At 34.9% G+C, this 72,089-nt stretch overlaps 3 protein-coding genes across 10 annotated transcripts; 1 reads left to right on the plus strand and 2 right to left on the minus strand.

The window, feature by feature from the left end:
- Positions 1-6,720: 6,720 nt before the first annotated feature.
- On the minus strand, positions 6,721-14,696 carry LSF2 (dual specificity protein phosphatase (DsPTP1) family protein). Of its 2 annotated transcripts, XM_020666810.2 has the most exons (7): positions 14,392-14,696; positions 12,879-13,084; positions 11,856-12,026; positions 11,004-11,276; positions 9,327-9,442; positions 9,140-9,223; positions 6,721-7,172 (listed from the first exon to the last, which is right to left on the minus strand). In XM_020666810.2, the coding sequence occupies exons 1-4, from the start codon at positions 14,654-14,656 to the stop codon at positions 11,073-11,075; spliced, it is 846 nt and encodes a 281-aa protein (XP_020522469.1). In that variant the 5' UTR covers positions 14,657-14,696; the 3' UTR covers positions 6,721-7,172; positions 9,140-9,223; positions 9,327-9,442; positions 11,004-11,072. The 2 variants fall into 2 exon arrangements, with proteins under 2 accessions (XP_020522469.1, XP_088731153.1); XM_088875027.1 differs by lacking the exon at positions 11,856-12,026.
- A 22,356-nt stretch (positions 14,697-37,052) lies between these two features.
- Positions 37,053-60,605, plus strand: LOC18433584 (uncharacterized). Of its 7 annotated transcripts, none has more exons than XM_020666765.2 (8): positions 37,053-37,593; positions 37,856-37,910; positions 44,458-44,508; positions 45,345-45,586; positions 45,665-45,923; positions 59,553-59,732; positions 59,837-59,992; positions 60,162-60,605. In XM_020666765.2, exons 3-8 carry the CDS (start codon positions 44,482-44,484, stop codon positions 60,339-60,341), a joined length of 1,044 nt encoding a protein of 347 aa, XP_020522424.1. In that variant the 5' UTR covers positions 37,053-37,593; positions 37,856-37,910; positions 44,458-44,481; the 3' UTR covers positions 60,342-60,605. The 7 variants fall into 7 exon arrangements, with proteins under 7 accessions (XP_020522424.1, XP_088731157.1, XP_088731159.1 ...); XM_088875031.1 differs by having other exon boundaries at positions 37,054-37,593; positions 44,419-44,508; XM_088875030.1 differs by lacking the exon at positions 37,856-37,910 and having other exon boundaries at positions 37,373-37,593.
- A 6,666-nt stretch (positions 60,606-67,271) lies between these two features.
- Positions 67,272-70,939, minus strand: AZG1 (AZA-guanine resistant1). Its single transcript, XM_088875034.1, has 2 exons — positions 69,561-70,939; positions 67,272-68,743 (listed from the first exon to the last, which is right to left on the minus strand). The coding sequence occupies exons 1-2, from the start codon at positions 70,192-70,194 to the stop codon at positions 67,713-67,715; spliced, it is 1,665 nt and encodes a 554-aa protein (XP_088731160.1). The 5' UTR covers positions 70,195-70,939; the 3' UTR covers positions 67,272-67,712.
- Between the last annotated feature and the right edge of the window lie 1,150 nt (positions 70,940-72,089).

The following is a 72,089-nucleotide window of genomic DNA, read 5'->3' on the forward strand; positions in this document are numbered from 1 at the left end:
AAGTGAAAAACTCATGACACGACTTTAAATATTTTTTGTTATGAGATGTATAACCGCACTAGTGTGAAAAGCCTCATTACAAGGATATACTCATTAAGTAGTATTATATCAATATATCTGACTCTCATGGCCAAGTAGGAGATGTTGGTACGTATGGGTGGCTCTCATACTTACTATTTTTTATCTCTTTCATCTTTATCATAAATATTATGTTTATCACTAAATAAAAGTCCTTCTTAGAGAGAAAAAGTGTCGTTATTTAATGGGCAGAAAATAGTCACCCACATCTTAAGATGACAGAGTCACGTTTTTCAGAGTTTTAAGGAGAAAGCCGAACGTTGGAGAACGGCCTCCTCCATCCTCTATAATTAGGCCTTTCATGGCCATAGAGATGCAACACACAGAGAGTTTTCATTGTGTTGGGAAATCCTTTATTCTACGATCCTCAATCTCACGACGTTGCCAGTAATTCTGAGAGAGGGTTCCATCTCTTCCCTAATAATTCAACACAACCTTTTCCGATAGATTTTTGAGGTGCATGTTTGATTCTACACTTTAAGGTTGCAACCTTATATAAACTTTTTTCTAACCAAAATAATGTGATTACCTTATTTGTCATTATGCTTTCTTGTCATAGATATTACATGAAGGCCAACTACACTTTTTTAGTTTTAACCCGTCCAATGAAGTGTGGGGATCTCCATTCTCTCTCTAGAGTCTCTACTCATGAGAGCGAAGAATTGACCTAAAATAGCGGGGAAAATGTTATGATGATGATGACAATGAAATATTTGAGCTCTAATAGGTGATTTATTATCAGAATCAGGCCCTGACGATTTAAGCTCCGACTTAGTTTTACAAGATTCACGAGTTGGATCATTGGAAGGAATAAAAAACTAAAACAAATTTTAAAAATAGGGAGGATCGGTCTATTAAAGGTTTCCTCAATTCTATTTGTTTTAAAATTTGACAATTTTCAATCATGATCGTGGATTCGAATGGGAATCGGTTCCGGGTTGGTATAGGTCCTAGCCCCGTAATATATATGTATGCTAGCGTAGGCCAGTGGGCCTACATCTGCGTATGATCCCAATGGCCCAGATTCAATGTGGACCGATCTGATGAACACGACCTCATTTCATATTCAAAATTTTAATGTTTTCTCAACAAATCCAAATCACGTGAAATTCTAGGTGTCTAATCTTCTCATCAAGGCGAAAAAATTAAAAAAATAATTTGCAATATGTAAATTAACTAAAATACCCTTGAAAATTGTCAGGGGTATTTTGATTAATTTATTTTGCATGAAATATTTTTTTGATATTTTTATTCGATTCTCTTATTTTTAAAAAGCACACACTCAAAATTTTAAGTGATTTGAATTTATATTAAAAAACTAATATTAAAATATAAAATACAATCTTGATCATTAGATCGGCCCAGACTGCTAGGCTCATATGTAACTGTATGCTCATTTCCTATGCTAGCATTTTCCATATATATATATATATATATATATATATATATATATATATATATATATATATATATATATATATATATATATATATGGAAAACACTACGCAATGCTTATAGGCAAAATGAATAGTGATTTCGCCTACCCCGTCACCGTCCAAAGTTCTTCGCGCGGTCATGATTGTCCGGTAGTGTTTTATTTTTTAATTTTTTTTTTAAAAATCGAAATGACCTGAAATTTAGAGCGTGTATTCATAAAAAACAAGGGAATTTTCAAAAAATATTTTACATGAAAAAATTGACCAAAATACCCCTAAAAATTTTCAAGTATTTTAGTCAATTTGTTTTTGCGGATAATTTGTTTTACATTTTTATTAGATGCGTCTCAGTAAGTTATACATACCCTCCAAATTTCAGGTCATTCCAATTCGTAGAAAAAAAAATAAAAAATAAAATACTACCAAACAATCGTGACCACGCGATGAAATTTGGACGGTGATGAGGGTAGGCGAAATCACTATTTGTTTTCGCTTATAGTCATTGGGAAGGCTTTTCCTATAGATGTATATATATTCTAAGATACCCTCTAAATCCATCTCATAAACCTTTATTTTAATTTTTATTTTATTTTATTTATATTTTAATATTTTTTGGATAACCGATTCCGGTTGGCTTTCAAAGATCCAATGCAGATATGTGGATTGGGCATTCTTGGTATGATCCAACATTTTTTTAATCACTCCTCTAAGCATTTTGAACCACAGAACCACACATTTGATTGGGAGAAATCACCGCCCATCTTTAACATGTCTCATGTTATTTTCTTATAATCACATTGGCCAAAAACTTCTGGGTAGGTATGAATTGGTTAAGTCAGGTCTGATTGTAGAAATATATATAAAAAAAATACCTTATTTTATAATTTTATAATATATATATGGGTTGGGTTATGTGTGGTTGATTTCGACCCAACATGTTGTATCCCTAAAAAGTATAGGATGGACCTAGACCTCAATCAGGTTGGCCCGACCCAAGTGGCACCTGTAATTGTGAAGGAGCATTTCTCCCAAAGAGGATTTATAACATATTCATGGATCAAGAGTTAAACTCCGTCATGGCCGGTCCCAAGCCAGTCTTATCAGTCCCATGCCCAGATAAAGAAAAATGGTTGTGTTACACAAAGCAGCCACCGTAAAAAATTCCAACATCATTTCATAAATCCCGAATATATATGATGATGATGGGTCAAGAAGGTATTATTGTATGAAGCCGCTGTCGACTTTAGTATTCAACTATGTAAAAAGCAACAAAGTGTATCTGTTCCAACAAACAGCAGCCTAATTATGGGTCCCCAAATTTATATTTGGTAGTAAAGTACATATTTTATGGTTTTAGCCTTTTGTTTTCCTTTTTCTTCTTCTTCTCCAAATATGTCCAAAAGTTTATTTGATCCCATCCCATGGCTGAAAGCAGCATAACACCACCTCGGCCCCCAAATTTGTATTTAGTAGTAAAGTACATATTTTAAGTTATTGGCCTTTTGTTTTACGTATTTTTTTCTCCAATTATGTCCAAAAGTTTATTTGATCACATCCAAAGGCTGAAAGCAGCATAACACCGCATTGCATTGAAAATAACCACAAAAGCTGCCTTTTAGAAAGATAAACTCTTTGTATTATATGGTCATGAGGGGGCCTTTTAGCTATGGCGTATACGATGTGCTTCTTTTGACGTTTTTGTCCTTTTTCATATTTTAATTGGACCCCATGTAAACAAGTATGAACACAAAAGTCTATGCAAATTAGAGTGAGTTTGGCATAAGGTGGGAAATTTATCAGTACCTTAAGTTTTAACAATTTAACAATTGAGAAAGTTTTCTATTGGACCCTACCAACATATAAATGTGATCCCACTTCTCAGCCATTCGGTCTGAATGGACGGCTGGGATCGTTCATATCACAATATCATACCAACGTTTGATTTTTACTTTTTTCTATAAAACCTTTTCGAGTGGAGTCGCATATAAAGCTTTCTTTTTGATCATCATTATCATTAACATCAAAGCTTTTTTTTAATTAATTGGGATAAACTATATGAATCTTGATTTGTCATTCTGCTCTATTAAGAGTCATACCTCTCAGTGAGGCCATAAGTCCTCATATCTTTTTTCACTACCTCTATCCATGTCATTTTCGGCCTACACATTGCCTTTATGTAGGCTTCCACTTGAACTAATTCGCACATCCTAACAAGTATTGTACTGGGTCTGTGCCAGACATGGCCAGCCCACCTGTCTATTTTCTATCGTCTTATCACTTGTTGGTGCCACACGTAAATTCTTTCGAATATATTTATATTAAATTGTATTCTTTCTTGTCTTACCACTCATCCAACTCAACATCCCCATCGTAGTTGCACTCATTTTATGGGTACGTTATTTTTTGATCGCTTAATATTCCACCCCATAAAGTAAAGTTGAGCATACATCTTGGGATGGGTTAAGGAAAAGTTCAAGGCCCTTACCGTTCTTAGACCAAAATCTTTCCCCTAATAATTTACCAATTTTCAACTATTCCAACTCTTGGTTGCATGTACTTTGAACGGTATTTTAAAATTAAATAAAAAAATATGAATAAAATGTTAAAGGAGAGTGATCTCTATGTGTATATGAGGTTTGGATAGGGTACCAACTTATACTATCCAAGTAATCGCACTTCTAAATTTTATTAGAAGATGTAGTTCCAATGTCGAAAAATTATGAAATGTTCAACCCTAATTATGAAATTTCAAATTCCCAAAACAGTGCATGTCGAGTAGATCTATAAACACTTGAAAATATTAAAAATAGACGGCCTAAATAACATATTACAAGATACTCTATTTTTATGATTTAAATTTTTTTTTATATCCATGTATCTTGAGGTCGAGATGATCAATGTGAAAGTTTTTTCAACTTCAAAACATTCTTTTCTCTTAGATTTGAAGTGCACCTTACCTCTATAATATAAGTTTGGAAGTTACGACCTTGTATATATATATATATATATATATATATATATATATATATATATATATATATATATATATATATATATATATGAAAAAGGATATGTTGCACAGCCTAGTGTAGATAAGCTAAATGCGCCAACGTCCTAGATCGAATCTGGGCCGATCTGACGATCACAGATGCTCGGTAGTATCTAGTAGTATTTGAATTTTAATTTTTTTTCTATAAATCGAAATGACCTGAAATTTGGAACTTGTATTCATAAAAACTAGGCGAATTTACAAAAAATATTTTACATGAAAAATATTGACCAAAATACCCCCACAAAGTTTCGGGGTATTTTGGTCAATTTGTTTCATGTAAAATATGTTTTTAATATTTATCATAGATTCGACTATTTTTTATGAACATACGCTCCAAATTTTATGTCGTCCCAGATTCAATCTGGGCCATTGACACATTTAGCTTATCTACACTAGGTTGTGCACCATATCTTTTTCCTATATATATATATATATATATATATATATATATATATATATATATATATATATATATATATATATATATATATATATGATCTTATAGGACCCTCTCCCACCCATATATGCAAGACTTCAGAAGATTACTATTAAATTTGGTACGGATTTCTAAAAAAGCCAAGTTCCGCACCCATGTGATAACTTTTTGGGGATCCGTGTCAAATTTAATGGTGGTCCTTTGGAATCCTACACACTTGGGTGAAGGAGGATCCTAGACTTTTAAAATGCTCAACATTTTTTTACATTAAAGTATCCTTAAATTGTAATACAAAATTTTTCAAGTAGGGGCATTTTTTGTCATTAAGAATAGTAGAATAGATATTTTTATAATAAAATAGTGGCATTCTATTAATAGTTAAAAACAATTAATGCATCTTGTGAGTGATGTCACATATCATATTGATGATGTCATTGTCCACTATTGTTAATAAATGATTTTGTTTCTATTAAAAAATTTTAATTTACCCTTGATTAATTACTTAAAATATCCCTAAACAAAAAATTAATTTACTACAAGATAAAGGTATCTAAATGTCTACACCACAAGTAGTGTAACCTACCAAAACCCATATATAGATCCTATATAAATCTCCTATATAATCTCCTCCATAATTACGGGAAGAATAATGATCCCAAGAACGTGGTATGGCAGTTATGGAAACTAATGTTTTTACTCTGTCAAACGTTGTAATATTAAGCAAAAGTTAAAACCCGTTAAAGCAAAGGGAGCCTTACAAACCTATACAAAAGAAAAATGAAGAAAAACACACACCCCCTCATTTTATAGCCACTAAAACATTTACCACAATTGCTTCCACCAAACAATAACACAGGCCTACACCCCACCATCAATGATTGTTCTAGGCTCTGCTCAACTGACTTAACCAAGTCCATATATGAAGCGGCTATACATTTTGAATTTGAAAATGTATGCTCAATCTCCTCTTGCACAGGATCGTGCCCTATGTCTCGTGAGGTCAATGCCCATGGTTCGACCAACCAGTTGACCAAGGTCTCGCGTCAAGGGTCCATACCACTAGCTCGCACCAGTTGACTAAGGCTTCGCATCAAGGGTCCTTACCACCAGCTCACATTTGCATGCTCGTTCATGCACCATGCCATAGCCTTCCCGCCCAAGATCGTTTTAAGGAAGATACTCCTCCATGTAAATTTGCCTATTTAAAGAACTGGTTCGCCTAGAGAGAGACCTAAACCTAGCACAAGTTCGTATAGAACTTATGGGTCATTTGTAAAACGTTCCATAGCTAAACATGTTCAATGCACCTTGTGTAGCCTGACAGGGTTGGAATGATCAACCCCCCGATTTTGAGTCAAATGGGCACAAAATTGGCTGTTTATGATGCTAAAAAAGATATAGAGAGAAAAGATTGAAATTCCAGGGATGAAAACATGCAAGAAAAAAAAAAAGGCTTAAAATCAAAATCGAACCTTAGATTGCATTCCTGAAGCTCTAAATCGAAATTGAATTAGAAAAAAAAAAAAAGTTAGTTACAACCATGCACATTTTTACTTTTTTATTATTTATTTTTAATTTGCTATCACTTCATATATTCAAGATCCGAAGTCAGACCTGATATAACTCATTTCATCTTAGTCTCTATGTCCTTTTTTTTTCTTTCCCCTAAATTTACCATCACTTCCTATCTTTAATGTTGGAACTTGTAAAATAATTAGTCAATTAGAATCTTGAAGATCTAAAATGGTGACAATTTGGGAATAGAAAAACGATAGAAAAAAAAAGGTCTTGCATTTAAAAACAAAAATTGGAGGGGCTCTTCCTAGTAATGGTAATTGGCGTAAATTTCTCAAATACATGTTTGAAAACTCCGTAAAGCAATTTTTGCCATTGAAAACTCCTTAAAGCAATTTTTGCCATCCGAAATAGCGCTTTCTTTGGCTTCCTCTTGTTTCACCATCGATGCATCTCTGAGAAATCATTGTTGCTCAGTCTCACTCTCTTCCATGAAACTAGAGGGCCCCAATCTCTCGTTTCTTGGGATGTTCATGGCAGCCACCTGCTTTGATCTCTTGTTCTTGAGGATGGAAATCAATGGTTTGGAATCACCTCAGCCAAGACACTCGGCTCTTGGTCAAGATGAGTGGACTAGGTTGAGTTGCGCACACCCCTATAAAATGCAGACGAATAAAAAACGTAAAAAACTCTGAAAATAATAAAAAGTAAGAAAATGTTAAAAGAATTAATAGAAATCATTAGAAGACGAGAGAAGATGAAGAAAAACTATAAAAGATGGACTACGTTGAATATTTCAGGGAAAAAAAAATGAAAACTATGAAAGTCCCCAAACCATCTTAAAAACCATCAAAATAATCTAAAAAAGTAGTTTCTAAACCAATACATTGGTGATTTCTAATATTTTTTTATTTTTAATTTTTAAGGAGGCTTCTAGTGGGGGGACAAGTTCAGCACTCAACTCAGCTCAGCACCAGTGTGAGGCCGAGTTACTAAGCAGAGTCTCGTAACACTGATGTATTGTGGTGGATTATACTTGGTAGTTGGTTGGTGAATGTAATCAAATCTCCTTCTAGCACAACAAATGTTAGGAGATTGTTATCCCAGAGTTCACGATCCTGATTTGTATGCTAAAGTTTCAATGCAACTGCTAAGTCAATGACTTGGTTACTATGGAGAAAGGTAGAAAGGTGTGGAATGTTAATTGTTTACATGACATGGTGCCAGATTCAGTGATTATGCAGTTACATGATCTGTTATGTGACCTTGAAGTGATCCACATTACTCCACATGTAGATGATGAATTGGTTTGGGAAAAGAGAGGCTGATGGGGTTTTCACTGTAAGGTCAGCCTACCGACTCCTTTTCTATGACCAGTTTCGATGGAGCTGTCCTCTATTAAATAAAATTTGGGAATGGTCTCTACCGCTGAAAATTTAAGCCTTTCTTTGGGTGGTTGTACACAAGGTAAGTGCCTTACTACAGATGATTTGCAAATTTGATGTGTAAGGAGGATGCAGAATCGGGTGAGCATTTATTTTTCCATTGTCCATTTGCCTCAGATTTGGGGATTGGCTTTTAGTAAGATGGGAGTATCTTCAATGATACTGGGTGGTTTAACTGGGATTTTAGATCAACTTGACGTGTCGGGCTCACCTAAAACTGGTGTTATATTATGGAAGATTTTTCGGGGTTCTATGTTATGGGAATATGGAGAGAGAGAAATAGGACCTTTGAAGGATGGGTATTGGAGATGGAGGGAGTAAAATCCAAAATTCTCCATTTGTTGTGGGAATGGTTTTCTATTACTAAAGAAGGAAGGGGTGTTTCACAGGTTGATGTGCTCATCAATTTAGAAAATCTGATTAAGAGTGGTGGCTGAAAAAGACGGCCTAATTGCCGTTGGAAAACACCACTTAGAGGCTGCTTTAAGTTAAACTTTGATGGCAGCTGCAAAAGAAACCCAAAAGTAACTGAGGTTGGAGGCATTTTGAGAGATCCTAAAGGTAATGTCGTTTTTTCATATGCTGGTCTGTTTGGTAACGCCACCACAAATGAGGCACAGCTGAACTCTTTGCTGCAAGGTCTTAAAATTGCTCAAAGTAAGCAAGGAACATAATCTAGAATAGTAAAAGGAGATTCGATGAATGTGATAAAATGGTGCTCTGCTGAAATGAAGGCACTGTGGAGCCTTAGGACCATGTGGCTGAAGATAATGGACATCTGTAAAACCATGAATGCGTCCTCTCATGTTTACTTGCTTCACGTGCAGATCCTTTGGCAAAATATGGTTGTGGCCTATCTAATGTTGTTGTCTCTATGAGACTTTGATGACTACTGTGTAATCTAATTTAACTTTTCTGTTAAATATATAGTGTGGAATAAGTATTATCATGTCTACCAAGTTGAATGGTACAATTGTCTAGCACTGATAGGCTCTTAACCCTTGAGGGATTGATTCACGCAACCACAAAAAGAAAATAACAGTTTTTAGCTGATCCAGATCGGGGATCGCTAGATAGGCCATCTACACCAAACCATTTTTTAAAACATTGGTTCATATAGATTTGTCTAATATTATTCTTTCATCAAAAAAACAGAAAAAGGAGTAAAGAAACGAACCTGATACAATGCATCTTTCAAGAAGAGAAAAACTTTGCATCCAATTATAGAAATCGATCATTAGTGGCTACAACCAATCCAATCCTGATTAATTTACAACATAAGTCAAAAGAGATCCATGCCAAACATTAGAACAACCAGTTCATTTCTCATTGAAATTTAAAGAAATCACAATATAACAACTCACTGTTTTCCGTTTTAAGTAATAAAACAACTTTAGTAGAGAATTGAAAGAAAAATCAATAACAATTAACATTCCAGAGTATTGTCCACCGAATTTGGTTGAATTATCGCATTAATGACCTGCAACAATTAGATCTCAATTAGTTTGATAACCAACTTGAAATAAAAGTAAAAATGTAAATTAAAAAGGCACCAAACTTCTATACACAAGAAACCAATTTAGAAGGAAAGAGGGGGACACGGAGAGGGCTTTCGCTTAAATTCATCATTTCTCAAATTTCCCATGTATTCATCTTTGAACACATCATAAAACGTGCATTATCAAGGGTGGGGACCCAAAAAAATTGACGAAGAACGGGAAGTATATTCATCCAATGTTTCAAAGGGGTTTCACTACTACTCTCCCCTAGTCTAAACAGGGTTATTTGAAAACACAAGAAACTCGATCACTCAGTCATCGCTCAAGTATGTCAGCTCGCCGAGTAAAACAGCTAACTTGTAAAAACTCGGAAGAGTTTAAAATTTGTAAGAAGTTAGAAAAGACCAAACACAAATTTTTCTGAGGGGTTTGATCCTAGTTGGTCACCAAGAGGCATGTGGAGGAGTCTGCTCTGGTCTCTAGGGCATTTGGAAGTTTTGAGATGTTTTTGATGAGCAGGGAACACAGGTGCTTCCTTGGTACTACTTCGGGCCTCGCAAGGCAACTTGGGTTATTACAAAAGATTGAAACATTCATTAAATCTGGAGTTCTTTCAGTTCCGGTCTCAGCCTTTGCATTTTATCAGATAGTTTCTTGATCATAATAATGTCTCTTATATGCCTAGTCAACTGGCTAATTTGATTTTATTCATAAGTACTAATCAAAATCGAAAGGGGTCCTCTTGGAAAAAAAGAGAGAAAAGAAAATATTAGAATTGGATTACAAAGATCATTTCATTACCAATGTTTTAAAAAACTCGACTTGTATCTAAACTTAATTTCAGAAATTCTGGCGGGATCCAAGGGTTACTTCACATAAAAAGAAAACAACCTCGCATAGGTTAATAAGATCTAGCTTAGGCATTTGACATAGATTTTGGTTCAAATGAGAACTAACAGCCTAATTGTACAGCTTTAGGACATCCAATAACGCATCTGATGCAGTTTAGGTTACAATCTTGTTAATCTCACTTCGGAGGCCTCTTCCTTTTGGGCTGGGGAAGAGAAACGCTTCAGCCTTACTCAAGGAAGACGTTTTTTTTTTTTTTTGAGGAATAGCTTTTTATTTTTATTTTTAATACAGAAAATAAAGATTCAGAAAAATCTATATAATTCGAAGTATGTTGTATCCTCTGTAAAATATCCACGATATTTTCAAAACATTGGCAATCCTTTGCCAATATTTTCATGGTATATCAAAATATCACCAATATTTTGCTGATTTTTTAAAGTATTGATTGAGCATCACTGGGCTTCTTTTCCAACCCAAAGTCAATGACTAAGGCCTTTGCGGAGCGAAGCAAATCTAACAACACTGGTCTATACTCTATAGAACCCAAATAAAGTCTGCATCCTTTGAAAGAGAATGGCTAGGGAGTTTGGCCTCTTGTCTGATTGTGATATGAGGCCCACACATTACCTTCCAGGGCTCTGATCCCAATTTAACAAGCTACTAAAATAATATTGGAACATTCAACTATACCTTTTAACTGGCCATGCTCCATATTATTGATGGTTTTGTGGAACTAAGAGCACATATCATTCTGCCTGCTCAACTACCACGAAGGGCTCGAACTCTCTCTTGAATCAAACTTCTTTCCCAGTCAGCAACACCCGAGAAAGCATGATCAGGAAGGCTCTCAAAGGGTTCCTTCCACGGATCATTCTTTGCCAGATCATATGTCGCCCCTCTAATAGCGTCCTTATTTGGTCCACAAGGCCTCTTTGAAGTAAGCAATTCATACGCCGTATTCAGCTGTTCAAATAACACAAATGTACTGTGAGAATCTACAACATCGTAAGAACAAGAAAACTACATTGAAAAGATACCCATAAAATTCAGTGGAAAAGCACTTGGGGTAAGATTTCAAATGTTGTCAGCGTGTGAAAACAGGAAAATGCTATGGGATTTTCAAGAAAAGAAAATTCCAATGATATCAACAGATTTCCCACTTCAAGAAAAAAAAGAAGATGTTACCACTTAATATTTGTTTCCTACTGCAGTTTATTTGCCTCTACAAACTTATACTTGAAGACCTTTTTTGCTATATTTATCCTGATATACTTTTCTCAATATTCTTTTTTTCCCAAACATTATCCAGTGAATTTCTTGGAGAAAACAGAACTTTTAAAAAATGACAAAAATCAAAACAAGATGCACAACCATTGAATAAGAAGATTCGAGTAGTCTTAAAAAGGAGCACTTCATTAAAGTGAATAAAAGGATGGACAACTTTTGGTTAATCAAAGAACATTTAGAATCTAAGAAGTATCATTAAATGAAAAATAAAAATTACTAAATCAATGTTGGCATAAGATGAACATTAGTTCTTACATCCATGTCACAAAACCAGAACAAATAAGCAATTGCAACCGCAGGAGCCCTCCCCAACCCTGCTGTACAATGAACATAAACCCTTCCGGGTCCCTCTGATACAGCCCATTCCAGCGAAGAAACTGCTTTTGGCAATTCTCTTCTCAAAGAATTAGGATCAAAATCTCCAGCCTAGGTTTGCATGCACAGACAATAAAAATTTAAGTGAACTTAAATGTATTCAATTTGCCATGAGCGTGGGATAAGAAACATGGTATACAAAATATTTTCAATACAACTCAGTTGTCACTGGAAAAATTGGCTAATGTGACTAAATTTTCATACTTTTATCTAAATTTATTCCCATACACTTGAAAGATTTCAAATGAACTAACAGTAACAAAGATAGCTTTCCTCTTATTTTCAAATATTGGTTTGGAGAATTCAAAACACACACTCCTAGAATGCATAATGCAAACTTTTTAATAAGTGCTCTCCAAACAAACATCTCCTCCTTCTGCTTATTACACATTTGTTATAAATTATACTCCACGACCTAAGACTAGTCACATTTCTTCAGAACAGCTCAAGCATTTCACTGGCAATACCAACAAACAAGTCGTCCAACCAAAAATATTAGAAATAGAATTGACATTTACAATAAATCCAACCAAAAATATTATAAATAGAATTTCCATTGACAACAAATAACATCAACTGTTTGTAGACAAAAATTCACCCTTATTCGCTTTAGGAGGAACAGTAGTGTCTAGGTCATTTTTAAAAGAACAAGGCGACTGTTGGGATTCATTAAAACATGGAACCATTTGAAAAATCATTAAAAGAGAAGGCACTGGATAGTTATACTTTTAGGGAGGTCAGAGGTGGTATTTGAACCTGGGATGTTGAGAAGGCAGGACAAATACATACATACACACACCTAAATACACAGAGACTACATAAAATTGAATCTCTCCCTTCCTCCCTTCTTCCCTCCCTCTCATTCACATGAGTTTATGTGCCTGCAAAGGAAAGACAACATACAGGCCTTCTCATATGACGGATACCAAGTTCTTTGCATCTCTTAACAATTGAAATGAGGTCGATTCCCCAATATTCTACATCCTTATCCTGCTGAAGGTTCAGAATGTAAGCAACATTTTCTTCCTGTTTCAGGTGATCTATGTCTTCTGGTTTCTGAGGCTGAGAACCCACTACTAAGCCCTCACTTATACACGTATAATTCATGCCTGCATTGATAACCCACAAATTAAAGCTGGAAGTAATAAAAGATGCTGAGGCTTTAGTTGTAATTCATGTATAACTAGGATACAGTGGCACAAGTTAGAAAAAAAGGATTTCTAACTTCTTCTTTTTTTAATTTTTTTAAAAAATCTGAACCCCAAATGTGAATCTGTTTCTCCATATCATTTCTAAGAGAAAGCAGTGGCATTTCGATAATTAGTAACCACAAATTAAATTCTCGTACTTTTTTTTGTTTAAAAAGATGCCTATAAAATTGTGGTTTCAATTATTTCTCAAAATCCATGGTTTTTCAGTACAAGTAGTAGAAAAGAGTGATAGAGACTCCACATTCTTGAAAAATTGATCAAAACAGGTCATATTTCTTCACTTTTTGTTGGCTCAGAACAATAAACTAATGAATAACATAGAATTCTTTCTTCTTTGCTCATGATTCACATAACAGAGCATGAAACGACACCATATCTGCAAGTTTGGAAACAAAAAAAGGTAATCTTTTACTCAGATAAAAACTACATTGACACAGTCTCAGGATTATAACCAGTTAACCACTTATAAGAAAAAATTCATGGCACCATCTTCTTTAATTTCATTTTTTTCCTTAATAAATCATGAGAAGAAATATGGTCAAATTCACAACCTAATTAGAATAAGTTTGCATCCATGACATCTAGACATCCAGTAAATTCAACCCAATTTTTGTTTCAAAGTAAAATACAGAAGAAAAAAAAAAAAAAAAGAAACTCCTATCATTTTTCATAACAATTATATCGAGTTCCCTTAATTTCTTTTATTGGGAGTTTTTAATGCTTATAAGGTAAATTAAAAGAAATAACCGAACAATAAGTTAGAAGAAAGCAGATCATGAAAAATAAAAGGCCCTTTTCCCACTAATTTCCAGATATTTTTCCAAGTTTCCTCCCAAAATCACATTTCTAACATAATTTCATGATAAAAAACAATGCAAAAAAAATAAAATCGTTAAAATCAATAGCTATTTAACATTTTCATCAATAGATAACTTCAATTTCTGCATTTTTCACAAAATGAAAGCAAATGAATAAGTAAAAGAATTATAAGAAAGTTATATTCAATGAGGTACCTAAATCCTCCCAAAATCACATCTCTAACATACTTTCATGATAAAAATCAATGCCAAAAAAATAAAATCGTTAAAATCAATAGAAATTTAAAATTTTCATCAATAGATAACTTTAATTTCTGCATTTTTCCACAAAATGAAAGCAAATGAATAAGTATAAGAATCATAAGAAAGTTACATTCAATGAGGTACCTAAATCATGATGATATTCATATGGGTTCCTCATGAGCCTCTTCATAGCTGTGTTGTACTCGTCAATCTTGCTCTGAGAATTCCTAGGGTTTTCAGTTTTGCTACCAAACTGCTTGCATAAAATCTGTCCAAATTTCACCCTATCTTCCATGGAATCACATCTCCATGAAAATGGGTTCTTCCTGGAAAACCCTAAATCTTTTTTTTCAAGGGCTTTAAGAGAGGTTGGAAGCATAAGAGAACAGGTGTTTGTGAGAGTCGCCATTTCTGATGGAATCTTTCTCCCGATGGTTTCTTTGCAGCTTGCGAATGCCTATGTGAGGGTGGTATCGTAAATCCAAGCGATCGTCGATCCGGATGGGAATAAATCAGACAGAACCGGTTCAACGGTAGATTCGGCCAGCCGGTGACATGTATTTTCTTTTTTCTCCGCTTATTTAATAGTCTCTCATGTTCTCTTTAGATCCCCACAATGTAAAACTATATTTTCATTTTTTAAAAAAATTCTGTATCATCAATTCTGATCGATCTAGACTTTCCCAGATCATCAACCCAATATTCTAACATAAATTTATAGTTTTTTTTTTGTAATTCATAGGAGAAGACAACATTATTATTTTTTAATTAAGTAGATTAAGAGTTAGATTTTTGAAAGTATTAGGGAGATGGTTTTACTGGTAGTAATGAAAACCACAAGATGTGACTAGGCGTGAGATGCTACTACCACGACCCTAGCTACCCGGGAACCATTCACCCTGTCGAATTGGGTTTCGAAACATTGTATAATACTAAGATCATAATAATAGGACCTAACATTTACTTGGTGTTGCATTAGTGCCCTTGACATCACTATGGTTTGTTAATTTTTAGACTACATGAATAAACTTTGAAGTTTCTAAAACCTCATCCATATCGCTTTTGTTCAATTTTACATGTTTTTTAACAAAATAAACTTCACAGAAGGTAGACTCATGAGATAAGCCTCCGCAAGTCTGAGATCTCATAACATAACGGCATACTTTGGATGAAACTCCCTTCATAAAGCAAGCTGCAAACTAAGGGCAGCCCATTAAACCCATAACCAAGCGACTTTTTTTCCAAACTGAGACTCAACTAGATGACATGAAAGCGTATCTGGAAAGCGTTTTAGGATCATGAAGATATCATAGTAGACTCACTACAGTGATAGTCATAGGCAATTTAATGTTTTGATGCATCATGACACTTAAATAACTGTAATGATCATTAAGGGGCATTACGACACTTATAGTCTTTAAGAGTTCTTATGCCCCATGACGAAGGTATAACGGTTAAATTAAAATCGTGAAGTCCATTAACCATCATGGTTCTTTTAGTGTAGTGATGCTTCAAAATTACATTTGACTGATAACCTGCCATGGCCAACATAATTTGCAATAAACTGTGATGCATTCATAGTTCTAAGACTACCGTGAAGGCTATTTTCGTCTACTCACGTAAACTGTGAAGATTATTTTTGTCTTCTCACCCAAAACAAAGGTATGAATGACGTTTTGAAAAGTTTGACATTTATCTAAAAATTAAGGTACATTTTTTATAATTTCTCTTTTGCATTTACTTGTCGGTTCAGTTCTAGATAACTATCTCAAATAATTTCATCTCAATAACTATATCAAATAAATCTATGATATGCTTGAAAGCTTTAATTTACTGCATAAATGTTTTTGAAAATTCAAAACCACGTCAAATAATTTTTCATCTCAAATAATCTCATTTCAAACAAGTACTAAATAATTTCATCCCAAATACATCTATAATAATAATATGCTAAAATCTTTATTTCTTTACATAAAATATCTCTGAGAACTCACCGTATCAAAATAATTCCATCTCAAATAGTCAACTGAAATAATCTCATCTTAAATAATTATCTCAAATAATTTCATCTCAATTGCACCTTCAGTAGGCTCGAAAGCTTTAGTTTTCTACATAAAATGTTACTAAAAAGGTTAAAGCTATCTAAAAAAAAGGTTCATCTCAAATAATCATCTAAAATAATTACATATCAAAGAAGAACCATCTCAATTGAATTACATATCAAAGAATCATCTCAATTGAATGCTACCAAACCGTAATTTTTTTTTTTTTTTTTTTGAGAATCAATAATAATTTTATTGCTTCAACAGTAACCAGTACATCAACCAAAGAGTCAATACCACCCCTTACAACAGGCCATTACAAGGTAAAAATAAAATAAATGGAACAAAAAGGGATCTAAAGAAATATTTAGATCTTCAGCAGTAATGAGAGTCATAGGAACCAAATAACTCTCAACAAGCAGCAACTCCATCGCTACCAAACCATAATTCCACATATGAGTTAACATCGTGAACCATTTAGCATAAAAATGACGAGATACACATGAGAGAGAGAACCAATTTGACCCAAAATACAAACAAAAACATTGAGCTTGAAGTCGTTTAGATACATAACCAACATCAGCTGCTAGAAAAGAAAGAGATGTTGATATTTTGGGAAAGGTTATTTGTTGGGTTTATATGGCTTGTAAAAGCCTTATGAGTATGTAATGAAAAACATTTATTGTAGTGGAACATAAATGCAGTGGGAGTATGGTCTCTCGAAGACCATATTAAGCAAATGATATTTGCGGATGCCGGACTGTGCTTGACGATCTAGGCCAGTCGGTTGGAAAACCCAAGGTACCTGGGCATAAAAAATAAACCGAGAAGGGATTTTGGGTTAGCCCTTGATAAGGTTGGACCTTATACCTAGACGAGTGAGCCGAGGGACTGTGTGACCCTTGTGTGTGATGGTAGGCCTACAGAGACAGGGGCCAAAATCTCATCCTTGTTCTATCACACGGCATGCATATAGACAAATCGTTCCGAGGAACTGTGTGACCCTTGTGTGTGATGGTAGGCCTACAGAGACGGGGGCCAAAACCTCATCCTTGTTCTATCACACAGCATGCATATAGATAAATCGTTCAGAAAAGCTAGATATCCACCTTTGGGTGAAGCATATGCATGTGCGAGAGATACCCTCATGCGCCATAGAGCTGTGGTCGCATAAGGTCGTGGTGACCTTGACTTGTCTCTAAGAAAGGGCATGTAATCCACAGACTAGGAGTGCGACTCTTTGACTCATCGACCAAACTTTGGTGACCCGCTAATGAGCCCCTGCTTGGACTGTGGGTCATAGGAAACACTGGGTCGGTTCGATAAAACAAGTGTGGTCTGTAGTCCACAGTTGAAGGTGAAATACCCCGTGATCGTTGATTGAATTCCTGAACTATATGGATCCACTTCCCATCTTATTAATTTAATTGTGTTTATTTTATTATTAAATTATTTTATATTTATTATTTGAATTTTTATAAGTCATTTGATATTTTATTTCTTATTTTTGGACTTATAAAAATGAAGTTATTAATTTACAAAGTTATAATGTCTTAAAATTCATTTTGTTTAATTTTAAAATATTTATTAAAAATTACATGGGGGCCCATAGTGCACATGGGCCCACCATGTGGGTATTAGGTGGGGCCCCACATACCATACATGGGTGGCACGCCCCACCCTTGGATATCTTCTCTTGTTGCTTTGTCTTCAAGTTTGTTAAATATGGTAACTATATCTTGTAGCATATGGTCAAATATTGATTAGGAAATATTGACCATATCTTATCTTGATTATTGAAGAAATATCTTGACTTGATATTATTGAAATATTCTTATGGAAAATATGAGATGGAATATGCAATTTATAGTATGCACTATATCTTTAATGGATTTAATTTATTTAAATATATTGATGGTGAAATGATTTAAGGAAAGGGGGATAATGGTTCATGCACCTTCCATAATGTTGATGGCCCTTCTATGGAATGGATGGCCCAGATCTCTCACCCCACGAGTCACCTTGATCAACGGTCCATATTTAATCTCAAGAAAGAGGCATAACTATGAGAAACCCTAAATAAACTTTAGACCTAAATTTCACTATAAATAGGGGTGCTCTCCCCCGATCTCTACACACATCTCTCTCTCCCATAAACTCTCTCTCTTCCTTAGGAGCCACACCCCTCTCTTTACTTTCTGATTTTCTCTCTCTACTCTCTCTCCTAAAAAGACCCTAGGGGGTACGCCCCAACATAGAGACTCTCTATCTCTCATGATCTAATTTAAGGGTTGGGAAAATTAAGGTTTGAGCCTAATTATTTTGGAGTTAAGGTTTTGTAGAGATTTAAGGGTAGTTACCTAGTTTAGCCGAAATTAGCTTTCCTGGTTAGAGATCGAAGCTAGACTGCTGATCCCGCGCCATTGGATGTGGTGACTCGGTGTGGGGTGTAAAAAGCCCGATTGAGGTAATCTCTGACATCTTTTCTTTTAATTGTTTGTTCTTTTATTTTATATTCTCAAGCACAATATTAGTTTGTATGAATGGCATCAAGTAGTTGAGATTTATTTTATTGATGTGTTATTTATTTTTGGAATTTTTATTGCTTGTAACAAGACCACATGTGAGCGATCTTGTTGCCAAATTATAAGGGATGATTATTATTAAAAAAAAAAATTGTATTTCCCCAACAAAAAATTACATAGGTCTTTCTTTCATTGGTATCGGAGCTAGTTTTACTTGATTGCCATTAGGATTCTTTCTTATTTTTGCTTGAGAATAGAAATGCAATGGCAGCTCGTACCTTCATCTCTGAGATCCTGAAAACCGAAAGGTTTGATGGGACTAACTTTGCTTCATGGAAAAGAAAAATCAAATTTGTGCTTTATGAAGAAAACTTGCATGAGATACTCTTTGAGCACCGATCTCATCGTCCAACTGACAACTCATCTCAAATAATCAAAGATGAGTACGCCAACTGGAAGAGGAAGAACTTGAGATGCAAGCACATTCTTTTATATGTCATAACTAACTAGTATGTTTTTTAGTATGAGTCAATCTATACTGCAAGTGAGATTTTTTATAAACTTGAAAGAGAGTATGTTGAACCCTCTCTCATGAAGCAAACTATGGCCATGAGAAGGTACAATGATTTAAAAATAGTAGAAAGTACCAAGTTTGCCGATCATGTGCACGTGTTTCGTGCACTGGTCTGAGATTTGGAAGATACAGGCATGAAGCCCAATGAATCTGTGCAAGTGATTTATTTAATGAATTCTCTTCCTAATTCATGAGAGACTTTCATATCTTTCATCTCTGCTAGACAAAAAGCACCAAAATTGAAGGAACTCATCACGACCATCAAATCTGAAGAAGAAATGAGGAGTTTAAGGCAAACCCCAAGGGATGCTGTGCATATGGTAAAATCTCAACCATCTTTTAAATTTAATAAAAGAAGGGGAAGAAATACTTTTGAGAAGAAAAGATATTTCAAAAAAAAAGATTTTAGAAATAAGGGAGCAAAGAGATAGACGCGAACTTGTTTTTTTTACAAGAAGGTACACCACATAGCCAATAGTTGTCAGTTCAACAAATCTGGTGGAACTAACAAGGAAGTCGCATGTGTAGCTTTCGAGTCCATGCTAGCTGACCCCAAAGAAGCTTCTTGGTGTCTTGACTCGGGGGCTACGACCCATATCACAAACACCAGTGAAGGTTACCGTTCTTTCACTCCCATGGGGCCAAGACAACAGCATATTTATATGGGAGGGAATCAGAAGACTGATGTACTTGGAGTTGGAGATTTTGAGTTGAAACTAAAGAGTGGGAGCACATTGATCCTAAAATAAGCACTTTATGCTTCTGATATAAGGAAGTGCTTAGTTTTGATTCCTAAGATGTCTATGGCTAGATTCATAACCACTTTTATTAGGGAGAAAGTGGTGGTCAAAAAGGGGAAAGATGTGATCATGACTAGACGTCTTATAGACGGGCTATTTACTATTGAAATAAAAGAGAACGTTGCTTATGTCTCGTCCCTTGATGAATTAAATGTACCCTATATAAGGTTAGGACACATTAATATCAAACGAATAGAAAGATTAAAAAGGGACATGATTTTTCATAATTATAAGGGAGATTTATCGAAAGTATGCGAGTCTTGTGTGCAAGGAAAACTAATAAGAAAAAATATCACTAGGGCAAAAAGAGCTACTAGTATATTGGAAATCAGTCATAATGACATATGTAGACCTATGAATGTGACCACCAAAAGTGGAAAAGATATTTTATCTCTTTTATAGATGACCACTCGCAATATGGCCATGTGTACCTATGCATTCAAAATCAAAAGCCTTAGAAAAATTCAAAGAATATAAGGCCCAAGTAGAGAATCAAACCAACCTGAAAATTAAAGTCCTTAGAACCGATAGAGGGGGGGAATATTCATCTGACCTTTTCAAAGAATTGTGCATTGAAAATGAGATCATCCATCAGTACACCATGCCTTATACTCCTGAACAAAATGGTGTAGCTGAGAGAAGGAATATGACCTTAGTGGAAATGGTAAGGAGTATGATGGGGCATGCAAATCTCTTATTGGAGTTTTGGGGAGAAGCCGTACTAACGACATGTTACATCCTTAGCCGGACTCCCACAAAAACTGCCCCACTTACTCCTCACGAAATTTTCACAGATTGTACTCCCTCCCTTGAACACCTTAAAGTTTGGGGTTGCTCAGCCCTTGTCCTTATCCCATATCAAAATAGAACCAAATTACAATCCAAAACTATCAAATCCATTTTCATTGATTACCCAGATCATGGTAAGGGGTATCGATTCTACAACATTGAAACTGATACGGTTATTGAAAGCCGCTGCTCACTTCTTTGAGGAAGAGTTCCTTGAAAATGGTGAGTAGAAAACAAACCAACTTTTATGAGGAGGCAAAAACAAAGATGTAGTTCGAGACCCTGAACCTGAAACTTATAAACCAACCCAACCTGTTTCTGACCTCCCAAAAGAAAGTGAACCTTTACTTGAACCAAGACGAAGTAACTGAGTCAGTAGACCACCTCTTTACCTAGAACATTTTGTCTACCTTAGAGAACATTTTGATAAGGCTGGGGAAGATCCAGATTCAGAACCTAGAACTCACTGTGAGGCCTTGACCTGTCCTGAAAAGGAATACTGGGTACAAGTCATGAAAGATGAGTATGCTTCCATTAAACAAAACCATGTATGGGAATTAGTATTCCTACTTAAAAAACGTAAGGCTATTGGTTGTAAGTGGATTTTCAAGAAAAAGTTGAACTCTGAAGGGAAAATGGAAAAATACAAAGCTACGTTGGTTGCAAAGGGTTTCACCCAGAAAGAATAGATAGATTATGAGGAAACTTTTTCCCTTGTTACCAAATTTCCATCCATCTGAATCCTTATAATTATAACAGCCCATTTTGACTTTGAGGTTCATCAAATGGATGTCAAAACAGCCTTTCTAAATGGGGATTTAGAAAAGAAATTTACATGACCCAACCTGAGGGATTTGAAGAGGAAGAGAAAGGGAAAGAGAACCTTGTATGCAAACTTAATAAATCTCTTTATGGCCTGAAACAAGCATCGCGACAATGGTACATAAAATTCCAAGAGACCCTTGCTATTGTAGGATTCTCTATAAATAATGAGGATTATTACATATATCAAAAGGTCAGTAGGAGTGATGTAGTCTTTATATCGTTATATGTGGATGATATGATTGTTAGTAGCTCAATTGCCCTAATAGTGGAGATGAAAATTTTCCTTTTACAACACTTCGATATGAAGGATCTTGGAGAAGCTTCATATGTGTTAGGCATCAAGATAATAAGAAACAGGAGAGATAAGACTATCCAACTTTCTCAGGCAACCTACTATTAGAGGATATTGAAAAAGTTTGATATGAGTATGTGTAAGCTCATGTCAACCCCAATTGACAAAAAAGATGAAGCTTGGTAATAAAATATGTCCTACCGAAGACATGGATATAAGAGTCATCGAGAGAGTGTCATACAGTAGCGCAGTTGGATCCCTTATGTACGCCATGATGGGAACAAGGCCTGACTTGTCATTCGTCATGAGTATGGTGAGCCGTTCCGAAAGCAATTCAGGAGAAGAGCATTGAAAAGCAGTAAAAAGAATTCTCAGATATTTAAAGGAGATCATGAACTATGCGCTCACATATAATGGGAGAACTGAAATAGCAATAGAGGGATATTCAGATGCAAGCTATCTCGCGGATCCAAATGATGCGAAGTCTACATCGGGGTATGTGTTTATGCTTGGAGGGGGTGCGGTTTCTTGAAAGTTAAAGAAACAAGATATTGTGGCTTTGTCCACCATGAAATCCGAGTATGTGGCATGCTGTCTAGCAGCCAAGGAGGCTGTGTGGATCAAGAAGTTTCTCGATGTGAATTTTCTGCGACAACACGGCGGCTATTTGTGTCTCTAAGGAGCCTCGGTGTCACAAGAATTCCAAGTATATCAAGCCATACTTTTATCACCTGAGAAATGAGGTGAGATTGAAAGAGATCGAGATCAGCTACATATCTACAAATTTGATGATTGTAGACCCTCTGACTAAGGGAGTTGTCCCTAATATTTTTGTAAGACATGTGAGAGAGATGGGGATGAGAGAAAATGAGGAAGAGAGAATGTAAGGCCTTCAAAGGTCAAGTGGGAGATGTTGGGTGCCTTTACAAGCTTTATGAGTTTGTAATGAGAAACATTTATTATAGTGGAACATAAACTCAATGGGAGTGTGGTCCCTCGAAGACCATACTAAGCAAATGATATTTACAGATACCAGGCTGTGCTTAACGATCTAGGCCAATCAGTTGGAAAACTCAAAGTACCTGGGCATAAAAATAAACTGATAAGGGTTTTTGGGTTAGCCCTTGATAAGGTCGGAGCTTATGCCTAGTCGAGTGAGCCGAGAGACTGTGTGACCCTTGTGTGTAATGGTAGGCCTACAGAGACGGGGGCCAAAACCTCATCCTTGTTCCATCACACGGCATGCATTAAGATAGATCGTTCGGGAAAGCTAGATATCCACCTTTGGATGAAGCATATGCATGTGCGAGAGATACCCTTATGTGCCACAGAGCTGTGGTCGCATCAGGTCTTGGTGACCTTGACTTGTCTCTAGGGGAGGACCTATAATCCATAGACTGGGATTGTGACTCCTTTGCTCATCGACTAGATTTTGGTGAGCCGCTAATGAGCCCCTGCTTGGACTGTGGGTCATAAGAAACACTGGGTCGGTTCGATAATACAAGTGTGGTTTGTAGTCCGCAGTTGAAGGTGGAGTACCCCATGATCGTTGATTGAATTCCTGAACCATATGGATCCACTTCCCATTATATTAATTTAATTGTATTCATTTTATTATTAAGTTATTTTATATTTATTATTTGATTTTTTATAAGTCATTTGATATTTTATTTCTTATTTTTGGACTTATAAAAATGAAGTTATCAATTTACAAAGTTATAATGTTTTAAAACTTATTTTGTTTAATTTTAAAATATTTATTAAAAATTACATGGGGGCCCATAGTGCACATGGGCCCACCATGTGGGTATTAGGTGGGGCCCCACATACGATACATGGGTGGCACGCTCCACCCTTGGATATCTTCTCTTGTTGCTTTGTCTTCAAGTTTGTTAAATATGGTAACTATATCTTGTAGCATATGGTCAAATATTGATTAGGAATATTGACGTCAAATATTGATTAGGAATATTGACCATATCTTATCTTGATTATTGAAGGAATATCTTGACTTGATATTATTGAAATATTCTTATGGAAAATATGAGATGGAATATGCAATTTATAGTATGCACTATATCTTTAATGGATTTAATTTATTTAAATATATTGATGGGAAAATGGTTTAAGGAAAGGGGGATAATGGTTCATACACTTTCCATAATGTTGATGTCTCATCTATAGAATGGATGGCTCAGATCTTTCACCCCACGAGTCACATATTCAATCTCAAAAAAGATGCAAACTATAAGAAATCCTAAAGAAACTGTAGACCTAAATTTCACTATAAATAAAGGTGCTTTCCCCATCTCTACACACCTCTCTCTCTCCCCCATAAACTCTCTCTCTCTCTCTTTCCTAAGGGCCACGCCCCTTTCTCTACTATCTGATTTTCTCTCTTTACTCTCTCTCTTAAAAAGACCCTAGGGGTACGCTCCAACATATAGACTCTCTCTCTCTCATGATCTAATCTAAGGGTTGGGAAAATTAGGGTTTGAGCCTAATTATTTTGGAGTTAAGGTTTTGTAGAGATTTAAGGGTAGTTTCCTAGTTTAGCCGAAATTAGCTTTCCTGGTTAGAGATCGAAGCTAGACTGCTGATCCCGTGCCATTGGATGTGGTGACTCGATGTGGGGTGTAAAAAGCCCGATTGAGGTAATCTCTGACATCTTTTCTTTTAATTGTTTGTTCTTTTATTTTATATTCTCAAGCACAGTATTAGTTTGTATGAATGGCATCAAGTAGTTGAGATTTATTTTATTGATGTGTTATTTATTTTTGGAATTTCTATTGTTTGTAATAAGACCACATGTGAGTGATTTTGTTGCCAAAATTATAAGGGGTGATTATTATTTTTAAAAAAAAAATTGTATTTCCTCGGCAAAAGATTATATAGGTCTTTCTTTCATTATTTCGGTTCCTGTTGACGGTTATAGTAGTAAGATATTAGGTTTTCTCTCTTGTCGATTACAAGATCTTGAGTTTATTGTATTTAATTTTTTATTTTATGGTAAAAAGATTTGTTTCCTAAAAGAAAAAAATTATAACTCTATAAATCTCTGGTAAAAGTAATCCCCATGCATGAAATATTGATTTACCCTTCGTGGATGTAGACATTGTTGCCGAACCATGTGCATGTCTTGTTGATCTTTCTCTCTCTTTCTTCACTATTTCTCTTATTACAAATTATGCAGTTCCCTTCTTCTCATCATGGTTGTTATCTAGTGTTTTTGTGCTCGACAGAGTTTACTCAGAATTAGCTTTGCGGCCGAGTTGAGTTAAAAAACATTGTTCACATCCATAGTCCGGAGATCCTTTATGGCAATCACATTGTTTAGCCAAACAATGAAAAAAACAAAGAGCACACCTGATGAAGCCATGGACATGGATCATTTGCTATCTAAACATATTCTTCAAAATAAGCAAAGAAAGAGCATCAAATTTATTCTAAACATCACGCATAAAAAGATGATATATCAAAGCAATGGAAGGAATCAATATCTCTTATTCCGGGGCCTTCCATGTGTTTCTTATAAGAGTTCATTCCTCATGCTCATGTACAAATAATGTAATCCTAACAAGAACTATCCATTGATGCTTTGATTTATACTTTCCAGGCATTTGGGGCAAATGCAAAGAGGCCAAATTATTATGCTTGGAGTTACATACATAAATATTGACCAATTCAACATGTTATTCTAAATTTTCAAAAACTATACATAATAGAGAATATAATAATGAATATGTTAGGGTGCTCACACTATAGACTATTTTATAATTATACTCAACAAATTTTAGACACTTATATACCTCATGTAGCACTTTTTTTAGTAAGAATATTTTTATCATTAAGATAAGTGTGACATCATCTATATGGGGTGTGACATCACCCACATGGAGCACGTGGGTGATGTCACACCCCATGTGGATGATATTACACCCTTCCTAATGACCAAAAATTCTTTTATTAAAAAAATATTGTATTACAAAATAGGGTTATATAAGTGTCCAAAATTTATTGATACAATTATAAAATTCTCTACAGTATGAGCACCCTACCATAATCCTATAATAGTTTGGGCATATATTACTCACATCCTCACTAAAAATAAGTTATATCAGTATTTCAGAACTTGCCCGAGTCCTTAGTCTTGCCCTATGGCCTACTCTGAGTGGCCCAGACTTTTAGGACTCGCCCGAGTCTTTACTTGGTCTTGCCCTATAGCCATCTCCGAGTACCCTATGGCCAACTCCTAGTGGCCCTAACTTTTGGGACTCGCTCGAGTCCTTACTTGGTCTTGCCCTATGGCCAACTTCGAGTACCCTATGGCCATCTCCGAGTAGCCCTGAGTTGTGTGTACAACTTGAGGCATATAAAAAAAATCTATTTTTTTAAATATAGAAATGGTTATATATAATTTTTTTATGATTTTGATATTTTTGGCAAAGATTGGCGAGTGTTTCTTTTGCCATAATCCATATTTTTATTTTTTTTTGAATTTTTAAAGTGTCTCGAACTATAATTTAGTTTAAAGTTTGTTTCTCTACTTTTGAATGCATATTTTAACTTTTTAATTATTTTTATATTTTATTTAATTTTTTTTGCCTTCTTTTTTAATTTTTTTTAGAATTTTCAGATTTTTTTTCTATTTTTTAGGGTAGTTTGGCATGTACAAGACTCAAGCAAGTCACTGACTTGATAACTTGGTTTTAAAAAAAGGTAAGTCCCTTGACCGATCCGAGTTTCAGAACCTTGAGTTATATGCCAGAAATATATGAGCAGTTTAATCAAAGACATATGGCTAAAAATATGTTCTTGATAGGTATTTATACCTATAAGACTAAACTTTTTAGCATTAATTTGCTTATATAATATGGGATTATGTTAGGTTATTTATATATGTGAATATTTTTTTAATGTACTTAATTATTTTTTACACTTATATATCAATGTTTTGTAATATAATTTTTTTAATAAAAACAATATTTATAATTAAAAAGGATATTATAGATAGTTTTTTAATAAAATAGTGGCATATTTATTAATAGTTAAGCGACCCTCCCATGGCTAAGGTATGTTTTGCAAGCTCTGCGGAGGGGAGCAAGTGGTGGCCTGCCATATCAGTGGTGGCCATGTGTCCCTTTTAAAGGAGGCGCCTCTGCTCTCTCTTAATCTCCGAACTTGTCGCTTTCCTGTGTCTCTAAATTTCGGTGTACATGAAAGTCTCATTATGAAATCTGTCCCAATGTTCCTCTCAAGAAGTGTTTACTGCTTTGTAGGTAAGGCCACTCTCTCTCTCTTCTCTTCTCTCGAGCAAGGATTGAAAATTGGGCGGTCAGGATTGAAATTGTCTAATTAAATCAAACTCCGTTTTGGATCCCTCAATATATCGAGAATTTGAATTTTTTTTGTAAGTGCACTCGTAAAATTTTATAAATGCCTTTCTCTATTATCTCTCTAACAAGATTTTTTTTGTAAGTGCACTCTTGAACTTTTATAAATGGCTCTCTCTATTATCTGTCTAGCAAGATTTGAAACTTGGACGATCCGGATTGGAATAGCCCAATTAAATTGGAAATCTCCCTATTATTTCTCTAACAAGGTTTGAAAATTGGACTATCCGGATTGGAATAGCCCAATTATATCGGAAATCTTTGACATCGTTCTGGATCCCTTAATATATTAAGAACTTAAAATTTTTTCTTCTATAAGTGCACTTTTTCGACACCGAATCCCTCAATATATCAAGATTTTGAATTCCCTCAATATCCCTCAATATTTCAAGAACTTGAATTTTTTTCTTTTGTAAGTGCACTATTGTTTTAAAAAATTGAATTTTTTTAAAAACAAGGATGTGGGCTCCACCAAACAAATCAAGAACTTGCGGATCCCTCAATATTTCAAGAAGTTGAATTTTTATCTTTTGTAAGTGCACTTTCGTTTTAAAAAATTGAATTTAAAGATGTGGGCTCCACCAAATAATCATACGCCCCCATGTGGGCCCCACCAACCAATCGTACACCCCACCAACCTTCACATGAGCACATGCTCAACAACTATGAGGCATGTTTAAGCTTCATTAAATCTTGGATGTGGGACAAATTGTCCCATTTCTTCTCCATCACAAAAAGCAAACTTTGGGGCCAAAATAAATTTGGGAAAATATCTCTATTAAGGGGCTGTTTGGATACCTGGAAATATATTGCCTGTGAAATATATTACGGGCGTAATACATTGTTGCTTAATACATTACCTGTAAATGGATTGTCACTGTTTGGATAGTATTTAGATGCAATTTGGGAATACATTGCTATTGTTTGGCTATGTCTCGAAGAAATATGAGAAATGCATTACCCTCCAAAGATGAAAAATATGGTTATGTTTGGCTAACATGATTAGAATTTGGTGTCAACATGATAAATCATTGGAATAATATGATTGGAATAACATGGTTTTATTATGATAAGCCTTATTTTTATTTATTTTTTATAGATATCTTTCAAATGTCTCTCTATATATAATTTCAAATAAGCAATAAATATATGATACCATAATCAAAATCTTTATGGTACAACTTAAAAATAGGAAGAAGTTTGATTAGTAAACTAAAAGGTTTGGTATTTGCCGTAGAAATTTTGAAGCATGGGAGGAGATATCTTATTTCAATTGAACTTTTACTATTCTCTTATGAGGATTATGTTGTGTGAAATTTTTTATTATGAATGTGTTGTGTAATTTTTCATCGATTACCAATTATTAATTTTATTATTTATATTTTTATATAAGAGTTGAGGTCGGCTACAACCCAAATTGGGGATAAAGAGATGTAAATTTTTTTTTATTATGATTGTAGTAGAAAATTGTCCCTCATCAAGTTCTACAACAATTAAAATTAATTTAGATTTCCCCTTACTTTCACTTACCAATTATTAAAAAAATTTGTTTTTATATGAGAGTTAGATAAGGTACAACCAAAATTGGGGTTAGATAGATGTAAAAAATTGTTATTATGATTGCAGTAGAAAATTCTCCTTATACACCTGTTCAAATCAATATAGATTCCATTTCATATACCTTACTTTCACTTTCTATTTACGGTAATACTTCAATATAGATTCCCTTTCATATACCGTACTTTCACTTTCTATTTACGGTAATACTTATAAGTATACAACGTATACTTGAGAGAGAGAAATGAGGGAAATATTTTTTAAGCAAAGATAGAGCAGAGACACACACGAAAGATTTCTAAAGATTACCCGTCAATTGTGTAATAGATTTTTTACCTTCATTGAGTGTAATGAATTTCTTGATTTTTTGGGAAATCTTGGGTAATCTCGGGTAATATATTTCTATTTTTTTTTACTATTAAAGTGTACCCAAACTATGTAAATGTCATATTTCCTTGTAATCTATTGTGACGTAATATTTCCATATACTTAAACGGCTCCTAAGTTTTATTTCTCAGTAGCCGCAGGGTTTCAAAACATATGTGACGGCATAAATATTTCATGTATAATATTTTTTTACCTCCTAAACCAACTTTCCCTCCTTTAACCCTATCTTTTTAACTTAATAAAAAATTTTAAAGATAACTTTTTTTTTGGCTCCTTTCTAAATCCCCTCTCTCTTCTCTAGTTTCTCTCCAACCTCTCTCTCTTTCGCTCTCTCCCCATGATTCTCCTCAAACCTCTCTCCCCCCTGTTTTCCCAAACACCTCTCTCTGTCTCTCAGCGCTCCATTTCTCTATCAAATTTGTTCCATTTGATTCGGATTCAAAAGCAATCCTAAGCCAAGTCATTGTTAAGTGCAAATTGATATAAAGATTGTGCAACTCTACAACATCAACTCGTAGAAGATTTCACACCACTTCACTATGGAAAGTATTCTCATCACGACCCACTGCATCTTGGGTTTCCGAGTTGGGGGCCTAAAAAACAATGATAGCATCAAGTTCCTTTTGGCGTTGTTGCAGTAGGTGAAGTTCAAATTTTCACCCTTTTCATAACTATTTTCTTTTCTGGAAAATGGAACATTAAGCTTTGTTTTGAACACATTTCATTCTCACATAGAACTGCTAACTTTGCCCATACAATTTGTGCAATGACCATCTTCTCCAAACTCAGCTTTGTCCTAAAAGTTTCACTTAGATTATGATTAAGGAAAATATGAAATTTTGATGTAGTTAAACATAGCTCAGGCAATTAAGATATGAGATTGCTTATATAGAGACCATTTATCTTTGTACATAGAAGTCACAATCATTTTCACTCATTAGATGTGAAATTAGATGGCTTGGGGTGAGTCACGAAGTCCGATAATTTTTTTTGAAATTTTATGACTATTCAATGACACTCTTACAACTACTCCTTGTAAAATTTAAGGGACAAAAATGATTGTGATATCCATGTACAAAAGATAAATTATTTCGTTTTGAATACTCCTTAAAGATATACGTTAAGCACTTATAAAGTCTACTGCGATTACTTTAACTTTTGATGAGGCCAAGCAACCGTGGTAGAGAGATACTAAAATACTCATACTTCATTCCTCTTTAAAAGCTTACATCCGCCCATGTGTTCCACTTATTGCTGAGGCCCATGAAAGGGAAATGTGTGGTCCACCCTTACCCATGCTCAGGCACCCAAGTGTTGATGGCTGAAGTTTCTTTTATATCACCAACGTTCTCCAGGAGTTATTTAATAGGCAGGTATATTTTTTCCTTCCACTTTTGTAAGTATCATACTCCTGCAGTCATGTCCATAAATGTCATAATATTTTCTTTATCATAGTGAGAATGTGTGGCCTACTTTTTGTCAATGCTTTTATGGCTACTGTGCTTCGCAGCTATTTCTCTAAGGCAAAAGGTACAGGTCCTTGTGTAGGGTATATAGCCCTTGTGTGATGTGCTCATGGGTGTTGGCCCGCCATTGGATGGAGTACTTTTGAGTGGTGCCACATGAAATTGTCTTAAAGATGAAGTTTCTATAAGGTTTAGGTTTTATGAAAATAAAATAAAGCCTCACCTCTCAACTCTTCATCCAGAAAGCACATTTACAACAAAAACCACTTGCTCTAAAATCAATTTCCAAAACCGATAATAAAATTTAAAACAAAAAAAATGGTACAAATATTATGGATATGTGAATACTTATTTTTAGGGTGAAATAGACAGCGTAGATAATTTCTTGTAAAATATACTATTTTTAGAGTTTAAAATCTTAACTTTTTTCACAATCATAATGTTAAAGCCGAAATGATCGATTTAAAAGTTTTACAATGATTGAATTGCAATTTACAACGTGAGATGAGGCTTTACTTATTTTGATAGGGCTGCGACTCTATCAAACTATTTTCCTTTACTTAATAATAGAACTCGTTTCTTTTTACTTTTACACGACAACGGTGGGAATGAGGGTGGGACAGAAATGGATTGGTTTTTACATAGTCCTTAAGGGCATGTTTGTTAATTGGACACGGTTAGCATGCGTGCGAAGCCCGCGCATGTAGAAATACAGGCCCCTTAATAAATCTAATTTTGAGATGGATTTTTTGATTTAATTTTTAAAGATATGTAATCTTTAAAATGGAAATCATGAATATGAAGAAATAAATAAATTTTAAAAACTAGAAATAATAATTCTATTAAAAAAACATTTGGACCATTATTTTCAATTGTTTTTAGATGGACCAGGTATTTGTATCCATCTTTAAGATAGATGCTTTATACTTCTGGGTTGTATATGGAGAAATGCGCTCCAGCCTGCATGAAACAATTTTCCTTGTTAGTTTTATAAAATGTGTTTGTGGAAATAAATCTGACAAAGATAGTTTTCCTTCAAATTAGAAATTGATTTTATGCTTTTACCCGTATGAAGTAGATTTCCTGCAAAATGCTACTGCTAACAAGAAAATTGGATGAAGCCGTTTTCCGATTGCTCTGACATGGAGAACGGGCCAGTTTCATTAAAATCTTTCTGGCCGTTAGATTTCAACTGAAACAAACGGCCCCAAGGCAAACTAGGAGCTTCCAAGTAGAAATTCATATTAAATAAGAAGATATCTCTTTTATGGGATCTAAGAAAAAGAACAAAAATAATCCGTGGCGATCTATTATGTATTTTCCAAAGCATACTTCAAGGCTTTCTCTCTCTCTCTTTTATGGAGTTTTCCACCTATCAAGTTTAATCTCATTTAGTTATATAGTAATTGATCTCGAGAACCAGAAGCCACAAGATTCTATGTTCCTGCTGGAGCATTTGTTCTATCACCCTCTCTATTAAATTTCGATTAAAAAAGAAGAACAAAGAAATAAAAGAAACCAAAGTCCCTTTGTATGTGTTTGAAAAAAATATATATCATGAAATTGATTAGAAGGCCTCTAATTTCTGAACAATCTATTTAATAACTTAAAATTTAAGTTTTATTTTAGAAAATAATCGTCTGATGATTCTTAGAGATTCCAAAGTCTCAAACAAAGATCACAGGTACAAAAAGTCCAAAAAGGTCATTACCGGTAAGGCTTCACATATAAGTTACTACTGTTGCGTCTATTTCAAGCAACATCACCCCAATAATCCATTGCATATGCTTCCCAACTAATGAATTGACTAGTAGGGTTTCATTAATTGCATATTTTGGATGGGTAGATTATTAATAGATCCTACGTAAAAAGGACGGTATAACAAAGGAATATAATGGATGAAGTTTTTATAAAGCTTAGGCTTTATAAAAACAAAATAAGGCCTCACCTTAAATAGTATATATCTTAGGGATCTTTGTACACTTATTTTTAGGGTCAAATGAATGGTCTGGATAATTTGTTATAATATGTATTATTTTTAAAACTTGAAATCCTAATTTGTCTTCACAATCATAGTATTCAATCCGAGATGATCGATGTAAAGGCTTCCCAATACTTGAATTGCAATTTTGGATGAGTTATGAAATGAGGCTTTACTTATTTTGGTAGCCCTATCAAACTATTTTCTATATTATAATATGTTGTAAAAGGAGTAAACTATAATGACTAGAAATCATGCATAGGCTTGAGTATTTAGCGGTTGATGTCAGCAATGCTACATTTCAAATTTGATCTTTAATACTGAAATACCAACATGATTTACCGTATGGAGTATTGCCTTTCCAAGCTTTAAATCTAGGATAAAGCCAATAAAGATAGGAAAATAGTTTGATAGTGTTGCAGCCCTATTAAATAAGTAAAGCCTCACCTTATAACTAATCGAAAATTACAATTACAAAAAGCGAAAGTACTTTTTGGATGCGGATTTGAAGTGAGGCTTTATTTTGTTTTCATAAAGCCTAGGCCTTATAGAAACTTTATCCATAAAGACAAGTTTTGTTTAGGTAACTTTACTGGCATTTAAGTCTAAAAATCAGCATAGAACAAGGGGAGAAACAGTATATTCCCTTATCTAACTTTTTATTATATAATAAATTTACATTTACGTGCGGCTCATGTTCCTAAAAGAATAACCTATAATTCTCTTTCTTGGAGGAATATATAAAGGTATTTAAATAATAAGGAATAGTATAGTAAGGAAATGAAGAGAATATACACACCGAGTAAAAGAAACAAGTCAAGTTCCCAATGACTAAAATACCCCCCATTAATAGCTAAATATCTATAATGACATTCCCTTACAAATGAGTTGTTTTATTTAAAGTTCCGTCAATGCCTTACCAGGCCCTCAATGGGGAAGACTGTTGACCATTTGTTAAAAAAATACCTTGCATTAAATCTAACATTTAAAAAGGAATTGGAGTGGTAATTAGTTTTTGAAAAATTTATATTTATGATGTCATTTTATATACGACTAAGTTGTATTTAGTGTAGTCATTAAGTAAGACCATTTAACAACCCCTCCTCCCCCCAATAAAAAAAAAAAAAACCTCAAAATCCCAAAACCCTTTAAAAGCATAGATTGAAGACCACAAATCCATCTGTACATCCAGGGCCACCTAGATCAAGACCCCAAAAAAAATAGATTTGCACCATTTTTACTTGTTTGGCAGCAAAAAAGGTGGGTTTCATCGTCATCATTACCATCATTCAAGTCTGATCTTAATTATTTGATGTCCGTTATATGGATCATGTTTGTCCATTCTTTTTTTATTAAGGGTTATATCTTTAGTAAGACCAAATATCACCATATTTTTCACTATTTCTATCTATGTCTTTTCTTTGCCTTTTTTAGAGCCTTTCACTTGAATTAAATTGCACCTCCTAACCAGTGTTGTATTAGGTTTACGCTGTATATAGCCAATCCACCTAAGTCTTACTTTTCCTCATTTTATCGTTTATTGAAGCCGCGCTTAAACTCTCTTGTATGTATTCATTTCAAATTCTAAGCTTTATTGTCTTGCCATTAATCTATCTCCGTATCTTCATCTCAACTACACTCACCCCGTATATGTTGTTTATTGACCGCCTAACATTCTATCCTATAAAATATGGATGGTCTTACAACCATCCTATAAAACTCCTCTTTAATATCAATAGTATGTGACGATCACATAAAACTCTAAATGCACATCTTCACTTCACCTATCTAACTCTAATTCAATGTATGACACCTTTCTCAATCTTTTCATTCTCCTAGATTATAGACTCTAGATATTTGAAACAATATCTTTTAGGTATTTCTCGACTATTAATGTTGACTACTTCCTCGCTTCCACTCCTATTATTACTAAACTTGCATTCTATATATTCCATCTTAATCAAGCTAATTTTAAAACTTTTAGATTCTAGAGCATCTCTCTAACGTTCTAACTTTATGTTGACATCACCTATAGTCTTATTGATCAAAACTATGTCATTTATGAATAACATTCACCACGGTACCTCATCTTGTAGATACCTGGTTAACTCATCCAATACAGAGAACAAAAGGTAGGTGTATTTCTAAATATTACCAAAAGATGCAATTATAGTGCTATGTGATTATTTTTCATAAAAATTACAGTATTTAATTGTGACTAATGTTGCAGTTTATATAAGGGGTCAACCTTAAACAATCACAATAAGGTGTGCTTCTAGATATTGTTAAATATGCAATTAAGGTGCCGAAAACCCTTATGATGGCCTGAAGATCTGTATTAATAATTATGATATTTAAAATTCTAAAAACAGTGCAGATTGAGTGGATAGATAAACAATTAGTAATTTTTTTAAGATGTTCCATATAAAGTCACAAGTTGCAATGTTTTTAGGACGTGAAATCCTTTTTGTTTGAGTGGTAAATAATGTAAAATGATTATTATTATTATTTCTTCATATCCTTGTATCTCGATGTCGAAATGATGAATTGAAAGGTTTTTCAAATTCGGAATAATATTTTCCAATAGATATTTGATGTGCACTTTCTTTCTTTTCATAGAGTAAAGTTTACGTCTTATATAAAGCGTTTTCGAGAAGAATTCATTTTGACCCTCCATTTCTAGAGAGAGAGAGAGAGAGAGAGAGAGAGAGAGGGGGGGATAGAGTTTTGGAATTCATTTCGATCCTCCATTTCTAACAGAATGCGTGGTAATGATAATTTGAGAGGCAGTTACTGAAAAGTTGGGGAATCTCACTTTCTCGTGGAAAGTTTCAATGGAATATTGTTAGTTGTTTTAGGTGCGAATGTTTTCATTGTAATGAGATGCGTATGGCATGCTTCTGCAGGAGCATCTTGTACAACAACTCTCTCAGGTAACGCAGCCACTCGGGAGATTCTTTTCAATCCGAAAATTTGAGATCCAGTTTGAGTATGGGAAAAGTTTATATAGAGCCTAGGCTCTCAACAATCAAATTAGATACTACTTCAAACTTTTACTAGAAGTGGTCGTTTTGATGGCCAAATACCATCATATTGATCATCTCGACATCAAGATGCATGGACATGAAAAAAAATGGATTTCAAGTTTCGGACATAGTGCATCTTGTGATGTATTTTTGGACAATCAATTTTCAAGATTTTCAAGTTTTCATAGATCTACTCGATCTAGACTATTTTTGAAGGTTTAAATTTTATAACTAAAGATGAAAATATAATTTAAGGCCCTCACAAAAATTTACAGTATTGAAACCATATTTCTCGATACTATTTGAAGGTAGGCTCTAATTTGATTATTTAGAGCCTCAGCTCTATACAAATCTCACCCTTTAAGTATCGGGAAATTGTCGATACGGCTGGACTGCATTTCTACAATATGCTATACCAAGGAATAAAAGCATCCATCATAAATATAGATATAAATTGGTGGCACATCCGAAAACAATTGAATCATTTTCTTCATAAACTCATTATTTTTTATTTATAAAATTTATTTATTTTTTTATATTGATCATCTCCATGTTAGAGATTGCATTTCCTTAAAAATTGGATCCAAAAATCTATCTCAAAAATAGATTATTAAGAATCTGACTCATTTCTAAATGGACTCATAGAAGCGCGTCCTTAAGTATTACTGCATGATTTTTTTTATGAAAAAAAAAAATTAGATTTTGAGTTCCTAAACATCCTAGGTCTTCTCTCAAAAAATTAGAGACTTTCTGTTCAATATTAGAACGTAGACAGTGCAAGTCAAGTTTTAGTCCATTTTTCTTTAGTTTCTAAGAACCAAACTCTCAAAAATATTTTGAATAATTGAAATCACAAAAAGCATTACTATACACAATATAATGTTCCATTTCTCACAATGACTTTTTCTCATATAATGCTAACATATGAGATGTATTTTCAACGATGAACCCAAGAAGAAAAACGAAATTGTAGCTCGGCAATAAAAAAAAAAAAAAAGAAAAGGAAAGAAAATAAAAAAAGCCAAAGAGCAAAATGTTCAAATGGCAATTCTGATATTTAAAAAACTAACTAGGGTTAAAACAGTAGTTTTCCCAAATGGGAGGTGCGCGCGGGGATCTATGAGTTCTCGTGAGAGAACAAGGTCTTTTAAAGCCTGAGAGCACGAGAAAAACCACACCCTCTCCTCTTTCTCTCTCATCAAATCTTAAACTTAATCTCTCTCTCTAAATCATAAAATCTAAATAAAATCGCCCTCTCCCCTCTCTATCTTCTTTCTATCTCACGGAATCTTGTTACAAAGACACCCTCTCTCTCTCCTAAAATCTTCTCAATCAAAATCTCTCTCTCTCTCTCATCTCAATCAAAATGACAACGGCTATCCCCTTGTTTATTTAAGCTTTATTTAAATGGAAATTTGAAAAACAGAGGGTCCCAATTAACAAAGCAACAAAATCCACCCTTCTTTTTCTCCGCCCTCTTCGACTGCATATTTCTTTCTCCTCCTATTTTGCTCCTGTCTTTTTCCTTCTGTTTGTTTTGCTATGCAATCCATGAAGCTTTGATCTGATATTTTCTCCAGATATGGAAATGCTAAAGATTGCAGGCTCAAGGCTTGGATTTTCATCATTAAATTTTTTGATGGTTTTCAGTTTTCATTTGATTTGACCTGATATTCTCTCTCTACATGGGTAAGCTCTAAGGATTTGCAGACTCAATGCTTAGATTTACGGGCCTGTTTAACATTTTTTTTTTTTTAGTCTTGGTTTGTGTAAAGGAAGCTACTATTTTCAGGGTGGGGAATTTTCCTTTCAATTTCCAATTAAGGATGGGAAAATGGATATTCGTTCTCTGTTAAAAGTCTGTTTCTCCTTTCCTCTCTCTCTATATCTTACAAGGCATTGACTTCTCCAATTTGGATACTCTCCCCATTTTCCTATTTATAATAAAAAGGGTGAACCGGAGCCTCTGGTCCAGAAGCTTCATTGCAAGGCGAGCAGTTGCAGAGGTTTGTGTACCTTGCCCTAATAGCTTGTTTCCCCTTGATTTTGTCGTAATATCTATATCAAGTAACATTTGATTGTACCCTATTGTTGGTTGATGAACACTTTTAGAGAGTCTTATTGTGTTTTTTCTGACCCAGGGTTTTCCCTAGTTTTAGTTTTTTCATTGGAACTGATGCAGCCATGCCCAGCCAGAACCAATATTGGACTTAGGGGAAGTTCTTTGTTGGTTTTTATTTATTTTTATTGGAATTATTATTTCTAATTTTATTAGGGGCAAGGTTAGTCATATCTTTTTAATTTTAACAATGGATAGCTAGATTAAATAGAATGGATGACTAGGTAGTAGCTTTTTATAGTTTTTGAGTTACTTGTTATTGAAGGGTTTAAGAGAGATCAATTATCATTTTCTAGATAACTTTGAGTTAATAAAATTCAGGAATGGATTCCTCTTTGCTTTGGTGATTTTTTTCTTCCTTCTCTACCATTAATTCTCCTTAAAGCTTGTTGTTTATTAGAATTTATGTGAAATAAGGTGTTGATATTGTGAAGAATTAACCCTAATTTGATTCAAGTAGTATCAAAAGCAGCAAACTATTTCGCGATTGACTAAAGCGATCCAAGCTTTGGTGAAACTAGTAGATGGACTCATGTATGAAGTTGGTGAGCTTCTGCCTGAAAGGAATCCGGAGACCGGCTTTGAAAAATGAGGCAATGTTGGGGAAGGAGGTAACTTTGCAACATTACTGAAGGAGGTGACTTTCATCTCGTTCCTAGTCAACCTTGGGTAGCCCCAATTACTGCAGAGTTCAATGAAAATCCTTCAATTACTAAAAAATGTTAGGGAACATGGAATAAAAAATTATATTCCTGGGTTTCAATTTGCTCTCCACCTGAAATCCAATTTCTGGTGAGAGTTTGGATTTTGAGGAGGATAATGTTAATGGCAAACCCATATATCATGAAAGGATGGTTGAGTTTAAGATATTTGTACTAAATCCTCCATCTTCATATTTTGAGCCATTCCTTAAGGTATTTTCGCAATCATTCATACTTTTAGAGCTGAAAGAGAAGAAGGAAGGATGTGGATTTGGCATAGATTTCATTTTCAAAACTCGAGGCTGAGTTTTCTTTCACTAGAGGAGAGTGACTTAGGAAATCGAAGAAGGAATTTATGAAATTAATTGACTCTATTCCACCTTCATATCAATTTTCGAGAAGTGTTGGGTTGTTAAAGTGGTGAAAGGGGATAATTGCGTCATTTGTGTTTGCTAGCCTGACCTAGACCTTGTTGATGATGGTCCTTATGTGGAGATTTTGAGAACAAATGAGAAAAGTTGAGTAATAATAATGAAATTAGATAGCATTATTATAAGGAGATGATTCGACGAGGCTAGTGGGAAATGTTCCATAGGAAGAGCTCAATCTATACTCGAGATTCGCAGGCTTCTGGGAAGAGTATTATTTACCCCAACCATAGGAGAAGCTTTACCAGTAATCTAGCTAGAGTGTTCACATGACGGAAGGACAATCGGTGAGGTATGGACACGATTAGATGCTAATCATCCATAGGCTAAGGGGGAGTCTTGCAGCCGGAGGAAAGTGAGTTGCTAAAAATCCTTATCCAGAGATCTAACCACTGGAGTTTGGGGGTACTTTTTAGATACCATGCAGGATCAGCTAGTCGATAGAAACCAGCATCTAAGAGAAGTCAACAACAAAATTTTCCTTGAACTTGCCTGCTGCATGGATCTAAGGAAACACCTGGGCATTGTGGTAAGGGTCCCTGTAAGGAATGATGATTTAATGTCTAATATTGAGAGTATTTGGGAAAAGTTTGACACCAAAATAGAAAAGAATTATTAAATAAGAGACATATTAAAGACATAGCACTCTCAGTGCATGATAGTTTGGACTCGTTTTTGAAAGAAAGTAAATACTTAATTAAAGGATATAAGAAGATCATGAAGCAAAGACTTGTGGAAGGAGACCAGCAACATTGATAACTTCTTTCTCATTTTGAGGAAAACGTTCTTTCTCATCTCTACTTTAAAGATATAACACTCTCAATGTAGGATAGCTTGGACTTGTTTCACAGATAAAGTAAAGACTTAATTGAAGGTTATAAAAAGGTCATAAAGCAAAAACTTGCAAAAGGAGTCCAACAATAGTGATAACTAGGGTTTAAAAAAACGTCGAGTCAAGCCGGACTCGCCTGGTTCGACGCGAGAATCACCACAGAACGAGCCGGTTCCACACATAAAACGAGAACCGCCCGTGTTTAGAGAGAACCGGGCGGTTTTAAACAGTAAACCGCCCGATGACATCATCAACCGGCGGTTCTGACGCCACCCCTTCGACACGGACACGCGAACACGTGCGACAAGCGGACACGTGTGACAAAATCACGTGCCACATACCACGTGTGAAGTTGCCCCATGTTTCCGCGCGTATACCTTACTTCATATTACATAGGTATTTATAAAGCAAAGTTGAATACCCATCCTTCGATGTGGGATAATTCCCAAACATCATAAAATGAAAAAGGAATGTAAATATATTCTATCAACTAATAATCACATCCAGTGAGACGGCGTGATGGTTATGACTTCTGTTTTTGGCTTTGAGGTCTCAAGGTCGAATCCCCTTGGGCGTTACAGTTTGTAGTTTTTGTTGTATATTTTATAGTTTTTGTTGTATATATGTTGTATAGTAGTTTTTGTTGTATGTACTGGTATAAATATTTTTGTAAATAATATAAAAGGCATCAAAAAATGAAAAAAAAAAAGTTACTTTTTTGTATAGCAGTTAATTTTTGTTGTATATAGTGGTATAATTACTTTTGTAAATAATATGAGAGGCATAAAAAAATAAAAAATAAAAAGTTTATTCTCTTTGAAATCTCCCTCTTTCTACTAACAATCTCTTTCACTAAATTTATTATAGAAACCTAAAAAATTAAAGTTTTGAAAAATTGAAGTGTTATTTTCAAAAATTTGTACGCATTTTATTAATTTTTACATTGATAACCAAATCTTTTGTTTTATTTATAAATTTTTACATGTAATGTACTATTTTTCTTACAGTTGTCAATAATACATTTTAAATTAGATAATATTATAAACTAATTTTAATTTGTCTAATAAAATAATTATAAAATGTAAACTAATAATTATAATTTCAGCATATAATATTATAATTAGTTAAGTTGTAATAATTTTGGATTATAGTTAGTTTGGTTGTAATAATTTGGGTTTTTTTAGCGGATTAGGGTTTTTTGCCAAAACGAGATTTTAATGGCCATTCTTTCATTGATTTAGTCTACTCTTTATTATAGTCCATGTATAATTATATATTTTATTCATGATAATTCTATGATTTTTCTTTTATGTGATGCAAATTTAAAACTTAAGTTTGTACAAGGAAAGAGCGTCTCAATATTTATAAATTGATGAAAAAAATGAAAGTTAATAATGTAGTACCCTCATTTCTTATTGGATTCCTAAAAAAAAATATTTATAATGAATTTTAATAATTTTTTCGGATTTTTTTGAAGCTTTAATCCGACCGATTCAGCTGATTCCCGATCCGGATCGCCGATTCGCCGATCCGGATCGGTTTTTGAGGTGCCTGATCCGAGTCACCGATCCGCTTTTTAAACATTGGTGATAACAAATAATCTAGCATCAAGATATTCTTCACACATCCTTTAGTCAAATCTTTATTTTCTTTGTGATACGAGTCGAAGCTATCTTGCATCGAAGGTGCTATAGCTTTAAAGTAGTGGTAGAGCTTTTTGTCCATCATATTTTTTTCCGTTTCATATTTCTCTTCTATTTTCATATCAAACTCTTCCCAAATACTCTCAAGGCTTGTTTGATAACAAGAAGTTAAGGGGAGGAAGAAGGAACTTCTCCATTACTGTACAATTCCCGTGTTTGATGCACAAAACTTATACAGTAAAGAAGTTCCCCCAAAACTTCCTTACTCCTTTGTGCGTAAGAAGAAAAGTTTCGACTAAAACGATGGAACTTAAAATAGGAACTTGGCCCTCGAAGAGGGCTTCTTCCTCAAACCCTATTCTGCCTCTCTCCTTATATTTATATTGTTAATTTATATTTTTGTTTATATATATATTTTATATTCATATTTATATTATATATAATAGAAATATACATTAATAAAATAAATATAAAATATTCTATATAATATATATTATGTTATATATAACATTTTTATACTTAAATTATTAATATATATTTGTATAATATGTAATACATTTTATTTATGTAATAGATATTTACAATACAATATTATTGTATACTATTTTATATTTACTATAAAAATAAATACTTTCCTATGCACATGTTGGAATAAAACGTCCAATGAAATACTTGAATGTCCTCTATGATGTTCTCAAGCCTATTTATGAAAGCAGTCTTTCAGTTCCATTTCTTACCCATCTTATTGTATTAAGTGGGTCTTGTACTAAGAAGTGTCTAAAGATGGCTGTCACAACATTAATGAGTCTTGCGAAGTAATCTCCCTTTCTCTTTTCTTGCAGAGTATATACAATACTTGAATCTCCTCTACGATGTTCTCAAGCCAATTTATGAAACCAGTCTTTCAGTTCCATTTCTTACCCATCTTATTGTATTAAGTGGGTCTTGTACTAAGAAGTGTCTAAAGATGGCGGTCACAACATTAATTAGTCTTGCGAAGTAATCCCCCTGTCTCTGTTCTTGCAGAGTATATCACCCCTAAGAACTGATGAACTTTTTTTTTTTTCTTTTTTTCCTCCCCTTTGATCCTCTTTAACTCTTGCTAGGAGGCTTCTGTTTTTTTTTTTTTTCCCCTTTTAAGTAGTATCATTCAAAAATTGTCTTTGCAACCCTTGATGGAACAATGAACAGAATGCGCGAGCAAAGGTTGTGAAGATAGGAAGCATACCTCTTACTGGACTGTTTTACCAGTAGTAGGGGGTGGGTATAACAGCATTATGCGAGATGCAGTTGGCAAAATAACATTGCTTTATCATCTCGGGCTTGCTTTACTTAGGTAACACATGCTACCACTTATAAAATATGTGTAGTCATTCAGAACAAACAAAAGAATAGAGAATACTAATGGTGTAGTCTTGATGTGACTTTGTTTAGGAACTTCACATGGATGTTATCTAGGCCTGCCAACTTTACTCCTGTGTCTTTCCTCTTTGCCATGTCATCCATGTAACTATTACCGGTATCATGACTGTCCCTTTACCTGGTCTTAGTCTAATTAGAACCAAAATTTCTCCTGGTGTTGGGGGCCACTATATGAAATGTTTAAATCATGTATGTAGATTTTGTACCGGATGGGAAAAACCATGTTGCTGCAATTAAGTTATGCAAGATTCTGTACAACTAATTGGAGATTCATATTGTAATTATGTTGGGATTTATGAGCTTGTGTGGGAGAACAAGGATGTTGGGTGAAGTTTGAGGAGGAGCATGAGAGAAAACATACCCTATCCTCTTTCTCTCTCATAAAATCTTAAATCTCTCTCTTTCTCTCTCTATTTCTCCCCGCCATGGGCATGCTATGTCCGTGATGGATCTATAGGAGACGTGGCGGTTGCCCATAGTTTTTTGCATGAAAAAGTACCACCATGGACATGCTATGTCCGTGACGGTACCGCCACAGACAAGCTAGGTCCATGGCGGTCTTTTAATCCACACCGTCTGAAAAAATCGGACGACACCCAGCTTATGGGAGAAAATACTGTTCATTTTCGCCCATAGATGTTGTGTAGTCTCTTCCTATATATATATTTATATATATATGGGAGTTGTTGAGGTCAGCCCACTAACTGTACAGTAAATGTCCAACGACCCAGATTGAATATGAGCCAATCCAATGGTCACAATTTCATTTTGTATTGAATTTTACTTTTTTGTACAAAGCTAAATTACTTGATAGTTAGAGCTTTTACTATTAAAAAATAAGTGAATCTAATAAAAATCTTAAAAAGATAATTCCAAAAATAAATTGACCAAAATACCCCCTGAAAGGTATTTTGGTCAATTTACTTTTTATGAAGTATTTTTTAAAATGTTTTTATTAGGTAGGCCTAAATGAGAAGAGTGGATGCTCCAAATTTCAAGTAATTTGGATTTGTAGAAAAAAGATTAAAATTCAAATACGAAATGTAGTTTTGACCATCAAATCGGCCCATATTCAATTCAATCGGAACTGTTGGGCTTACATTATTCCACCCCGCCATAGGTTGACATGATCTTATATATATATATATAGAGAGAGAGAGAGAGAGAGAGAGAGAGAGAGAGAGAGAGAGAGAGAGTTAGATGAAAGTTTGAAAAGTAGAGGATCTCCACTAAACAAATCGACAAAATCAAACTCCCGCTTCCTTTTCTCTGCCATTTACTCAGTTGTCCACCATCATCGCCTGCATCTCGTTTCACCTGTTTTTCTCTTCCATTTCCATTTTATCTCCCAATTGGTTTTGCTATGCAGTGCATGAGGCATTAGATATTAATGTCCCTAGTTGTACAGGAGCTCTGAGGAGTTTCAGACAGGATGGAGAACTGCTGGATCTTCCATAAGGTTTTATTCCCTCTCCTCTCTCTCTTTTTTACCTTTTGTTTTTTGTTTGTCCTTTGATGTGTCCTATCAGGGTTTCCACTTTTTCTTCTAGTCCTCTGTTGCATGAAAACATTGAGGTCAAATTTTCATTTTTGAACATAAATGCACCATCGCCATTATCGTTTTGGGGTATTTAATATGAATTACTTCTGGTTTAGATGGCTGTAACTGGTCTCTGCTACTGTAATCTGTGGATGCTTTGATCCTGCAATTTTGTTAATGTGAATGGTAGATGAGTTTTGTTGCATGCTCTTGATTTGATGTATGTCACTAATCTTTCATTGTCAAGTTTCCATTCCATATGATATAAATAAACTGTGTTATCATCGATCATTTTTAGCTTTTGCAGGGTAGGTGAAATTTAGAATGCCTTTGATGTAATCTTGCATATAGATGATATGGTGGCAACACCAAAGGATAAATTATAAAAGTTACTTGAGGACACATATATAGCACTATGCCCAAAGTGCCATCCGAAAAAAAGACTCTTGAAAGTGATGACACAACTTTGAAACCCAAACTAACTTAAAAGTTTGATCATCTTTTAAAAGACACCTCCAAACCAAACTTTATAATACTATCCATAGATTGTTTTCCATTCAAATATTTTTGTTGCTCTCGTATGGATCCTGGGCACCTGCACTCATAAACAAATGACTAGTAAACTTCATCTTCTTGTACTTGTCTGACCCATTATTTGTGGTATGTATTGTATAGTAATTTTTCAAATGTTTTGGTTGATCCGATGTGATTTGTGGCACCATTTTTTATTAATGGAAGCTAGCCCTTGTTTGCAGGATATTTTTGCCATAAAGACATCTAAGAAGTCACCTCTTTTATTGCGGATGCTTCTATTGATCTTTGCGATGATATGTGGAGTTTTCATTTGCTTTGTCTGTTTAAAGCAGATAAGCACACATGTGAAGCCCAAGTATCCCATGCCAAAGATTGTTATGGTTGGAAATCCTTGTCCATATAATAGTATTGAACCAGAAGATAGTTTGTATGTGCACTACCCAAAACCTACAACTTATGGAAGGTACTATTTTCGTAGTTTCAGTTTTTGTTGCATGAATTACATTTTCTCAACCTACTTTAGTGACTTTTTAATCTACAGGAGCGAATGCCGGTGTACTCCTGTTCGTTTTTTCGCAATCTTGTCCATGCAAAGGTCTGGAAGTGGGTGGTTTGAAACATTACTCAACAGCCACCCCAACATCAGCTCCAATGGAGAAATATTTTCTGTTAAAGAGAGACGAAGTAATGTTTCATCTGTTTTGAGGACATTGGATAAGGTTTACAATCTAGAATGGACTAGTAGTGCGGCCAAAAATGAATGTACAGCCGCAGTTGGTTTAAAGTGGATGCTTAATCAGGTATGATATTCATATTCAATATTTATTCAATATTTAAACGTGATCTGCTAGAATTGGTTCGCACTTGTGGGAATCCTGGCATCTATGCACTGTGCTTCTCTGTATTTTATCCCTTTTTTTCTTATCATTATCTGTAAGTAGCTTTGTGGTGTATTGTCATATGCACATCTATTTGATGATGACAATATTGATAATAGGAAATGGTTAAAATGGAATTTGCTCTTGTTCGATCACAATTTTGACTCTCTGTCATTGGCTTATGACTTTAAACCAAGAAACATATTGTTATAGAGTAATCTAGGCAATTGGATTTTGTAATTTCTATTGTATCAAAGATTTGTTGAAGATTATTTGGAAAAAAACAAAATGAAAATAAAAAAGGATTTGTAGAATAACTTCATTCATGACTGGCCAAAAAAATTTGAAGAATATCTTCATTCATGAGCAGCCAAAGTTTTACTGTAACAAGCAAGGATCCAATTTCCTTTAGACATCATCTTTATCATAGTGTGCATTTATTATCACAGAAATCATTATCCAGCTTGGAGATGTTTATATTTAGGACATAGGGCCTCAAGGGATTTCAGTTGTTATTTGCTGTAATTTGACTCTTTGAATGAGTTCTTTTCTACCTCAACTGTATGATTTCAGAATTCAAATAACTGTTCAAATAACTGTCTGACTGAGATTCAAGGGCTTTTAATAGTTTATAAAAGATCTGGTCATTGGTGTGCTAAAGCTCTAGGCAGCCTGGGGGGCTAGCTGTTTGGGTGTCCGAGGCTCTCGTCACACATTTAAATGCATAGATGTGTGCTCCAAATGTGTGTGCTCACATGCATGCATACATATATATGGAAAAAGGAAATTTATCGAATTACATGTGAGAGATGTACGATTTTGCATTTTGCACTTGTGGTACCATTCGAACCCATCATCATGTGTTTTTTTTATGGGTATGTTGAAATTTTATCAAAGAATATGGGTACAATATTAAATAGTTCATCTCACATTCGTATTTTGTTAATTTTGGGTACAATGTTAAATAGTTCATCTCTCATGGGTATTTTGACAATTTTCCCTAAGATCACATTAACCTACAGGCTAAAATTGTACAAGTTCACCTACTCCCCACCTCCACCCCCAACAAAAAAAAAAAGGTCCATAACCCGGTGCTAGTCCCGCCTAAGCAGGGTCCCTGGAGGGTTGGGCTGAAAACGGTCCTAACCTTTGGCTTATGCACAAAAGTGGCCGTTCTCAAGACTCGAACCTGCGCTCTTGTGCTGGCTACCGGAGCCTTTTACCGTCACACCAAGTGACGGCCCCTTCCCCCCCAACAACAACAAAAAAAAAAAAAAAATTTGGTGGTAGATTGAATCTTTTAATTCCATATTTTGGGAATGTTACTAGAAACATTATATGAACAATTTATCAAAAAAAAAAAAGATTTTGAGGACATCTAACTGTAGATCTAAGATGCACCAGAATAAACAACTCATAATACACCATATTCACTCTGTTCAAAAAATCGTTTTTAGTTTTATTTTTTTCATGGGTGCATCCCTTCCAGTCAAGGGGACGTGTGTAAAAAATGACCCTAAACAAATACAACGTAGACCAAAAATGGGGCGTAGGTAAACTTTTACAGTGGTAACTCAAAGGTCGACGTAATATATATGCGTGTGTATATATGCATGTATATATTCATACAACAAATTGATTGAATTGGATTTTGTAAGTTGAATTACATCTCACTATTGTAAGTCAGTAAATGTAAGATGTAACAACCTAACAACTAAACAGTAAAAAATATGGTTGTTGGAAATGCTTGTGATTCCAAATTGTTTTAGGCAGTGATTTAAAAAACGTCGAGTCGACCCGGAATCGCCCGAGTCGACACAGAAATCTGCCACACCTTGCCGATTCCAGTGAAATACCGGAACCGGGCGACCCTAGAGCTAAAACGGCAATTTTTTCTGAAAATCGGCAACTTACTACAGTAAATCGGCAAGTCGCGAGAGTGAATTGCCCCGCTGATGACATGATGACGTCATGATCTCGCAACTCGTCCCAGTGATGTCATGATGACGTCATGATTGACTTGAATTTTCTGTTTTTGTATTAAAAGTCAAATTTCGTGGCCCCCACTTGCTCACATCTGCGTGCACGACCCACCTACATTGCCCCACTTGCTTAAATATGTTAACAAAGGCGATTGGCTTGCTTCTTTTATAGAGCCTCTCTATCCCACATCTCTTCGATGTGGGACTATTCTTTGTACCTTTGCTTCCTACTAAACCCACGTGAGGGTTTAATATACGTTTGAAACTTTATAAAACGTTTGAACTTTAAAGGTAAAAAGCTGCGATGGTATGCCCGTCGTGAATAAGAAGGGTGTATGCTCGATGTTGGTAATTAAATTATTTGATAAAAAATAAAAAAATTATTAAAAATAATAATTGGGTGCTCACCACCCCTATCTTTCACAAAAAAAATTTAAATTTACCTACCCAAATAAAACATAAAAACTTTATTAAGCTATTATCTCACGGGATTATTTCATTATATGATTAATAATTAATTGAATAGGTAATTGAGATTAAAAATTAGTACTAGCTCATAGGATATTAAAAAAACAAAAAATAATACTAATTCTAGTTTATTGAATATTAAAAAGTATTAGTTTAGAGGATATTTTAAGAGAGAAAAATAACATTAACTCATACCACTTTATAATTTATTTCTACATTGATAACCAAATCTTTTATTTTATTTATTTTAATTTATTTGCATTAGAAATTATGTAATGTACTATTTTTTCTTATAGTTGTCAATAATACATTTTAAATTAGATAATATTATAAGATATTTTGGATTTGTTATTATTTATATGCTAAAATAACTATAAAATGTAAACCAACAATTTCAATTTCATTATATAATATTATAGTTAGTTAAGTTGTAATAATTTTGGATTATAGTTAGTTAGATTGTAATAATTTGGGTTTTGTTTTTTAACGGATTAGGATTCTCCGCCAATTCGAGATTTTGATTTTGGCCATTTTTTCATCGATTTAAACCATTATTTATTGTAGTCCATGTATGATTATATACTTCATACATGATAATTCTATGATTTTTCTTTTGTGTGATGTAAATTTAATGGTTAACATAAGTTCATACAGGGAAAGAACATCTCAATATTTGCATATTGATGAAAAAAATGAAAGTTAATAATGTAGTACCCCCATTTCTTATTGGATTCCTAAAAAACAACATTTATAATGAATTTTAACAATTTTTTTGGACTTTTTTTAAGCCTTAATCCGACCGATTTGGCCGGTTCCTGATCCGAATCACCAATTCACCGATCCGGATGCATTTTTGGGGTGCCCAATCGGGGGCACCGATCCGTTTTTTAAACCACTGGTTTTAGGAACCAAAATCACAGAATTAGGGGTGGCCAAATGATGCCTATAGTCAAAATCACTATTCGTACAATGCATATTACATGAAGCAGGATTCTTATTAATTGCGAATCACACTTCAATCCAATAGGAATCAAGATTCCTATCTTGCTGGAATCACAACCCCTTCAACTTGGAATCGAGATTCCTAGCTTATGGGAATCATGCACCAGACCACTTGGAACTAGGCCTGAAATTACCAAGAAACGAGTTCCAAAAAGCAAAGGTTAATATTTTAGATTTTATATAGTCAAGAATTCCTTGGCATTGGACTCCATATATTGAGTATGCTTACCAGGGTTCCCCTATTATTGGAATCGATGTCTTTGACAGCCCTCCCCTAACATTGGAGTTGATGTGTTCAGTGCCCATTATCGCAGTTCTCCATAAGTATTGGTAAAAAAGTCGAGTACCCTTAACTAAGTATTTCGTAGAGCTTTTAGATTGAATAGTGAAAATAAAATTACTTTATTTATTAATAATGTATTTTTTAGAAATAAGAATTTATTACAAATTCTTGAAATTTAGGAATGATGAAAACTAGAGTTTGTCGAACGTATAGAGTTTTTAGATACCCATCATATATTAACTGGTAATAAATTTTAAGTAACAAAAAATTTTCAATAATGTTTACAAATTTCCAAGGGCTCCACAAAATTTTTGGCCAATCATTTTTGTTGTGGATATAGATTCCAAATATCTTTGATTGTTAGTCCTTAAGATTGGTGTGAGGTCTCATATTGGTTGAATCACAATCTTGTGCACCTATGAATCGCAAGAATTTGGTGTTGTGGAACCTGGATTCCAAAGACATCGGAATGCGATTCAAACAATATGGACTCATGATTCCTAACTTCCAAGAATCGGGATCTGTGGCGATTCCTTCACTCGGGCGGTCCATTTATAGTAAAAGATAATAGCCATAGCTTTTCTAAAATTTAAATATCAATCTATATTGCTGAATATGTTTTGCTAATGGCTCCATGTCCAAGACAATAAATTCAAAGTGCTCAAATAAATAAACACTTAAGCACAAATCTGCCTTCATATTCCACAATATAAAGAACCAAAATGATATGGACTTAATTTTCTTCGCTGCCAGCTTCAAACCCGTACATCCATCTGATTCTAGGTCATCATTATGAAAATCATCACCCTCGACTTAATGGTCCTTCTCCTTTGTCTCTTCTGACTGCTTTCCTCCTCATTCTCCCTCTGTGAACTAGGTGTAGTACTTAATCTAGTTGTCTTCCTAGGGTCGGAAGCTGGCCCTAAAGCCTCCTCAACCATATCCCAAGTCAAACCCCTAATAGAGACGATCCTTACGGTTCCAAGATCAACTAACCACTCACTGGCGTCACCTATGTCTTTCATTGCAATGGGATCCCTCTTGTCACAATTATTAAAACACTCCTTTGTCATCTGATTATATTAGATGAAGACTAAATCATAGAGTTTCCTTTCCTCAAGCCTATTCCTTTTCTTGGCATGCAAATGCATGAGCTAGAATTAGAGAACTATGGTAATACTGTAAATTTGTAATAGACTTCTAATACAGCTATAAAATAAAGTAATACATATAAATAGCATGAACTACATGAAGTTATAAACTTATAATTATAATTTACAATATAATATATTAAAAGACTATAATATTCACCAAGTTACCATCTTGACTGTACTCTGCTCACTACCAGATCAGCTACATGTTAAATATCCAGATTGGCATATTTTGTATGATGGGAGTACCACTCCCTTGTCGAGTCCACCATTAGCCTTCAATTGCAATGTAACATTGTTTAAGATTTAAAATCATAAGTTAAAATTTGTAAGTTGTAACTATTAAAAATCAAATATACAATCATTAAACAAGTATACGACCTATAAAACCATGCAAGTTGAAAGAAATTACTAAACGTTGGAAATAGTACTTGGATCAAATTTATTCAAATTACTAAAGGTTGGAAATAGTACTTGGATCAAATTTATTCAAATTACTAAAGGTTGGAAATAGTACTTGGATCAAATTTATTTCTTTGTGTCACCTCCTTTTCCTTTTCAAATCATGTTAATGCACACTTACATAAGACGAACTCTTCAGCAAATATCTTATCCTGGATATCCTTGTAAGAAGTCAACCTCTCATGACATTCATTGAACCCATCCATAATGGCATTCTTCCTTCCAATTTCTAAGTATACTTAACTATCTCTCTCAACACCCTCTAATGCATTTGCCTCATATATAAAGCCTATGGCAGATTTCACCTTATTATCAACCAGTGTTGGCAACATTGGACTCGCTCTGAAACTTGGACGGAACTCGACGTGAGTCCACTCGGCGAGGCTGAGTGAACTCACCTGAGTTTTGGGGAGTTGGCCTCTAAAAGAAATTCTTAAAATTTTGGAAAAATTCATAAAAGATAAGAAAAATAGGAAATGTGAAAATAAACAAATCATAAGCCTATATCCAAGATGAAAAATGATAAAAATGTGATATTATTGACCTATCATCATCATCATCGTCCAAGCCTTATCCCAATTATTTGGGGTCGGCTACATGAATATTATTGACCTTTGCTCACTGAAATTATCAGATAATCATAGTAAACTGAATGATGCTATAATTTCTAATTTTCTAGTGCAAATTCAAATGACTCATTCCACAAATTTCCAAGTTCCCACCTCATATTAAAGAGTAAAAATTATATTAGTCGTATACAACAAGTCAACAACCATTCATATTGTAGAGTGATAGTCTCACAGCACAGGCTCATAGTCTTGTAGTTAGAGATACAAATACAATAAGTACATAGGCATTCGATTACAAAAATACGTCTCTCTACACATTACAGCTAATACGAACGTCGTGGAGGTATATAATCATGCTCAATGTCAAGGAAGGGGTCCCTTCCAAACATTTGTATCTCGTGGAAGCAGGCCCTAACCCAGAGTCTCTAAGGCTAGTTCAGAACTCATACCTATGGTCACCTTAGTTTTGTTGCTCATGAAATTGCCTCTCCTCTTCACTAGATTCCTTACCATCTTGGGCCTCCTCATATTCCTTTGCCTGTGCCTCCTACTAAGTCTCCTTAATGCCCTCCTTTCCTTATTTGTCATCTGGCTCTATACTAGCTCATTCTCCAATGACTTCTTGTTGATAACAGGTTCTTGTTCCAACCATTTCCCTAGTTGGTTTCTCCTCCAATATGTAGTCTACGTTGATTGGATTGTTATCTTTTGCCTCCCTCCTAAGCTTCCTCTTCCTTAGATTAAGATTGTGGTGCACATACACTAACTTCTAAAGCCTCTTAGATCCTCCTTGAGTATGGATCCACTACAATGTTTCCAGTTTTTCTCTCATCCGTGATGGAACAAGTTTGGCTGAGAATCTTCATTGCGATCCTTTATTAGCGAGGGTTGTCTCCTCCCTGTATCTCGATAAATTAGTTGCATAGGAGTACACTCACATAAAATAATTATGGTAAAATACTATATGAGTTAGGAATTATGTCTTACCGAATTTTAAAAGCTAAACTTGGCTTTTATCTGTGTGCGACTTTTTCTCACTACATTGGACCCAAAATCGTCTTTTTCATATGTATATAAATAAGTCACAGAAACAAAGTACACATTCTCAAGTTACAAACTAGGAGCTAAAGATCATCACCATGTCACATTTATAGAAAAATTTACCTTTTTAAGGCTTCAGTTTGGGTGTCCTTATCTCGCTCAAATCTTTCAATGGAGTACTTCACCCCCTCTATGATCTCAGGGCATGCTCTGACCCAGTTGATAGTGATATGCGGGGGTTACAGAAAAAGCCTTAGTACATTGATACTATCAAGGGCCAGGTCTAATAGATCAACAAGGAAATGTAAATCACAAATAAAGATATAAATATAAATTGGATCTTTAAATTGAAAGTTACATGTTCATGGTGTTTGCATGTGTTTTCTAACATGAGAAATCCTAGAGTCTAGGTGAGTATTTGTTGGGGGAATGGCAAAGAATGGTAGAGAGATTGAAGGAGAAGATTTACTCAAACAAAAAGTTTTCACTATTGTATTCAAACAGTGTAGATGACCAGTGTTATACAACAATATAATTTGTAACTCTCTAAAAGTCCACAATTTTTTTTTTTTGAGTGAGGTTAATGATAGAAGTCCACAATTTTTGAAACTATAATTCTAGATGCCCACTTTTGTTTACTATTGTAATAAGTGGGCGGTCAAGGGTTGGTAAGCCAATTTTGTTGAAAAAATTAGAGATAAGGTAGGTGCAGTAATTAGGTAGTTTTTGGTTAAATTTGGTGTGTCATTGTAATTTAAAAATTATTTGTAGTTTGTGAGTAAAATGGCTATAAATAAGCATCAATGGAACCAACGGTAGGTGTGTAGAAAAACTCCATCGGGATAAGTAGAAGTTATTGTAAAAAAAGAGAAGAAAATAGATTTTTGTACCCTTGGTCCATATAATTACTTTATAATATACACTATTTGAATACAATAGTATGTGAGGAATGATAGGCTTGCCGGATGAAGAGGTGAGCCTTTGCATCTCTCTTTTTATTTTCCTTGTAGTCTTTTTTCTTTGCCTATGACCATGGTTAGAGCATTTCTGTATTATCTAGATCTAGAAAGCCTTCTTCAACAATATCCGTCAAATCTTGTGAGACAAAGAGCGTCTTCATCTGAAGATTCCATGAGTCATGCCCATCTAAAATGGGTATTAGATTTTAGGTATAATATAACCCTGAACTGGATGCCATAGGGAAATTTTAGGCTAAAGAGTCTTTTTGGGCACAAATCTAGGCTATGATACCAAAATTTGTTAGGGGAATGGCAGAGAATGGTAGAGAGATTGAAGATATAACTTTATTCAAACAAAAATTTTCCTTATTGTATTCAAACAATATACAGACAAGTGCTTACAACAATAATATCGACCAAGGGAACAAAACTTTGCTTCTCCTTTTTTACAATAGCTTCTACTCACATGTTGGGATTTTTCTACACACCAATCGTTGGTTCCATTAATGCTTATTTATAGGCATTTTACTCACCAACCGCAAGTAATTCTTAAACTAAAAATTGCATATTAATTTTGACAAAAAATTATCCAATTACTGCACCTACCTTATCTCTAATTTTTTCAACAAAAATGACTCACCAATTCTTGACCGCCACCTATTACAATAGTAAACAAAAGTGGGCTTCTAGAATTACACTTCAAAAATTGTGGGCATCTAGATAGTTACAAATTATATTTTTAACGGTATCATCTATGGGGGCCGACTCTCAGACTTAAGCCATACTGGAAACAGTTCAAGAGGGAGAAGGAAATGATATAGGATGGGATAAAAGAATATTAAGGGACATCTACTAAGATTTAATTACAATTGGATGATGGAAGACACCCGTGCTCAATTGGGTGCCAGTTAAAGAAAGGAAACCGGCTGTATGAGTACAAAATTCTCTCTGAAGCATGTTAATAGTTTCTATATCAATCCCATGAAGGTTGAAATAGTGGATGAGGTGATATTTGAATTTTTCCACGGTGTTCTATAGATAATAAGTATGCAACATTGAGGTGAAGTTTGAATCCTGATTCACTGCAGGTCCAATGCCCAGGGGATAAACTCTAGAAGGCCATGGAATCTTGCGGATGAGATTGATTTGAAAAGTTTGAATTGTTGTAGTATGGAAATTCCATGTCTCTCTTTCAACCACCATGGTTTTAGGATAGATACAGAATATTTAGTGGTTATCAGCAATCGATGATCTTCTAATGGGTGTCATATGAAGAGAAAGCAGATAAACATTGAATTGAAATCGAAATATGGAGAAGGATCTAGCCAGGGACGGACTGGATGGCTCTCGGTTCTTGCTGGAGCAAACTCGTTGGGCAGGAGGGCGCTATTCGATGAAGAAAACACACTTTAGGAAAGTGGTTCAGGTAGCTCAGCTGGTTAGATCAAAGGACTGAAAATCCTTGTGTCAATGGTTCGAATCCACTCCTAAGCGTAAGCGGTAGAAGGTAGCAAGACAGACAACAAGGTTGCAGTGACAATTCATGGGAAGAAATGTCAGCCCACAATGGTTCAAAACAATTTCATGTTTGATAAAAACTGATCATCTTGATGTGATCTTTCATCCTACAAAAGGATGCGGATGAGATAAACAACCATTTGAAAGCCATTCAAGCATAATGCTTTGGATCAAACAACAACGGAACTGCAAGAATAATTCAAATTCGAATTTAGGTAAGTCTGATTTGAATTGGATGAGCTTTAAAACACCAAAATATCAACTGATGCAATGGAAACCGTTGGGTCTGGAGATGAACAGCCTAAGATCAACTAATGGTTAATGGATGTTTATTAACATCAAGCAATTTCTCAAGGGAGCTATAAAAGCACTCTGCTGCACTCAGTAGAGGACCTTTTGGCAATATTTAGAGTGACCTTCTGAGAGATAACTTGTGAGAGCAGCACGAAGCTTCTTTCACATAAAATCAAGCAAACAGCATCAAGCACCGACTTCAAGAACACTGTGGTGAAAAATATACATTCTATACCTTCTAGGCAAGATTCAGTCCATGTCATATTCTTAGTTCTTTCGAGTCTTTCTTATAACCGAACAAAGGTTTTTCATACTTGTAACAAATGGTTTGGATGTAAATGAAACAAGTTGCTCATGGGCGCTTGGAACTCCTCACCAAAACCATATTTTAATAAAAAGTTTCTGACCTAAATGCGATCAAGAGTGAGCTTGATTCCTTTTGAGTGTATTCTCTGGTTTTGAAAACTTGAAGAGTCCACATCATAGTTACCCGAAGTGATTCGGAAACTGAATTGGTTTAGGAATAAAAAACGCGGAATTGCCACTGGCTGTAAGATTCCTATTTTTGGAATCGATGTCCATACAAGAGGGAATCATGGGGACGAGATTCTTATTTTTCGGAATTGAAATTCAACCAAAATAGAATCGAGATCCCAACATAGATGGAATCGAGATTCCTAGCTCATTGGAAGCGAGTTTCCGAACTAGTTGGAATCGACCAATATGGACCTTCATTTATGGAATCTTTGGAATTAAGAGGGTAGTGAGAGGGAAACAATACATGACTCAATGCTATTCATTGACCAACATGCACATGTACAGTATTTGTAGTACATTATTTATAACATCTTGGAGTTGCAATCTCTCCATTGAATCAATACAATGCAATTGAAATAATTAAATAGAGAACAACATGCACATGTACAGTATTTGTATTACATTATTTATAACATCTTGGAGTTGCAATCTCTCCATTGAATCAATACAATGCAAATGAAATAATTAAATAGAGAACATGGACCGAAAATTATACAAACCCAAAAAAAATAGAGAACGTGAACCACCACTTTGGTTTCTATTGGTCATTTCATTTAGAAAACGATGACAATACCTTGTAGCATGAGATTGGGTGTCCAGTTTGAGTACTTTGATGATGTCTTGAAAACTCCTAAATATCACTTCTAAGAAAAGCAAAAAACAAAAAGAACAAACAGGAAGAGGGGGAGGGGGGGGGGGGGGAAGAGTTCCAATAACTGTGACGTTTGTATAAGGTGTCAACCTTATACTATTGCAGTGCGGTGCACCTCAAAACTATGCTGAAAATACAGTATTGGTGCCTCAAAGCCTTGCAATGATATGAAAATCTATTGTTTCTCCCAATTATGAAATTTAAAGTTCCAAAAACAGTGACGATTAAGCAAATCTATAAACATTAGAAAATCTTGAAAATGGATGGTCTAGATAATGTGTTAGAAAATGAGCTATTTTTAGGACCAGAAATCCTTTTTTTTTTCATGTCTATGAATCTTGAGGTTGATATTACTGATTTGAGGGTTTTCCCGCACAGGACTACCTTCTCTTGTGGATTTCTTAAGTGCACCCTACTTGTACAGTATAAGGTTGACGCCTTCTATAAACTTTTTCCTTCCAATAAATCTAGAAACTAGTTTCCACAAGTGTGGAATCGAGATTCGCCAATTGTAGAATCGAGAATCAATAATTATTTGAGACGAGATTCTTTAAGTGTTGGAATTGAGATTCCTAAATTAAGAAATCAAGATTCCAGACTTCATGGGAACGGATTCCGTGAAGATTCCTAATCAGAATCGGCAAATTGGGATTCCGAACCGGAATCGTGACCTTCAGTGAGATATTCGGGTAACTATGGTCCATATTTCTCTTTTCCACTTCGTCAAAGCACACTTGAGGGCAAATCACATGGACATTGTGTCAGCCCACTTTTCATCAATGATCTTCCCCACTTTGCTGTGGAATCCCCAGATGACGTGCTCTGCATGGTCTAGTGCCACATCGGAATGCATGTCAGGCTTCATAACTGAATCAACCTACCCAACCTACCTCAGGTCTAACATAAATGGGGCGGTGGCAGCAAGAATCTTGCACACTTATACTAAAATATGTGCCTATTAATGAGTTATTTGTCTTCTCTTGCAGTTTGACTCCTTGAGATAGCTGCAGCAACCTATTCCACACTGTAGTGTCAAGTATGTGGTTACAAATCTAGTGATAGGTGGCATTATGAGCCCGACTATAGACCGCTTCATACGAGGCTTTCTAAATCTGATTTCTCTCTCAGTACTTCAAGAAGAACCCACTTCAATCTCCAAAATTCATCGTCTTTGTTATCTCCCAGCCGCTTTCTTTCTTTTTTCCAGCATCCAAATTTTCAAGCGTCTCTTTCCTAATTTCCTAGATATGCTGTCACATGCTAATATCTGATTGTGACAAACTTGTTGATTTCTTCTTGCTAGTGGAAACAAGGTTAACAACAATCCTGACATCTCTTTGAAACCCTCACTGTTGCATTTTTGTGTTTTGCCAAATGTGTCAGTCAATTCAAACTAACTTCTCACTAAAACTCTTCTTTCGAGTGTGCTCCCCCAAATATTCACAGCATATGTAGTAATTTACTTGCACTGATTAGCAACTCCTTGAGTCATTCCACATTAGAGCTGTTTTAAGTATTGCAAACCGTCCTCGCAACTGCTTTGTCCTCCATTCTGTACTCCTTCCAGTTGTGCTAGCAAAGCCTCACCACCATTTGAATTATTACAATTTTTTTTCATGTCAGTACCATATGCCTTTTTGCATTTATTTGAGATGTACAAGTTCTCAAGTTATCATTGGATAAATGGGGGCTTCTCTGTCATATCGGTGAACATAGATGGCGTCATTTGGTGTCACTGGAAGGGGTTGTCAAGTTTGATGAGCATCGATAAAATTAAAAGGAAATGGAATCTCCATTTATATGAAAGCCCAATTGCTGCAAATAGATATTTATATAAAAAATAAAGAAGCAAGAATTATCAAATTGACTGGCGTAGGGCTAAGATACGTAGCCACAGCAATTCTCCCTTGTGTTTCTCAGGGTGAAGCTTCCATGGACCAGTCGTTCAGGTGGAAGCAAGAACCAAACCTTGATCAGATTATTGACAAAGTGGTTTCTACCATATTTGGAGCTTTCTTATTCTTTATGATTATGATAGTATAGTTGTAGCAATTGAGTTCTGATGCTAGTTCTTTACTGATAAACCTTTTAAGAAATTCATACTGTTGTAAAACTCTCTGCAGTTTGTGCTGTTTTCTTTTGGCCTTTGTTTTGTGAAATGTACCTATAAAATAAGGGTGTGGTTTCTATAAGGTTGCAACCTTAAACAATCCAATTGAGGCGCACCTCCAAATTTTATCATAACATGTAATTTTGGTTTAAAAAATTCCTAGGATTATCATAAAATCTATTTTCATATCTAATTATAAAATTTTAAACTCCAAAAATGGTTAAATTCAAGTAGATCTATAAACATATGAGAATTTTGAAAATGGACGGTCTAGATAATGTGTTGCGGGATGCACTATTTCTGGGACTCAAAATCTTTTTTTCCTCATATTCCTACATCTCGATGATCAATTAGAGGGCTTTTCAACGTTAAAACAACCGTTTTAGATGGCTTTTTGAGATGCACCTGTAATTCTATATTTTAAGGTTGCAACCTTATATAAACTTTTTACATAAAATAATAGACGGCAATGATGACATTTTTCCCAGTTCATTTTGATTATTTTAATGAATTTGCTATGCAGGGTCTCATGGAATATCACAAGGAAATTGTTGAATACTTCAACCGGAGGGGTGTTTCTGCAATATTTCTTTTTCGGAGGAATCTCCTCCGTCGGTTGGTTTCTGTACTTGCAAATGCTTATGATCGTGATGCAAAGCAGCTGAATGGCACACATAAGTCCCATGTGCACTCGAAACAAGAGGTCTCTCTCTCTCTCTCTCTCTCTCTCTCTCTCTCTCTCTCTCTCTCTCTCTCTCTGTTTTACATTATTTAGATTAGTAGTTTATTTGGTATACTGGATTTCAGGCAGAGGTGCTAGCAAAATACAAGCCAACAATCAACGGCTCACTATTGATAGCAAACCTGAAACACATTGAAGATATCACTGCGGATTCCCTGGAATTCTTCAAGAGCACGCGCCATACAATTCTCTACTATGAAGATCTCATCAACAATCAAAAGGTATCCCATTATCACACGTGTGTGTGTGTGTGAGAGAGAGATGTTAAATGCTCGAGAAGGCTGACCCTCTGGCTGTTAATGTTCTGCAGAAATGTGAGAGAGAGAGAGAGAGAGAGAGAGAGAGAGATGTTAGTGCTCGACAATACTCACTGCTGTTGATGTTCTGCAGAGGATGATGGATGTTCAAGAGTTCCTTAGGGTGCCTCATAGGGATTTGCAGAGCCATCAAGTCAAGATTCACACCAGGCCGATTTCTGAACTAGTGGAGAACTGGAATGAAGTCTACAACACACTTAAGGGCACCCAGTATGAAATCTTTCTCAATCAATCAGACTACCCATCTAATTAATATCTTTCTTCACAGGAATTATGTATGTATTGAAGCTCTGAATGTTGTAAATACACGTCATTCTTTATTCTTAACCAGAGCACCATCATGAGTTCATGACCGCTCGCCCTACCTCATCTGTAATTTTTCTGAGAAAATTTTGACTGATGCACCAGCATCCCTATGTTGTCTCCCTTGGAGCCTAATTTAAATCAAGTAGTTGTAAAATGTTGCAACATTTCAATGAAATCAGAGGTTACGTGGCACGGCTTTCTAGTGCTTAAACTTGTTCCCCAACTTCTCTCTCTCTAAAAATCACTGAACTTGTGATTCAAAGCTCTTACAATTACTAAAAATTGGATCATTGCTGTTCAAGCTTAGGAAGTTATTTTCAGGCACATAAATCTTTTATTTTTGTTAGGGTTGGATGCCAAGCTAAGTTTCAATCCTCGTAAGGGTCCTAAAAATAGCCCAAGATGGGGAAGGTGGTGGTCTGCTGGGAGAGTTTTTTCTCGAATAACTTTCCCAAACAACCCAGAAAGTTTAATTGTTTAAATTAATGAACAACTTCTCTAATTAAGTTATGGGATTGTATACAATGAGACCATTTACCTTTGGTAAATAGAAAGATTATACATTGGTTTGTTCAAAGAAATATACGGGTGACATATTTTTGGGAAAGACGCATTTTATTATGTTAAGATAAGGAAGGCCATGCTTGAAAAGCCATGGAGGCAAAGTTAATGCTCCATTGGGTCCTGGTGTGTAAGTATGTTTTATCCTCCTATTCTTTATAATATCATATTTGTGATAGCTTTGAAAGGAATATAAAACGAAAAGAATCATGGTAGTAAAGCCACGACAGTTTATTCAAAGTTGATATTCATTTGGGCCCTACTTTGTGTAGAGCCCTGGTCCATGTCCCTCTTTTTATCGGACAAATCTGCAAAGAGTTCGAAGCTCATATTCTCTCACTATGCGTTGTAGCAGTTGCTTTTAGCTCTTAATACTTCACTCTAGGTGCAGCTTCACGTCCCACACTTATTGCTACAATTTACTTTTGTATGGGAATTATACCCTCTCTTCAATGTTGAGCACATAATAAACGGGCAATTCATGTGGGGTCCGGTCCAGGTCGGAATGACCCCGGTCTAGGCCTAGGAGGGTCTTGCCACACCCTGCTGAGTCTAGGGCTGGGTCCAGGTCGGATGCACTTAGGCAGGTCCAGGATGGACATGGACCTGTTCCAACCCACGTCTATCAGACCGGGACAAGGGTCAGGTCAACTCGATCGCCATTTTTCACTCATGAACCCATGTATGTAGCCTAGTGGTTTTTCACTCTTGCTCTCTTTGCAATGTTTTCTCTCACTCTCGGGCTAGACTCTAGGTTCAAAGGAGCAAAAGCACTAATCCATCTTTCTCATGGTGGTGGAGCACTTATTCATCTTTCTAGTGCTTGTGACCTACACCATGTAAAAAGCTCAGCTATAGATTCCCCTTTTCCCCACTCTTTTCCTTTTCCTTGGTTGTTTTTAAACCTTTACATTTATTTTATCTTTTGAGTTGAGAGACGGAGTCCAAAAGAAATGTCTCATGAGAAGCACACATTCAAAAGTGAATAATGTTGGACCACATTACACAAGGGACATAGCATTTTTTTTATTCACTTTCCGTAATCAAGCCAAATTAGTGTAGGTATATTGAGCAATTAATTTTAATAAAATACAAAATTTCTTCATTTAAGAGATATAACCCTTGAATTCACCACAAAAGCAATCCATGAAAGGTTTTGAACCAATGGGGAAGCACTCACTTTGTAAAGCAAATATTTATTATCAGCAAGACATTTTTCAACAAAAGAAAAGGTATTTATTAAGAAATGAAGTGATTAACGTATGTAACATCAACAAAAGCCAAATTTACTTATTAAGAAATGAAGTGATTAACGTATGTAACATCAACAAAAGCCAAATTTATTTATTAAGAAATGAAGTGATTAACGTATGTAACATCAACAAAAGCCAAATTTATTTGTTAAGAAATGAATTGATTAACGTATGTAACATCAACAAAAAGCCAAAGTATCTTTACCTGCAATAGAGTAGATACTTTTTTGGGTTTCCCACGATAGATGGAACTATTTTAACGTCTACTTATATTTTTTATTTAATTTCAAAATACCCATTAAAATCCACATAATCATGAGTTCAAATAGTTGCAAATGGGTAAAACCTTTCGGGTATTTTGATAAGGGAAAAGTTTGTATAGAGCCAAGGCTCTAAACAATCAAATTAGAACCTACCCCAAAAATTTCGCTAGAAGAAATTGTTTTGATGCTCAAATATCCTCAAATTGATCATCTGGACATCATGCATGGACTTGAGAAAGAATGGAATTCAAGTTTTGAAAATAGTGTATTTTGTAATACAATTTTAGACCGTCAATTTTCAAGATTTTCAAAGTTTTCATGGATCAGTTGATCTTTTGAAGCTTTAAACTTTATAAATAAAAATGAAAATATATTTTAAGGCTATCACAAAAATTTCCAGTGTCGAAACCACATTTCTGGATACTATTTGAAGATAGGGTCTAATTTGTTCGTTGAGAGCCCTAGGCTCTGTACAAACGATAAGATAAATCTCCCTTTCTTAAATTCTTATTCAAAAGTAAAGAATTCAGGTGTCCCATTTTCTTTTCTATTTTTCTCCCTTTTCAATGTAATTAAGTGGCCAACCCATAGTTTTTATCTATAGCGAAAAAATTTCATGCTCCAATGATAGCATACTGTCTATTTACTCCCTCTGTCAAAATCCAACCTAGGAGTGTACTTAGGACCCCAAATTTTGGTAATGTAACCTCTTAAACCTAGCAACTAACCTCAACAACTAAAAAAGGAAGGAAAAAAAATCAAAATCATAATCTCTATATGCGTGAAAAAAGTAACATCCCAGTATCAAACAGGGACCATCCAAATTTTGTGAGCAAAAAAACTCCAAGCTTTGAATAACTCAAAATCTATTTTCTTTTAAATTGATCAATTGATTCTTAGATGGATCCCAAATATCAGATAAAGAAATCTTTTACATTATTCTATACAAGCTTCTATCTATAACACTATACTAATTTTTAGATCTAATGGTTGAAGAGCAAATGTGTCTTATTATAATTATTTTAACCTTCCTAGTGGGGGGGGAAAACTGGAAAAATGAGATTCAAACCTTGGAAGCTAGTATAACAGCTCCTATCCTATTGGATGATGGTATTGGTGTTGATCAAATAAGCCAAAAGGCCAAACCTGTTAACTTTATTCCCTACTATAAAGCTAAATGACATCATTGTCATTTGTCAATGTCATTGAGCACATTAATCTTTTTTAGGGTAAATCTCCGATGCTTTTTATGGCAATGCTAGACCATCAATGGCTGGTTTCAACTAATGGTCCAATCTAAGCACAAGGGGCTCCATTTGGGGTTAGATAAATAGGTATCCATGTCTTTTAACTGTTTAATATTAAGTTGTGGGTGGAAAATGGGCAAGCCGATTCGGAGCCGCCTGAGTTGGCTTGGACTCGAGGTTCCCCAGTTTCAGATGGCTCAGAATTAGAGAATTACCTCGAGTTGTCCAAAACCAAGCAGTGTAGATCAATCTGAGATAAATATTTTGGGACAAATTTGAATAAATTTGATGAAACAATGAGAGAAATAAAAGATTTTCAAATTTTGGGTTCAAAACCCCCAAAATTTGAACTTTGGATTTCTTCTATTTTGCCTTTCGATCCAACAACTTCTTATAAGGACCTGTTAAAGGGCTCCAAGGTGAACAATTTGAAATTATTTTGTTGAAAATTTATAAAAAAAATATATACGAGGAGGTTGATCCGGTTTTTAGGGTTTAAAATCCTGAGATTTTAATGAAAATAAGAAGAGAACCAACCCGGTACTTGCAAATCTCGAGCCAACTTGGGTAATTCCAAATAAGAACTTTTTTTTAACCTTGAGCCCATTAAAACCATGAAAGATTCAGCAGGTCATGTCACTACATGATTTTCAGGGAGACTTAGCAGAAACAAAGATCGGCAAATTTTGAGAATGGGGTTGGGGTTGTGGTGGTTATACCACATGGGGTTTAAAAGCCTTGACCTCAATTCTCACTGACAGATTCAAAAATTGATTATTTATCAAAAAAAAAAAAAAAAAAGATCAACTCTAAAATTGGATGTCATGTAGCATATATTTATTTCTTAAAAGATGTCCTTTTATTAATGGACGTAGGAAAAAATGTCCAAGGGAAACGTTAGTCTTATATACAACTCATTCAGGTCCCACTTTGGCCTTATGTTTGGGGTTTCCATTTTGGCCTTAATAAACAACTATATTAATACATTACAATTCTATAACTAAAGTGATTTTGATCTTGATGTATGTTAGACGATATTTCTCCTTAAAAGGATAACATTTATTTGCATATAGGAAACAAATTTAGAATAGAAATTATGAATACATACACAAATGTCAGTATCTAAAGGTGTCTAGTATTTTGGTCTAAAAAGCTGATACAAGTAGAAATGTTTATGTATTTATTGATTATAAATAAACTATTATTTATTGAGAAAATATAGAATGAGACCATTTACATTTTGGTACAAGGTGGTCACATTAATCTTGATCATTAGATGTGAAATTGGGTGGTTGCGATTATTCCATTGATCAAATTTCAAAAGAAATTTTATCGAACTTTGTGACACATCCAAGCTATCGAATTTAACATCGGACGATTGTAAGTAATTCTGACCACCTTGTATCAAAGATAAATGGTCTCATTTATCTTTGATACACAATCCCTATATTTTAATATGGGGCAAACTTTACATGTGATGCCACCTGGACATAAAATACATATGAGTTATTGTCTAGTGCTTTGGTCTAAAGAGTCGATATAGCTAGAAGTGTATTTGTTTTTTAATGGTAAATAATTCTTACTTATTTTAGTACAAGAAAAACTTTGCATGTGATGCCATGCACATATAAATATATTTGACCCCAATTTCTAGCATTTGATATGAATGATAACTTTAGACATAATCTCACAAGTCAATTTCTAAGCATGTGATATTTGATCGGACAGCTTAGAGTATTTTATTTTTCATATTATAATCATTTTTAGTGAAATTTAGGCCATGCACTCCTCTCACAAGGGTGCCTACCAAAAATAAGAAAAAATATTCATATGAAAAATGGCATGATACCCCTAGAACCTGCAAGGATATTATGGTAAATTTTTAATGAAATTTTTGTTTTTTGCTAAGTGGACTCCTAGAAGGTGAAGGCATGCCTTTAATTTCATGAAAAACTAATTTGTAAAAAAAAAATAATAATAAATTCAAGTGATATTTAGCATGATACTATGATTGAAACTATCCTAATCATTCATTCAGACCAAAGGCCTAGGAATAGATGTCGCTTATATTTTATATGCAGGTGGCGCCAAATAAACTTTTCCATTTAATATATATAATATAATTTTTTTTATATGCTGTTGGATAAGTGGATAAAGAGGTCGTACAATAGGGGATAGGATGAGAAGGCTAAGGTTCAAAGTTTTAGCATCAATATTTAATTGCTATTTATAATATTAATTGTCCTCTAGCATCAATATGTGTCAAAATGCTGACAATGAGACGGTAGCAAAAAAAAAAAAAAAGTCCCCATCATAGTAGGTGGTGGTAACAACCATTTTTGAAGCCATTTTTACCTAATTTTCATGGGTCCCATTTTAGCCCTAGGGACCTGAAAGCATGAATGCAATAAATTCATTTTTTTGTCAATTTGTGGCAACAAACGGTAGCTATCTGAGCAAGTTTCAAAAAGAAACTTTACTAATACCGTAATGAAACCAAAATTCAGTCCAAATTCTAATTTCTCTAGGGTTCTACATTTCAGCAGGAGATTCTAATGAGGCCAATCATTGGAAATACAAATGGATTGGCCTATCTTCTTAAAAAGAGCTGAAATTTGTACCCTTTATCCAAGTTTACCAGCTAAAAAGTGATATAAAAATATATTAAAGAAATGAATGAAAGACGCTTAGAATCTTACGGGGACAATTTTTGATGCTCATCTCAAGAGAATTAATCAGCCCGACAAGAAGCGACATTTTTGTAATTCCTCCTGTACACAAGAAAAGACCCAAATTTTAGTGTAATGTCAAAAGAATATGTGCTCCTGCCCGATCATATCCTCTACACAATTACCCTAGTAAAAGCATATCAATAACCTCTTCAACTCAACCACCAACCTCAAAAAAAAAAAAAAAAAAAAAAATCGTATCTAGGAGTATTTTTATGACAGCAACCCCTTCAACTCAACAACCAACCTCTAAAACAACAAAAATCAAACCCATTTTGCATGCTAGTGCTTCAAATAAACATATTAAAATTGAACATAGATAGTGATTAATTTTGTGTCTAGAATCTCTAGATACTCAAATTTTAATTTGGAGAATTTATTAGAATACTTTTACACATTCACAACTATTTCTACTCATGATCTGGTGACTGGGTATTTTGAAATAAAATTAAACTATATGAATAAATTGTTAAATAGTTAATATCTCATGGGATTTTAATGAATTTTCTTTTTAATTTTTGAAAATACTCACCTAGTGATTTTAAGATAAATTCCAAAATTTTAAACAAAAAGCCCTCCTCAGTAACTTTTCTTTTTTTTTTTTCTAAGGTAGCATGTATACAATGTACACCAGATGGAGTATGTTAGTACTAATGTGTGCCATTCACCTCAAAAGTAACGGCCCCACGAGGCAGATAAAACCCAAAGAGGTTGCTTCCCAACTCAAAAGCTGGTGACAAGGACCAATAACCAAAGAATCAAAGTCCACTTTTTTTTGTGGAAAAATGGGAAAGTAAAATGACTATGTAACAAGGGAAGAAATCTAGGATTAAGACACTATTTTCCCATGTCAATTCAATACAAGAAGAATATAATTGACGAGCATATCTACACGAAGAATATTTCACATCACAAAGTCCGAAGAGCCCTTACTGGGCAAACATGAATAATTCATCCTTTCAATATAACTAGTATAAAAAGATAAAAAGAAAAAAAGAAAGAAAGGGGGGAATAGACAAGGTACACCATATTGGAGGTGTTTGGATATGGTGCACCACAGTGACATCTAATTCACTAGCCCGAGATCTAGTTCGCTAGTCGGGTTGAACCGATGGTGGATATTGAAGATACTTGGCAATCGCCTGCCATCACCGTTCCTTGAAGAGAGATTCGACACTGCATAGCAGTGTGGTCCACCATGTAGTACACATCAATGTTGTATATGGTGTTGTTCCATAAAAAAGACACCTAAGATTTCCCTAGTATCATACTGTACTTGTATTTCCATTAGTTGTAGCACCCATGTGTATCCTCCCATTAGAATTGTCATTAGCACTAGCACCATTCTTATTCCCAAAATAAACCCATGCTTGAACCCCCCAATCCCACAAATGCAGCACCACATATGTCCCAATCCCACCTATGAGCCCATAGGCTATGGAGTAGGTCAAGGGCATAAGGAGCAATGTAACAAAGGCAGGGATCCCTTGCTTCATGTCCTCCCAATCAATCTCAGTCACACATCTCATCATCATCACACCGACCAAGATCAACGGCGGGCCGACCGCCCATGCGGGGATCGACGCCAGCAACGGCGTGAAGAACAACGCCAGAAAGAAGTAAAATCCGGCCATCAATGCAGTTAGACCTGTTCGACCCCCCTCTTTGATTCCGGTCGATGACTCGATGTATGCAGTCACCGGCGATGTCCCAAGCAACGATCCGATCACGATCGCCGTTGCATCGCTCATGAAAGCAAAATATTGCCCCTCGAAGTTGCCCGACTCATCGACAAAACCGGCAAACCTAGCCAAAGAATACAATGTCCCGGTTGTGTCCAATATGTCGACATAGAGGAAAGTGACTAAGGCTTCCCAAAACACCCCTTTCCCGAAATCCGAAAAGTCGAACGCGCCGGCCGTCTTTTCGATTTTGTGGAGGCTAACCACTTCCTTGAAATATGAGTAGGCCTGATTGCCGGCTGGTGTGTTCGGAAATGCAGTCACAGGGGTGTTCCGGAACCAAGAGATCGCGGTCACGACTACAATGCCATAAATCATGGCACCTTTCACTCTGTGGACGAGACAGTAGGCGATCAGAACGAACCCTCCAAGTGCAAGCCAAAGGGTGGGGCTCTCCATGCGGTGGTTGAGGCAGAGGACGGCGGAGGAGGCAGTCACGCCGGGGATGGCGGTGCCGGTGGTGGCATTTACGGGGAGGAGGGCGGCTCGGTGCTCCGGGGCACAGCCTCCGAGCGTGACGAGCGTCGAGGAGCTGAACCCGACGAGGCCGATTCCTGTAAAGAATTGGCACAAACATGTTCTTAGACTGATAGTTGAAACAAAACAAATTACCAAACAAAGAAAAAGAAAAAACATGAAGCATGAAAAATAGTACTATCACATACCATTAAAGAATTCTAAATTGCAAAAGACTTTTAAGTTTATCAGAAATTACTTCTACAGTATTGATACACTGAAAAGACTTAGAATTCAAAATAAGAGATCTTAACAGTTAGCAATTGAACAAACAGAAATGACCTAGAAATAGATTTAATTAGCTGTCAAGGGCAAAAATTTTCACTAATTAAGAGATCCAAGGTCTAGTAAGACCTGTACTTCAGTTTAAGTTGATTTTTTAAGACCATGAGAAGAATTTCAGAAATAAATTGCAGAATTCATAGTTTTTTTTAAAATTAAAACTCTCAAAAGATGCTGTCTAACATAAGAAAACTTCCGTTTATTTTCTTTTTGCCACTCCAAAAACAGAGCAACCAAACATAAGAAAACTTCCACTAAGTTTATTTTCTTTTTGCCACTTTAAAAAGAGAGCAATCAGCCAAATTCATATCCAACTATAAAATTAGATAGTGCTTCAATCGATTAGTACTATAGAAAGCAAATTTAATTTCTCATTGATTAGTACTATAGAAAGCAAGTTTAATTTCTAAATTAAGTGGTCCAATTAATTAGTAGTGCGGCAATTAAGTTTATTCCAACTATATATATATATATATATATATATATATATATATATATATATATATATATATATATATATATATATATATATATATATATATATATATATATATATATATTTTCAGTAAATACCTTGGGCTGATTGCAGGCCGATAAACGCAAGAAACAATCCAATTCCGGCAGACGACACGATCCTCACCGGCTTCGGGATGAGCCGAGCAAGCTTCGCCCTAAATCCAAGCGCAGATATGAGGAGAAAAATGAGCCCCTCTGTGAACACTGCCGCCAACGCGCTCTTATACGATATCTTCCCCGAACCATGGAAGCCGACGACAGTGTAAGCAAAGTAGGCATTGGTCCCCATCCCAGGAGCGAGAGCCAAAGGCAAATTCGCACCCAAACCCATGATCACGGATCCGATGAGTGCAGAGGCCGCCGTTGCAGTGATAAGATCACGTTTCACAGTGGCCAAGCATTGGTTGAAGTCTTGGTCCGAGGGGTTGCAGGGGCCTCCGGAGTCCGATAAAATGGAGGCATTCACTGCGAGGACGTACGCCATTGTGAGGAATGTGGCGGTCCCCGCACGGAGCTCGGTCGTGAAGGTGGAGCTCCGCTGCGAGAGCTTGAAGTACTTGCCAGCGCGCGAGGCCGCGAATCGGTCGTTGAGGGTGGAGATGGAGGAGGACCAACGGCTGGGATTCTTCTTCGTGGATGACGGGTCAGCAGAGCCGTTGGATACCGGCAGAGGCGGCTCCGCCATGGCCATGGGTTCTTTCTGGTTCTATGAAAGAGCCTCTCTCTCTCTCTCTCTCTCTCTAGAATTTCTCTCTGATAGAGAAGTGGATAACTGCTGTTATCCTGAAAAATTGGACTCTCTCTACAATCTCTCTTCTCTCTCTTAACTTCAAAATATCAGAAGATCAGGCAAAGTTAAAAGTAAATTGTCTTCTTTCCATTTCCAAAATCCTCTCACTCAAATACTATAAAAACAATATTTGCAGAGATTCCAAGATCAGAGACTTCCTCAAAAATATAGCCAAAAAAATGGATCTCACAAATATAGCAAAAAAATCGTAAAAAAACGGAAACTTAAAAGGCGTGATAAAATAATAAACAGAATGGATCTCACAAATATAGCAAAAAATCGTAAAAAAACGGAAACTTAAAAGGCGTGATAAAAATAATAAAATGAATTTACAGCTCATGTCAAATACATGTTTGCAAAGCGAAATTTCTTCCAATTTTCATGGAAGTTTCCGAATTTTTTATCCGAAAAGTTAAAAAATCTTTGGAGGAACTGTAAGTTGTCGAAGCCTTGAAGTCCTGGGATTAATTGAAAACCAGAAGAGGCCAAAGTCTTTCTATTTAAAGCTAAAGAAATAAAAGAAAAACAACAATCAAACAATAATGAAAATAAATCGGCTACGTGTGTACATGATTCACCGCGTTGTCCTTCTCTCTCTAAGAATCCTTTTTGGGTTTCTCTCCCTACCTTAGCCTCCTTATAGGAGGACTTTCACATTTTCGCAGTGAATATGGAGGAATAGCCCTCCACCTTTTGTGAATGACAATATTGTCCCTCCTCATCAGATATTTGTCAAAGTAGCTCACTTTTCCTTGTTCCATGGGACTCTCTTGCTGGATTTTAGGAAATTTTAGTGAAAGTGTTATTTTATTATTGTAATTTAAAAATATTTTATGGTCAAAGGCCTTTTAAAGAAGGATGCAGTGTATTTTAATTTTATTTTATACAATAAAATCATTTATTTTTAGCACAAAGTGGTGGCAGTCACAATTATTAGATAGTCAAATCAAATGGCTTCGGGGTGCACAAAACTTGTAATAAAATTTATCAAACCAATATTTAAGCTCATCTTATCTTATGTTTAAATATAATTGTGACCTTTATATTGAAAATCCCATCTCATTTTCTCCAAGTACTTTTTGCTCCTCATCAGGCGCCGGGAAGAAATATACAAATAATTTGGTAAAATACAATAGCCAAAATATTTCTACAAGTTATAGAGATATTTTGATCATTTTATTTCAAACAAATTTTTTAATATGTTCATGTTGATTATATACAATGAGATCATTTACCTTTAATACAATGAGACCATTCACTTTTGATATAATGAGACCATTTACTTTTGATACAAGAAAGTTATAATTACTTATAACTATCTGCTGTGATATCTAATAGCTTGGGTGTGTCATAAAGTTCGAAAAAATTTCTTTTGAACTTTAAGCTTGGTCGATGGACTAAATGCAACAACCTAATTTCACATTCAATGGTCAAGATTAAATGTAACCACCGAATACTAAAAGTAAATGGTCTCGTTGTATATTTTTCCTATTTTCATATCTATGTGATGGTTAGAGTTATAAGTATTCTAAACTTGAACTTAATCCAATAGATAAACAATATAAGTAAAATGCAGTATGGTCTCAAAAGTGAAACTTATAAAATATAAATAAAATCATTTATAAATTAAGTTAATAAAATGACATTTTCCATGAATTACCCACTTGTTATTCATAGGCTTTGCATGGATATCGACATTAACCCAAGGAATTTTCAAATATGATCGTAAAAGGAAAGGAAGGGGGCACTTTTGTGCTCATCTTTTGTTGTTTCGACCCAAAAACGGGTGGCAATAG

Source organism: Amborella trichopoda, chromosome 8, assembly GCF_054954075.1.
Source record: "Amborella trichopoda isolate Santa Cruz 75 chromosome 8, AtrichopodaSantaCruz75HAP2 v2.0, whole genome shotgun sequence".
NCBI lineage: Eukaryota > Viridiplantae > Streptophyta > Magnoliopsida > Amborellales > Amborellaceae > Amborella > Amborella trichopoda.

What these genes read in the sequence shown, in the direction of transcription:
- LSF2 (XM_020666810.2), bottom strand. Translation starts at nt 14,656, where the DNA reads ATGGCGACTCTCACAAACACCTGTTCTCTTATGCTTCCAACCTCTCTT. An exon ending in TGAATATCATCATGATTTAG is followed by an intron (nt 13,085 to 14,391) that starts GTACCTCATTGA and finishes TTATCAATGCAG; the next exon opens with GCATGAATTATACGTGTATA. An exon ending in TCTGGTTTTGTGACATGGAT is followed by an intron (nt 11,277 to 11,855) that starts GTAAGAACTAAT and finishes TTATTTGAACAG; the next exon opens with CTGAATACGGCGTATGAATT.
- AZG1 (XM_088875034.1), bottom strand. Translation starts at nt 70,194, where the DNA reads ATGGCCATGGCGGAGCCGCCTCTGCCGGTATCCAACGGCTCTGCTGAC. An exon ending in CGGCCTGCAATCAGCCCAAG is followed by an intron (nt 68,744 to 69,560) that starts GTATTTACTGAA and finishes AATTCTTTACAG; the next exon opens with GAATCGGCCTCGTCGGGTTC.
- LOC18433584 (XM_020666765.2), top strand. Translation starts at nt 44,482, where the DNA reads ATGGAGAACTGCTGGATCTTCCATAAG. An exon ending in ATGTGCACTCGAAACAAGAG is followed by an intron (nt 59,733 to 59,836) that starts GTCTCTCTCTCT and finishes ACTGGATTTCAG; the next exon opens with GCAGAGGTGCTAGCAAAATA. An exon ending in ATCTCATCAACAATCAAAAG is followed by an intron (nt 59,993 to 60,161) that starts GTATCCCATTAT and finishes GATGTTCTGCAG; the next exon opens with AGGATGATGGATGTTCAAGA.